The sequence below is a fragment of the Echeneis naucrates genome, chromosome 4 (genome assembly GCF_900963305.1).
Source record: "Echeneis naucrates chromosome 4, fEcheNa1.1, whole genome shotgun sequence".
NCBI lineage: Eukaryota > Metazoa > Chordata > Actinopteri > Carangiformes > Echeneidae > Echeneis > Echeneis naucrates.
In genome coordinates this window covers 2005786-2077275 of record NC_042514.1, presented here as the reverse complement: position 1 = coordinate 2077275, position 71490 = coordinate 2005786, and the positions used below count along the sequence as shown (strand labels likewise).

At 43.0% G+C, this 71490-nt stretch overlaps 3 protein-coding genes across 5 annotated transcripts in view; 2 read left to right on the top strand and 1 right to left on the bottom strand.

The window, feature by feature from the left end:
• The window catches only part of rnf13 (ring finger protein 13), a 37028-nt gene extending 27117 nt beyond the window's left edge, over positions 1-9911 (top strand). Inside the window, exons 6-10 of the mRNA XM_029499774.1 lie at positions 379-469; positions 1037-1142; positions 1229-1322; positions 8272-8352; positions 8594-9911. Coding sequence (XP_029355634.1) covers positions 379-469; positions 1037-1142; positions 1229-1322; positions 8272-8352; positions 8594-8949 — 728 coding nt within the window. The 3' untranslated portion in view covers positions 8950-9911. The remainder of the gene's footprint in view (positions 1-378; positions 470-1036; positions 1143-1228; positions 1323-8271; positions 8353-8593) is intronic.
• A 492-nt stretch (positions 9912-10403) lies between these two features.
• LOC115042435 (profilin-2) lies at positions 10404-18103 on the bottom strand. 2 transcript variants are annotated; one of them, XM_029500665.1, is made up of 3 exons: positions 17686-18093; positions 14406-14598; positions 10404-12160 (listed from the first exon to the last, which is right to left on the bottom strand). In XM_029500665.1, the coding sequence occupies exons 1-3, from the start codon at positions 17812-17814 to the stop codon at positions 12063-12065; spliced, it is 420 nt and encodes a 139-aa protein (XP_029356525.1). In that variant the 5' UTR covers positions 17815-18093; the 3' UTR covers positions 10404-12062. The 2 variants fall into 2 exon arrangements, with proteins under 2 accessions (XP_029356525.1, XP_029356526.1); XM_029500666.1 differs by lacking the exon at positions 10404-12160 and adding an exon at positions 12178-12572 and having other exon boundaries at positions 17686-18103.
• An 18319-nt stretch (positions 18104-36422) lies between these two features.
• tsc22d2 (TSC22 domain family 2) lies at positions 36423-71223 on the top strand. 2 transcript variants are annotated; one of them, XM_029500388.1, is made up of 4 exons: positions 36423-38427; positions 56550-56621; positions 68180-68231; positions 68877-71223. In XM_029500388.1, exons 1-4 carry the CDS (start codon positions 36836-36838, stop codon positions 69159-69161), a joined length of 2001 nt encoding a protein of 666 aa, XP_029356248.1. In that variant the 5' UTR covers positions 36423-36835; the 3' UTR covers positions 69162-71223. The 2 variants fall into 2 exon arrangements, with proteins under 2 accessions (XP_029356248.1, XP_029356249.1); XM_029500389.1 differs by lacking the exon at positions 56550-56621.
• The last annotated feature ends 267 nt before the right edge of the window (positions 71224-71490 follow it).

The window sequence follows — 71490 nt, the reverse complement described above, 5'->3', positions numbered from 1 at the left end:
GAAGAAAATAGACCAGAAAGGAAGGGATGGATGGGAACTTTAAGCTTCAACACAACAGCTCACAAACCAGCGGGCGACGTCATGTCAGGCTCACACTCGGTTTTAACCAATTATTAAACGATTATTGCAAAAAGCTAATGAGATTCTCTCCCAGTTGATTAATGTTTGGAGCTGTTGCAGCTGAATCTCATTATCTTCAAGTACAAAGCGACCTGAATGTCAAAATGTGGTTTGAATGAATGTTTAAAAGGTCGTTAACAGGCCCCTCAGATAAATCCTCTTCTTTATTTTGCCTGATTTTCCCTGTTGGACAAAAATGCATTCGATGGGTATCAATAGTCCAACACCAATAATCCCCTCTTGCGTTTCCCTGTTTAGTGGATGTGATGAAGCAGATCGATATTCCCTCTGTGTTTGTGGGCGAGGTGACTGCCAACACCCTGAAGGAAGACTACACGTACGATAAGGGGTAAGTCTAGACCCAGATCTGTTGTCCAGCCATGAGATTTATCTCATATTGTTCTATCACGTCCGAACTGCAATATGTCAAGACAGAAGATTTGTCTCCTCGTGTGTTGTCGCTGCTGCTGATGTGATAATCTGGTAATAAAATGTCTCAGCTTGTCAGAAAAGTCCTGAGAGTCGCAGCAATAAAGTCCACTTCAAAGTCAGCTTGTGTGTGTGTGTGTGTGTGTGTGTGTGTGTGTGTGTGTGTGTGTGTGTCAGATACCTTCCCAGTATACGAACATTATTCCCAAGTCTTTCCAGCCTGAGAAATGAGCACCAAACATGGTTTTGGCAGAGTTGTGTCAGTCTGGACTAAATTAGCTGGTACAGATGTGAGTGGAGCAGAGATTCAGCGTAGAGGGAGCCCTGTATCCTTTTAATTAACTCTGTGAAATGTCATTGTGCTGATAGAGGAGCCTTTTATGTTAACAACACGGAGAGGAGTTTTAAATGTGGCAGCTCCCAATAATGAGGGAATGCCACACCTCATCATGATTCTGCTCTTTACTTTACCTTTTTTATTTATCAGGGGACACGTGGTTCTCATGCCAGACTTCAGCCTGCCGCTGGAATACTACCTGATCCCTTTCCTCATCATTGTGGGAATCTGCCTCATCCTCATTGTTGTCTTCATGGTAGGTTGTCATCTGTCCGGACAATGAAGGTGTTCGTTTGGGCTTTGTGTGATTTTGATAGTTTTCTGTCTTTTTGCTTTGACCAGATCACCAAGTTCGTCCAGGATCGACACCGGGCCCGGAGGAGCCGCCTGCGCAAAGATCAGCTGAAGAAACTTCCGATTCACAAGTTCAAGAAAGGTAGGAAAGCCGATACGCTGACGAAAGTCCACCCCATCATGAGGTCAGGTCTCAGAGGGATTTTTCCTTTCAACCTTTAAAACCACAATACAACTTTCAGTTCCCTGATTATAACTGTTGAACTAAACTCCAATGCTGAGGTTTCTACATGTGATCTGGCTTTCTGTCATATGATTTTAATATGAATCTTGGGTTGGACCGTGAAGGATGGTGAAACGTAAACATGAGGAAAAGTATCAGAGTCACAGCTCCTGATTTTATTAGTCATTAGTTGGGCGTTGGAGCGTCACACTGCTGTCCACCTGAGTCTGGATTTGACCTTTGACCTCAGAGATGCTGTTTTGGCCTCGTGCCGCTTCTCCTGCCTCTCACATGACTCTGGCCAGAGGAGCGATGTCATCGGGGAATTACAACACATCATTCCTTCCTCGAGTTCTGCACCTCGGAGCTAATCAGATTAATATGGACTTAATTTTTCCACAAAGCCTCCTGTGGCAGATTAGAGCTCGTCTCTGTTCGGACTGCACACATGACTGTGGAACGAGGTTGAACGTTGTTTTTTTTTATCTCGTGTTGGTTGTGTTTAGGGACAGTAGATAATAAAGTTTAAAATTGTGAACGGAGTAAATTAGTGCAACAGATGTGTGAGAATTAGGAGCTTCGGTCCTCATACAGGGCTCACACTGGATATAGTGGATCTTTGTTCTGTGGTCGAGTGAGTCTTCTCTGTGTGTTTAGAGGTTTGTTTTTTTCTGTCAGCTGTGTTTCCTCCAGCAGATGTATTTTGCAGACTGGGAAGCCTCTGACTACAATCAACTGTGCAGGGGGGAAACACCAGGGAGCTTTATAGACTCTGGGTGGTGCATAATAAGTAGCCCCCTCGCAAAGCTGCTAATTGAGGGGGTTATGAGCCGAGCTGCTCCTCCCGCCTGGCAGCACCAGATGCCAGCTAAAAGCAGCGCCGAGCTGCTCAGATGGCTGTGTTGTCACGCCGGGCTCTGCGGCGCTCTGCTCTGGTTGTGTCTTCGAGCAGCTTTTCAGCAGGTTGCTGCTGCTGCAGCCGACCTTGGCCCCCACGGAGAGTTCATATGTCCAGGAAACAGCCTCCAGGGTGACGTCTGCGCTCCTGTGAGCTGAGTCAGAGCATTAGGTGACACAGGAAGGGGCGCTCCAAATCTCTACCTAATCATCTTTTAAGCTCTGCACTCTGGAGCAACGCGAGCTTGGCATGGAGGCTGGTGGCCTGGTTTGACAGTGGGGGGGGGGGGGTTAGCTTCTGTAAATATGTATCAGATATTAATAGCTGACCACATTAAATACCAGATTGATAGCTTGTTTTTATGTTTTCTACAGTTGTGACAAAAACTATAAAACCTGCTAAATGTGATCAGCTGCCTCGGATGATCAACTGAGTCATGGTGAGTTTTGAAGTCTGCAGTTTGTGATCTTTTTAAGAAACAAGAAGAAACCGTGTTTGGAGGAGAAAGTGGGTCTGACCTGCTCTGTACTCGATCCATCCTCTGCTTTATGGGGAATGGAATGGGGGGCGTGGCCCTCCTTCGCTCCTGCTAACGTAGGCTAGCATGAAACTTTGACTAAACTGTGGGAGGCAGAATTGCATTTTGGGTAATGATGGTGGCTAGGAAGAAGAGAATGAATGATCTCTGTCCAATCTGCTCCAGTGTGATAAAACCGGAGCATTTCGGTCGCCGGTGGTCATTGTTCTCGACGTGCTGACTGTGGTTGTTTTCTACCCATAAGCCCCGTGTTCGGAGGCGACACATCAGGAATTTTTAGCTGCGGGACACTCAGTGTCACTCAACTCGCGGCTGTTCCAGTTCTCATCCCACCAAGATCTTGGGCAGCATGCCTGAACTGGGGTTCATCAGTCCGTGTGCAGCGCGCAGACACACACACACACACACACAGCGGGACGGATGCCTAATGGCGCCCTTGGCCTCTGGTGCAGCGGATAATGCTGAGCTTTGAACAGATGCAGTCACAGTGAACGGGAACACTGTGATGTTGTGTTGGTGTTGCCTTTAAAGCTGCAGCCTTCTATGTTCAAAGCCTACAGCGAAGATCACACGGGGTCTGCGACGACGCTTCTGATGTTCAGATTTATGTTTTTGTTTCTATTTTGTTTTCTGTTTTTTTTTTTTTTTTTTGAGAAATGCTCTTGAGATTTTGCTGCAAACATTAAATACACACACTTCCTTTTGAAGCCTTTCATGCTAATTCTGAAGCGGCACTTCCAACGATGGCTGAATTTCAAAAATCTGTTTTGAAAAATGAGCATGAGTTAGATTGTATTGAAGTCTATGGGAAAATGTCCCTCCTCTCCCAGTCCTGATGTGTTTCTGGTCTCTGTCTTCAATTGAACATGATGTTTCATTTTTAAATGCTGGAGTTGATTTAATGAAGCAGGGGATAGTTTGGGGGTGTGGCTTCGGTGTGATTGACAGATTGTACCACCCAATCAGGACCCACCCCTCATTCCTCCAAATGTGGTTTCACTTGTTTTCAAAACAATCAAGACGGTAGTCGACCAAATAAAAAACTGGAAGCTTCCAAACAGCATCTCACAAACGTCACAGCGGTTTGATGTCTGTGCTGAAGAATCTGGAGGTCGGTGGATCGACGTGGCCGCACCTCCGTCTGCTCTGTATTAGAGCGCCTCGGGCCAGCAGAGCGACGTCTTTTCTGAGCGGGTGAAGTCATTTGGGAAGGTGTCAGCCAGCTGATCAGCTTCGGCTGCTGCTGCTGATGAACAGATCTGCCCATCATCCTCAGCCTTTTCTGTAACTGTTCAGACACTTTGCCTGATAAAAGTGGACTAAAAGTGGACTGTTAATTAGCTCCTTATCTTTTTTACACTTCAGCTCAAGTTCCTGTGTCGTCTGTTTTCTTCCTGCCTTCCTCTCCTTTTTATACACCAACCGAACTGTGACGTGTTTGATTCATCCATCTGCTTTTTTCTGAACGGAAAAACAGCTGCCAAGATTCCTGCTTACTTTGTGTGCTTGGCATCACACGGGAAGCGGACCTGAGGAGGAGACTGTCTGTGGTCGTACCATCTGGGCCGAAGGTTGTCGGGTTGACTCCCAACCAGACAGGCCATTTTGTGCTCTCCCTCCACTCTCCGGTCAAATAAAGGCATAAAATGGCCCAAAAAAAATCCTTCCCACAGGAAGTGGCATCTTAGTAGTTGGACTTCGAGTGGCCCGGGAAGACGAGCCTCTGGACACGTCAGTGTTCCAGGTCAAAGGAGCTCGCCAGTTCCCCAGTAACATTACTACACTATTTCTTACCTCGGGTCAGTTTGGAATCCAAACAACTCAAGATCGAAGAGGTAACTAAGACAAGCTGGGGACGGTTATGGCTAATAAGAGGCTGTACATGGAACCTGTCTGCAGGTAAAGGTTAGTCAGTCTTCACTGAGGCGTAAAGGCTAAAGGGGCAAAATGATAATGACCCTGAGGTACCCGGCAAAGATGCAGAAGTTTTCCCAACAATGCTCTTAACTGCCCGGAGACTTTCCTGTGAGATGAATAAAGTTTTGTCTTATCTTTTAATCAACATCGAGAGGGGGAACTGGTGGCGCCCTGATTAGTAGATCCTGCAGTTTCTACCTGTAATCTTTTATGGTGCATTTTATGCCTTGTATGGAAACACAGGAAATGTGGGGGGGCAGCTGGGACAGCTGGGACTTCTGCACCACAACCACTCGGGTCTGTTCAACCGCAGGTCTGGGCCAGAGGTGGTGATTTCAGACTGAAGAGAAGACGACACCATGTAAAGGGAGCACAATGGCAGTCTGAGCCGCAGCAGCAGATCTGTGTCACTGTACAGGATTATGTAATAGCAGCTGCTGTGGCTGTCAGCGTGCGGCGCCGCTCTGCCATTAACTTACACTCCGGTTTTTACTGCAGAGCCTCGCCTCAGCTCCACTCAGGCTGCGAGGCCAACGTTTGACAGCGACTTTTTGCCCTCTGGGTGAAAGAGAGGTGGAGTGGTGGGGGTGGAGGGGGAAAATGTAAATGCACCAGTGAAGCACAAAAACCTGGACTGTTTCTGGACTCTCTGTGACCTCCCTCTGACCTCTGACCTCTGACCTCCAGTATGATCCCTCCTACCCCCCGTCTTCTTGGCTCTCTCATGTCCAACACATCATCTGGACGCTCACACACACTCTGAACAGCGGCTGCAGTGTGTGGGGCATGTCGATGTCAGTACAGAGGACTCTCTCTCTGTCTCAGCGCCAGTTGCCGTCGTCTGATTGGCTCGTGCAGCAACAAACTGTGTCGGAGTAATTTTTTTTTCTTTTGACTCCGTTTTTCTGTCACTCTCTCTCTCTCATTCGCTCGCTCTGCTGAAGTTCAGTAGGACAGCGAGGCTCCTCCGAGAGCCGGCAGATTGGTGAGGAAGCTGCTGCTGGCCCCGAGACGTAGATGGAAGGGATTCCCAGCAGCAGACACACAACTAAAACATTTTTAAAATATATTTTACTCCTCGTCTTCAAAGCCCAGCACGTAATACTGAGACTGCAGCGGAGACAGAAAACTGTCCTCATAAATAATCACCAAAAAGTCATCTGCAGACTACAAAACAAGTGTGGGGCTGAAAACGCACAACAGTGTTGCTCCTTTGCTGTATCGCATTGTGATGTTTATTCATTTTTGACTTCCTGTTTTAACTCGGCCTGTTTGGGACTCGTGAGTCTGAATCTCAGCTGACAGAAATGACGTTACACAACGAGCGAGCAACGCCCACAACAGGAACTTTGATCGGCAGCAGTCGGCCGAAATGCTCTCTGGGAGGAAGACCGGACCGAGCTTCTAAAAATAATTCTTTTAAACGACATTTAAAGAAAATAAATCCAGTGGAAACTTCAGATTTATTCGCCTGGTTGCATCTCTGTTCGTTGACAATAAGTCGAACAGCAAACAGCCAAAACATTACCACCAATTACTTGGTAACCATGGATACCCGTCAGCAGGCGGACGTTTAGTCCTGAAGTTGATGTGACGCTCCTGGTCTGCTACAAGTACAAGTGAACCAGAGACGAGTCAAGGACGGTTCAGGTCTCCATGGAAACAGTGTCTAATGTCAGTGGCCTCTTTCAGCAAGATAACGCTCCCCGTCTCACTGCAACAACATTCAGGAGCTCTGAGGAACAACAACTGGGCTCCAGATCCCCCAGATCTTAATCCAGTCCAGCATCTGTGGGACGAACTGGACCAGCAAGTCCAGATCCACGGAGGCTCCACCTCACAACTTCCAGAACATAAAGGATCTGCTGCTAACGTCTCAGCTTCTGAGCTTCGGGGTCAGGAATGTTTTGGTTGGAAAAGGATCCCACAGAATATCAGACAGGTGGTCTAATGTTCTGGCTGATCTTTGTTAAACATCCAGTGTGTTAAAGTCGGATCTTTATGTTTGTTGTCCTGTTTGTGTCTTTTGTTGCTGCATCACATCATAATTTTCGACCGAAGCTGTAATGAACCACGTTTGGTCTGATTTCTGGTTAAACATTTTGGAGGGTAGAAGTCCTGCAGCTCGTCTCAGCAGGTCAGTGAACCTTCTCTCTCTCTCTGCCTCAGAATAACTCGGTTAGTTCCACAGTTCAGCGTTTCCTGAGTGGATGCTGGACTCGTGCCCGAACAAACGTTCCCTCTCCGTCACCCGACTCCCCCACCCTGAGGGGGGAGGAAAAGATGGAGTCTCTCCGAAGAGGAAGACGAGCGAAGTGTAGAACGGGGAAAAAAAAAACGGGTGTGATCGTTCTGGTGACGTCTTAATGAGCTCAGCATTAACTTCGACTGAAGTTGCTGACGCTCTGAGAGAAAAGGAGGGAGGGAGGAAGGGGGAGAGGAAGGGAGGGAGGGAGGGAGGGAGGGAGGGAGAGAGGGAGGGAGGGAGGGGTTGTGGTCGATGTGACTCCCCATCCTTATACGGTCACATGCAGCCCTGGCATGGACACAGAGAAGCCGGTCAGGGGAAAACATGCTCATTTAGAGTTTACATAAACACACTGACCCTCCCCCTCTCCCCCCCCCTCCTCCCCCCCTCCCTCAGCCCGGTGGGGGAAGGAAAAGGAGAGGAACTCTGTGGAATTCGAGAGGGAGCGTGTTGATAAATTCCTGAGCTTTTGGTTCACACAGAGACTCTCCTGGATATCCTGTAACATCAGGAAGTGCGGCTCAGTGCTGACTCTGCCTGGGGGGGCTGTGGGGGGGCTGTGGGGGGGCTTGGGGGGGGGGGGGGGGCTGTGGGGGGGGGCAGGACAAACAGTTGTAGGGAATCAGACTCGTGATGTGCTGAAAGCAACGGATTGATCTTCAGAGCCCATTGTTGGTTCGTGTCAGCTGAAACATAAATCTGTTTTTGGGCCATCAGTAAGAAACTGTGATCCTGAAGGCTGAAGAGCCACAAACCTGCAGTTTACTGCCTGACCATCAGGGGGTTGTGTTGTGTTGAAGTCTATGGGAAAAGGTCTCTCCTCCTCAGTTAAAGTTTTCCTGATGAGTTTATGGTGTCAGTCTGAAATACAACATGATGTTCATTTAGAGGGAAACAGACCAGAGAGGAGGTAAGGGGGTGGGGCTACCGTGTGATTGACAGATTGTACCGCCTAATCAGGAGAGCGTACAGAGCAGGTCAGCTCCTCCTTTTCATCTTAATATGGTTTCTTCTGGTTTCATAAAAACCAAGATGGCTGACAGACGCATTACAAACTGGAGGCCTCAGAGCAGCAGCTCAAACCGACCCCCCCCCCCCCCCCCCCCCGTGACCACATCACCCCCACCTTCCAGGAACTGCCTGTCCGGCTCCATCAACACCTCTGCCTATCTGATGGAAACCTTCTGGGGCAACAGCATTTTCTCTTACTGCCCCCTCCAACACAAACTGCTTTTCATGTGTCTCATGTCTCGTTTCCTCCTCTCAGGGGACAACTACGACGTCTGCGCCATCTGCCTGGACGAGTACGAGGAAGGAGACAAACTGCGAGTGCTGCCGTGTTCGCACGGTGAGTGGAGCTCAAACCTTTTAGAAACAAAAGTCTCACAACACGAAGGAAAAAAAACATTTGTAATTTTAACACTTTCATTTCTTGGTTATTGGTCATTAGTTTCTTCTTCTCTTCTGTGTTTTTATTATTTTGAATCAAGACCATCAACTCAAAAATGATCCATAAATCCAATTTGCTGTCACTTTGTTGAGTTTTTGTGTGACGGATGGAGCTCTGATTGTGTTTCTGGTGTCCTCAGCCTACCACAGTAAGTGTGTGGACCCCTGGCTGACCAAAACCAAGAAGACGTGTCCGGTGTGTAAGCAGAAGGTCGTCCCCTCGCAGGGCGACTCCGACTCCGACTCCGAGGAGGGCGAGAGCGGCCCTGACGAGAACGAGGAGGTGTCCGAGAGCACCCCGCTGCTGCGGTCCCTGGCCTCCACCAGCGCCCACTCCTTCGGGACCATGTCGGGGGCGTCGCGCTCGGAGCAGGACCAGGACTCCTCCGAGTACGAGGACGACGAGCTGGACAGCAGCGACAGCGAGGAGGAGGTCACCGTGGAGACAGTGGTGGTGCAGATGCAGCAGTCGTGCTCCGACCTGCCCCGAGCCTGACTGATGGTTGGCTGACCTGACAGGTCGCTAAGCCCCGCCCACCCCCCCACCCCCACCCATCACCCCACCCCCCCTCACAGCTGCAGACTTTTACTGGGGGGCAAAACTAAACAGATTCATCACCTGAGTTTTTCTGTTAATGATCTGAATACATTGTAATGTAGCCCCCCGCCCCCCCCACGTTCAAAACTAAGTTTCCTTTTTAACACGATTGTGGATGAAGGGCTGATTTCCCACGTGAGACAGGAGGTCAGTGAACATATCATAAGGACTGAGGACGCTGATGTACAGTAGATGGTTCTACTGTAAAAGGATGACAAACGTCTTTTTCTGTTTTAGTCCCAAATCACGCTTTGCACAAAGTTCAGCAGACGTTCTCTGTATATAAATATATATAAAATATAGATCACAATAAGTTCCGTATTTACCTTTGATTCTCTCCTGACTGTTCGTGTTTCAGAGTTCTGGGAAGGTCGATGATCAAACTACGTATTTGTGCCGCAAATGTTAGTCGCACTCGGACGCTACGCGGCCTCCTTTTTGTAAAACGAAGCTGAAGCGTAAAAACGGTTCATTAGTTGTTGGACGTGTGACGTGTTTCTGTGCCACGGTTCGTCTGTTACAGCCAATCACGTGAAGGGAAACTGCAGCCAAACCAGACTGACAGTGTTTGTGCGTGTGTGTTGGTTACACACATCCAGAATCTTCTTCAGGCTGCTCAGAGCCGTCACTTCCTCTAACACAGGCGGATTGGTTGTTCACATTTAGTTCATTTTAATAGTTAATAGTAAAATGCTAAATATTCTAATGTTTTGTTTTTTTTCATAACTTGGCTCGATTTTCATGAAGAATCCTGTTGCCTTTTTTCGTTTGATGTATTTTGTCTCGTCTGTGTTTTCCTGCTCATGTACGTCTTTTCTCAATGTGGATTCACTTCAATAAAATGAAAATGACACTTGACAAAGCCAAACCGTTTCATAATTACCCCCATGTTGTTGTTGTTGACACAAACAGAGCAGCTACTGTTTGTCCAGAAAACGATCTGATTATTTTACATTTAGCATTAATTTATCTGACTTTTCAGAATAACCTTTAAGGCTGATCATACAGATTCCTGCAGCACTTTGGCTTAATCCATCAAGGAGCTTTAAGTTGACTCTTAAAGGAAGTTTGTATTGAAGTCTATGGGAAATTGTCCTTACTTCTTCCTCCATTTACAAGCTCAATAAACATCCTAATTATTTTGAAGGTCTCAGTTAACATAAAGGATCTGATGACAGCATCAGAATTATTTCACCTTGTGTGTGAAAGCTCAACTGTTTAAATATTTTAAACTAACTTTAGAAGTCAGACCTGGTCTCACTCAGAACCAAGTCCAGTTTCCATTCAGGGGCCACAAGCTGCTTTAGCAACATCACTCCTCACATCAAAGCAAAGCTCAAGACAAACGCTTGTCTGGTTGGAATAAATTTATTTGATCTGTCTGTAAACAAGGTGATAAATCAATTTATGGCATTTCTTGGTTTTATGCATATGAAATCAGATGCATTAAAGAGACTGTATCCCAGATGTAAGAAAAAAAAAAGTGAGGAAAAAGGGAAATGAACAAATCAGCAAACAGGACTTGAAACAGGTTTTCTCTCTTTTTTTTTTTAATGAGTACACATATCCCACAAGGCCTAAACAGTGGAGCTGAAGCTAATAAAAAAAAGAAAGTGCCAATGAAATGACTGTAGTGGACAGAAGGTAAAATCCATCTTACAACAGCAACAGATCTCTCTACGTTATGGCACAGGATACACAGGTTCTGCAGTTAAAGTTTCCACAAAACAACCATGAGCGTCTTTTGTTCCAACCAATCCCATCGAGTGTCATTTCTACTTTTTGTAGTGTTCTTTTTAGTTGGACGTTAGTTAGCAGTACTGACCGAGGACAGACCGTGATACACAGAGCTCAGTCGACTATGAAGTAAAAGGCAATTTATTCCACAGTTTTGTAGTTGTCAACACAGCATGGGTTTGTACAAATGCAGTCGTTTATTTTCTAAATAAAGAAAAAGAATTTCTTTTCTGACACTCCCGCCTTTCCCACCCCTGTAGTTTCATTTTTTTAATGTTTTTTTATACCATAGTGTTTTTCTTTCTGGTTATGTTTCTGTCATCAGGAAAGAAAATCAAAGTTAGCAGTCATCCATCACATGATTTAGAGCAATTGTATAAACACCCGAGCTTCGACTACACTTGGTCCTATAAAGGAAAGATTCAAAGTGGACATGCTCCAGATGGTTAATGCTGGGATATCTACTGTCCAAAAATGGCAGCCTTTCAAAAAAACCTAAAAAAAAATAAAATATATATATTACAGGAGCTGGCAAAAAAAAAAAAAAAAAAAAAAAAAAAAAACTGTTTTAAGTGCCTGAGCCGTTGTTACCGTGGAATGTCCAGGGGTGTCGGTGTAGTCGGGGAGGGTGGGGGTATCTACCAGCGTCACAACACTCACAAATCCTGCTTCATGATGTTTAACTGGGCTGACTCCCCATGTGTATAAAGGATCATTAGGCTAGAGGTGCATCTGGGGGGGGTGGGGGTTCTCCTGAACAGGAAGGGAAAATGGGGCAGGAAGTTTGGAGTGTGGATAAGGTGGAGCCCTTCCAGACGCAATGGAGGAACTAAAAGAGGAAGACATGATGAGCTTGGGTACCGCTCAAGTGCTCAAAAGGCTTCGGCTGCTGGGCGGGGTGGGAGGTGTTTAGTAATGGGCACCATGACAGAGAGAAAGAAAGACATAACTTCAAATTGGCGCTATAGCTTTCATCATCCAAGTGTTTGGCCAGAATCTTTTGCTGGTCTTGGTTAAGTACAGATTTGTCATGACAACCTGTTAGCAACATGCTCATCTTTGCTATGGGATGAGGGGGTGAGGAAGGGAGGGGAGTTAGGAGAAGATGACACCCCCCCAAAGGAAAAAAAAAAGAAAAAAAAAGGGGGGTAAGAAATGGGGAGGAGAGGAGGAAGAAAAAAATAGAATAAAAGAAACTACCAACTAGGACTGAAGTAGTGTGAAATGCAACAGGGTGGTGAGGGTGAGCTGCTAGGAGGCTGGTACAGGCTGCTTTAGTATGCGGACTTCCTCAGGTAATCAGCCATCTGAAATGCTTTCTTGTTCAGCTGCCCTCCATGGACACCTTCCTTCCCCATGACAATAACCAATGCTGGAGTACACAAAGGAAAGAACAAAAACAAAATAAATGAACAGACATGGTGATGCAGGGCTGGAAAACAAAACGTTTTGTCACCTTGCTAAGTGTGGGGCTACATTGAGGACAGAGTCTGGACCCTGTGCTGTTCGAAATGCTCTGGGATTGTGTTTAAGGGAACTGTTCTGGGGAGGAAAATGAACTTGACAGTAATTTGTTGTTTTTTTGTCAGTTTTTTCTTTATGTTTTGTGTTTTTTGTTTGCATTTTCGTCATTTTTTTTCCCTCTCACTCTCCCTCAACTACGCGACAAGCTACGTCAGAACTAAACTAAAACCCTGAATCCCTCAAGTATTTTGCCATCGAGTATGCCTTCTTATTCAATCCGCCTCCATGGACCCCTTCTTTGCCCATTACCAAGACCAAGACTGAAAGAAAAGAGACAGAAAGGACATTTAGAAGGTGTGGAGATCACACATGTGAAAAGAGACGCGCACAAAGCCAAAGCAGCAGGCAGAGGAGACAGCGACGAAGGAGGACGATGATGGCACAAAAGACAGCAGCGTCGGGCCCGAACATTCATTTTCTTATCAAAGCTGCTGGTGGTGAGACGAGACGGGTCACATTACAATTAGAAGACAGAACATGAGTGCAGCAGAGTATAAATGTAAAGAGGGGCATGCAAGGCTGCTGTCAGTGTGTCCCCATCATTAAAACTGAACCAGGTTTCTGTGTCAGCAGGGATCGGAGCGTCACAACCCGATAAAGTACTACAGAAAGGTGGACAAAGGTCATGTTTTTATACAAACAGCCCACATGGCAGCCAGGTCAGACACTAGTGCCAAACAAAACCTGGACAAGTCTGTAAGAGTGTGAGTCTACTTCACTCCACCTGAGGACACTAGTCTTTATCTCTACATCTGTAACCCATGTGCACCGTGCCAGCAGCAGAGTGTAAGAAAGTGAAGCTTCTACCGACTAAACCATCACTAATGCAGCACACATGCAGATGCAGCAGCATGCTTGTGGTACCTCTCCTCAATACATGTAACAGCCCTAAAATGCTCAGTACAGATCTGACCAGGAACAGAGTGGAAGCATGTGAACAGGAGACAGATTCATTCTCTGTGGAGAAGGGGTGTTAACTTGGGAGGAGAAAGATGCATGCAGTTCAGGAGGTTTAGAAAAATCCTCAAGTGAGTCCAGTATGTGCAGGACAGGAACCAGTTACAGTCTCACCTGGAGGTTTTAGTAGTGTCTGGGAAAAGTGGGAAGACGACGGGGCATTGGGGCCCATACAGGCAACTGAAACGGCACATCTCTCAGGCAAGCCCCACCGAGGAACTTCACTTTAAAGTGTTGACAATTCTAATTTCTGCTGCAAAAAATAGCCACTACCTTCAAGATGCCCGCTACCATCAAATGCCAGGAGTATTTCAAGCATGTAAAATTTAACTGCAATTATGTAGAAACATTTGAACAATCAAAATCTGCATCTAACAACAGAATATACAATGAGTCCATTCATATTTCAAACATTTGCTTTAAGCACTATTGAACAGCACAGTCTTAAAATGGCAGTTTGTGAGTTGTGACCACTGGTGAGGTGTTTCAGCTATGCAGGGCCCAGATCATGTTCCCACTTTGTTCTGTCTGAAAAGCATCTAGTCTGCAAGTTACAAAGAACTAATGAACACTGACTCAGTTTTTGCTGTTCAATTACAAACTAGTTCACATGTGCAACATCAAGACGCACCCAGTAAACTAAGAACTGGTCAACTGAGGAATGATTTTGATTGGGGGAGGAAGAAAGTACCAAGTAAACACTGTCATTTGATACCTAAGAGGAACAAGTCATGGTTTGATTTGTCAACCTAGAGGCCTAAAAGTGTTTACCTAACAGAATGTAGATGACAGACAACCAAGACATCAACATGAACTAATACCTCGATCCAATGAAGTTGCCCTCCTGCTTTTAAACAAAAAACCTGCCTGTGTATTTCAACAGATCGTTTAGCTGAGATGCATTTGTTCCCCTAAATCACCTGACACCTGCACATCATATATTCATATATTGAGGAAAGGTGCATTTAAAAATCTATCCCACATGCATGACAACACAGAAGTTAAAAAAAAGAAAAAAATAAATAAATCAACTAATGGCACTATACCAAAGGAGGCTACTGTGTCACTGTCGCACTGCTTAAAAAAATAAAAAAATAAAAAAATATGCGACTAACAACGCTGAATGTGATGCTCACCTTTGCCGGCTCTGCCTACAGAAACGTTGTATGTTGGCTCTCCTCCTTGACTCTTTGTCCGGATGTCCATTGTCCAGTCACCATCAATTTGGAGGCTGTCTCTGATTACGGAGCACTTTTTATTGCCTAAAGTCAGCCCACTGGTGAAGAAGCCCTCCCGGTCCTTTCCTGTTAGCACGTCGATTTCTTCAGGCTAAAACAAATAAAAGCAGGAAGTCACATGCAACTGTCAGACTTATCACCTCATTCAGGTAGTCACTCCATTTCCCATCAGGTCATTGAGTGCATGTCCCCTCTGTTGGTGAAAATAATTCTCTAATTATTCCATATGTGAGTGATTTAAGGGCCATTTAAGACTCATAAGGTGCTACAGAAACATTTTGACTAAGCCTGTTCTCTCAGCTGCCAAGTTTCCTGTCCCCTCAAGGCATCAAATTTTCTTTCAAAGTTTATTAACATTCATCCTGTTAAACGACTTATTTGTTTATAGCCATGAAGTTGTATTTAAATAAAGCAGTAAAACTAAGTGGTAATTGTGAAAATGTATTTGGATATGCCATCAAACAATTAACCTTTGAGACAAAGAAAAGAATGAACTGATTCTTCACTAGTCTCATTCTACAAAGTCCAACCCCACACAATGCAGGATAAGTCACCTGCAGGCCTGCTGTGTGGCTCTAAAACATGTTTGGGTGGGACACCACATGGTGGGGTCAGAATGACTCAGGAGGAACTATGATGCTTAAATGTGGTTGGCATTATGGGCAGGACTACAGATATTCTTGGAGTTACATTACTTTGTTTGAAAAAGACAAAACCTTCTGGGATTTTTTTAGATGACGCTGGAATGTGCTGCCACTGGCTTCAAACACCCTGGCAGAGTAATTAAAGTGTAAGCTGGTGCTTCAGACAGCCTCTAGTGTCAGTAATACTTGCAAGCCAGCTTTGAACTTCCCACTCCTTAAACTAGTTGCATGTAATTTTGGTAATATAGGGCTCAAAGCGTGATATACTGCTGCACCTGTTCGTCAATCCACACCAGCTCAGCAGGCGAATGTGAAACTTCAATATGAGCTTAATGTACATTTAAACTGGAACACCAGAGCAAGCAATTATCCAATTAAAAATATATAAGTACAAAGGCCTGATTTATGTACTTTGAAAGTCAGGCATTAATATTCTTCTAAAAGAACATTTTAATTGAAAAATTGTTTCAGCCAAACTTGGCCAGAAGCTCTTACTGCAGGGGGCATGATGCATGTAGTTTGCAATGAGGCTAATGTGTGATTAAAGGTCAGATACTTAAATACTTTAAACACTAAGGCTTGGCTCTATTGATTTTTTACCAATTGGACCAAAGTTCTTAAATTCACATTTGTTTAACAGTAGTGATCCATCACATCACCAAAATTCTTAAAGAAATCAAACTATATAATTTTCATTTCTAAGGATTGTAGATTAAACTAAGAATCATGGAGGAATAAAAGCTGCTTTGTCAGTGTGAACACACAGCTGCCTTCATTACACCAACAGTATGGAGTCCTGAAATCTCAGAGGCCCACTGCAGCTGGCAAAAACTTATTCTTCCCTAAAAAGGCATGGCCGCTGCTATCATGCCACTTTAGACAAAAAACACCGGGAAAAAAAATAAACCAATTTGACCACATCTGTTAGAAAAGCTTAATAAAGCCGATTCTCCTCTCATTGAATCAATCTGCAGAATAAAAGGCGTCGCCCCAACTCCAGAACTGCAGAGTCATGGCACACAAACCTTCAGACAAAAGTCTGAAACTCAGACAGGCTCAGATAACGTTAGCATCCCAGCTAGCTCCCAACCGGCGGCCTCCGGACTAATTACACCGACAGTTCCCCTCCATGGGATCGACTTTATTCCCAGCAGCTCCGCAGTCCATGTTAACTTAAGGCACAACAGTCAAAGCCTATTCATTATATATATTAAAAAACAGATGGAGCCTGTTTTAGCCGGACCAGGAGCGCTAACGCTAATAAAGCTTAGCTTCCCGTCCACACGGACAGACGATGAAACCAAAGTCTAAAGGTCCGTTTGTTGACTCTGCTCCTCCGGACGGCACCGACAGGACACTCCCAGGTATCGGCAGCCCTCAGCGGCTCTTTCACAGCATGCAGCTCTGAGCCCGCTCCACCATTTCCGGCGTTATAAAAGAACACGTTTCTTTTTTTTTTTTTTTTGCTCCGTTAGCATTTCGGCTAGCTCATCAACTTCCACACAAAAACGTCTATATTGGCCGTCTAATAATTTATTTGACGGACAAAATGGTGGCTGGAGGAAGACGATGGTTTAAGCCACGTTACGCCTCCACAAACACCGCAGTGTGTCTATTTTTTAAATTCATCTTTATTTTAAATGGCTTTACTTAAACGTGTGAAATAAAACATGCTAACTTATGTAAATATGGATCGTTAGTGCACGTTTATTAATCCAGCACCGGAAAAAAGCTCGATTAGCATCAGAGAACGAAATGAATAAGAAACTGGGAGTGTGTCCGCCATCTTGGAAAATAAGGGGCGGCAGCGGCGGTGCTATTCACAGAAGCCGATCGGGAGGAGGAGGGGGAGAAGGAGGCGGAAAGGGGGGGGTGGTGCATCGACTGGACGGCACGCCGGGAAAAGCGTTCAGAGTCCCGCTAAGGATGCGCTATCGGCGCTAGCTGGTAACGATCCTCCGGCGAGCCTGATTTCAGATAACCGCCGGCCGGAGCGTGTTAATCAGCGTTAGCGTTCAAACTGCGGCCAATAATCCAGCAGCAGACACCGCTTCGTTCAAATACACACAAAGCAGAACATTTTTTAAATAAATATTTACAAAGTGTGTTTTGTTGGTTTAAATGTGTGCTTATTGAAAACCGCAATGAGTTATAAAAAAAAAAACCGGTAATCACTGCTAGCAACCGCTAGCTCGCCCGCTAGTTATGCTAAGTTAGCCGTTTTAGCTCGAGTTCGTTCGTCACTGGAAACAATTTATGAAAAAAACAATAAAAGCAATAAAGCAACTGGGTTATATAAATGGATTAGATATAGTTAATATTCGGCAGTTTGGAAAGCAGCGGTGCATACGTGTCCGCCGCATCTTGAATTAGCAGCCCACCGGACACCATGTGTATCCCCCCATTCAACAAGGCCCGGCTATGCAGACAAACGCACCGACGCTCAGAATTATACAAAAAAGAGCCATACACGTTAACAGACACACATGAATGCATCCCAGGTAATAACAAAATAAAACAAACAAACCACGAACCGTTATGTTGGCAAAGGTACCGCCGTTAAACGATGCCCAGACGTATTTGGCGTCCGTGTAGCCAACAATGGCCGCGTCCTGGCAGCTGCCGTCGCCCATCAGGTTGTCCACGTAGCTTTGCCAGGACATGTTGGTGAAATAATTTCTAAAAAGGATGGAGGGAGGAAGGAAGGAAGAAAGAAAGAAAAAACCCACAACCACACGGACACACGCGGAGGACGATGGGGTCACAAACGTCTCTCTGGAGCGACGAAGACAGTGTGAGGAAGCGGCGTTTGTCGGCGGTTATAACGGGCCTCCAGCGAACAGAAGCAGCCCCCCGGCTCCGTCACGTCCCGGCGTGTCTTCGGTCTGGGCGGCGAACAGGAGCCGCGGCGGTCGGCCAGGCGCTTGGGTGTAGTCCGCACTGAATCACTCCGCCGAGGTCGTTGTTCGCCTCCTTGACGCCCCCCCCCCCCCTCCCATTGCATAACATACTATTTTCGCGGAGGAATACATCGTGGCTGGTACGGACTATTTTTTTTCATCTCCAGTTCATTAAAAGGTTTATTTCTAACTTGACATTTTTTTTATTTTTCATGTTGTTGTTTAGGTCAAAGCAGTTCTGAATCATATAGTTGTATATATGTATTTTTTCCGTATAAAGTAGGACAGAATTCACTTTTTTTGTTTTGTTTTGTGTTTTTTTTTTTCACCCCATGACTCACATTAGACAGCACCGCTAAATCAGAGGTAATTTACAAGATGTTCACGTTACACTGCAGTTCATTTTTTTATACTTCTTCAATTAATATGTAGATCTGAGGAGTTCCCAGCTTGGGATCAATAAAGTTTTTCTATCGATCTGTCAGTCTATCAGAATCAGAATCAGATTTTATTGCCAGCTATGTGTAAACATACCTGGAATTTGTCATAACAATTTGAATCCGGTCAATCTATTGTGGACATGTTAAGGGAGACATAAAATAAAATATTTTGATATATATACATACACATATACATTGGCATTAGACATATCTGTAGTGGACTATTGTACAGTAGTCCAGTAATGTGCAAATGTGAATGAGGTTGACAGTTATCTACATAACCATCTATCTCTCTATCTAGATGTGTTGAGAGCAGGACGGTTTCATCAGCTGAGTTCAACCACTTAAAATGACCCAAAAAGGTCAGCTGGTCATCAGAAGGAAAACACAGGGAGGTGATTTTGGATCTCCAGTTGGTCTGGTCTATATGACTGTGGATAATAGAAGGAAATCCTGCTGTAACTGAGTTTAAACCTCAAGTGTGGCCCTGATTAAATTAGTTCCTCATACTGCATGAAGAAGAAATTGTCTGAGGCGGCCATCGCTATTGTGTTGCAGAGGCACTTTTATTTCCATATATGTGTGTATGTTTACATTTTAAACATAGCTCACTCTCCAGAATGTCATACAACCAATAAACAGTTGCGATGGGGTGTCTGGGATGTGTTCTTTTAATTCATCTTTCTTCATGCATATTATGACAAGTGTTACTTAACTGGTGAATAATAGTAAGATTTCTCTTTCAGGAGAAAATTAAGCTTTGAATAACTTTGGTTCTTGTTATAGTTAATCCACAGTATCTAGCATTTAATTCAGAACTTCAGAATTGAACATACTGTACAATAACATAAAATAATAAATCCTTGAAAGCATTTATTCGTTTAAAAGCTAAAAGATGTGCATTCCCACATGGATGCTGTCACTGCAGACACAAACTGGCTCATATGTTTTCATACTTAAAGTGCATGATCATGACAGCCATCAGTTATGAGCCTGTTAAACCTGTTCCAGTCCAGCAGCTTACTTAAGGTTTTCTCAGTACATGACTTGTGCGTATGTCTGTTGTGGGCACAGAGCTCAAACCTACAGGAGGGAAGGTCTGAAAACAGCCGGGCGACATGTGCTGTATGAACCTGTTTGTTGTGACTCCATGGAAACCATTAATAAAGTGACCACATGAACTGTTTTCTGCTGCGTCCCTCCTCTCCTCTCATCAGCGTGTGCTAACTATGAAATTAGCAAAAAACAAAGACAGGCTGTAAAAGCTCCAGTTTCAACAGAAGTCATGACTGCAATAAGCATTTTCTGTCCCTCTTCAAAATATCCTGTCTTAATTTCTTCTTTTTTGGTAGTTTTACTGTATATCAAACTTTCACAGGTGTGGGGGAACACAGTTTGTTCAGTCATAAACGGACCACAGATAAGGAACAAGTGAGAGGCATCGATCAGTGACTTTGGCCTGAATTAACTGACACACATAAGAAACAGACACAAAATCTCGTAGTATGATTATGTTGGAAAAATTTGACTTTTAAGCACTTTAAAAATGAAATTCCATGAATCTGCTGACTTTGGACAGAGCCAAAGATCAAACGAATGTCAAATACAATTCATTGCCACTTAAATTTGTATAAAATCAATATGAGGGAAAAACTAAACACTTTTTCACACATCAAATAAGTAAAGTCTCTGAGCCTGCGTTCTGTTTTTCTTTTATTCCATGCATGCAGTTTCCTTTTGGAAGCCTTGCATCATGTGACAGGTTTATCTTCATCCAGAAGCTTCCAGTGAATTTTTTTCTTTCTCTCGTTCTCTCTAAAAGTTATTAATTGACCAGGCTGAAGGAACTGGAGCGGGACAGCAACACCAGTCCATCAACCAGCCACACCCATACAGCCCTCTCTCATTGGACGCCGTTAGTTTCCATGGCCACCTCTGTTTTGCACTTCTGCTCTGTCAAAATAGTACCACACACAGCCAAACCACTCAGCCTGCACATGAGTCATGGAGGTATAGAAAAAGGACACACTTATTTGCTTTAGAGAAAGAACTTGGTTTTGGTGTGCATTTTCATCGTAACAGCTGGATAACAAAGAGAAACACAGGAAGTGTTCGCTCATCTTTCTCTCTATTCTCTGCAGATACTTGGATTGGTTGCATTTCCATACATGCTAGAAGAATGATTTCAAGGTACAGTGTTCAGTGATCAGTGTGTTTGACAGTTTTAGACTTGACTAACTGGCAACCAATGCTCAGCAGGAGGGAACTAGTTCACACCCTGAAGTGCATCTTTCCTGCAGGCACATTATCCATTATACCTCATCTTTCCTGCCTCAGCTAACAGATATTTCTCATGAAGAAGAAAACTTTTAGAAAGAATGGAAGTCACACGTTTGGACAGCAGAAGTACCAGCACTTTAGCGCTGAGGCTGCTGACAGCTGCCGGCATTGTTTGCCTTCATGGCCTGTGGCTCCATAAAACATAACCTGCATACTTGTGAGCCCCTGTCACATGCTGCGTATGCAGAGTGGTTAGCTGCAGTTGAGGAAACAAATACTTTCCACTTTTCAGGCTGTTTGATCTGAGAAATGATGGGAAGGAGACATGAGGCTGCAAAGTAAAAACATTTGCAGACTTTGGTAGAAAAATTTAAGTTACCAAACGTGAGAAGTCTAAAACCACTAAAATAAAAGACAAGCATTTTAACGTATGACCTGACATCGTATCTCTTTGTAGCTGTCAACATGTAATCCACAGTACAATGTGTATTTTAACATGTCAACCAAGACAAAAGAGTGAATCATTCATCTTTTTTTAAATTAACAACTGATATCAAGTGATGCAGGGTTTGGTTTTTGGACAGCAAAAATAACAAAGCCCATTTTAAATTTTTCATTCAGTAACATTTTCCTGTTGCTGCATGTCCATTTTTTCCATCACATTGATCGGACTAATCCACCCTCACCCTAACCCTAAATTAAAAACAGCCACCAGGAAAGAGGTCAAGGTTTAGAGCTATCACTGCCTGGTAGGTCTGAGGTCCGTCAATGTATTAATCTATTAGTCTGCAGACCTTATTTTAACCCTCCCCCTGCAGGAGGCTCAGCCCTTCACAGGCTGAACACAATCAGCCCATTTTTTTCTCCTCAACTAGAGAAAATTATTAATTCATGACCTCAGTTCACTCTGAGTTGAGGAAGTGGACCTATTTTTAACTAAAACAGACGGAGGCTCTCGAAGGTTGATGTGCTTTATCTATCAATGAATAAATACATTTATTTCTGTGACGTAAGGCCTTGCATGAGGTCCCACCTCAAATCAGAGATTCAGGGTAGATATATTTCATTTCCATCCATTTTGACTGAATTTGAATGTTTATCAATGGCAAAAACGGAATGCAGCTGGTGTGTTCAAGGTAATATAGATTATATATCCAGTTGGAGTCTACTATCAGCTGGTTTTACAGAAAACCAATAACTGAGCTCTCTGCTATAATTCATTCATGGAGCTGCTAGCTGCAATTATTTGTTGGGCAGCAGCAGGTAGGAAGGTGGAGGCCCTCTCCTACAAGAAAAACGCCTCCAGGTTCTCAAATCGTCACCCACAAAGGAAATCAATAGTAGCTTAGCCTTGGGGGGGCGTGGGGGGGGAACAAAGGTTGCATCCATTCTCCTCCGACAGATGAGCAATCAGAAACATTGACAAGAGGAGTGATGAGCATCCCTTCAGGAACGCTCGTGAATGGCATTAACAGGCCAGCTGGAAAATCACCATTATCTTTCAATAACATATCTCCAGTAGACAGGAGCTTTAACATGTGACAGTCAGCTTGCATAGATATGCAGCAACCTTTGCCCCCACCCCCACACCCCCCCACCAAGAGAGGTCAGCATCGGAGATCAAAGCCGGTCCATCTGCCTGTGGAGTCAATCTGCATGTGTTGGACTCAGTGCAACACACAATGAAGCAGTCTTTTCAGAGGCTCGCCACCCCCCCAACCCCACGTCACACCCTCCACCCCTCCCACCCCCGTCTGTGGAACGGATCAACACTTCCATTGATCATCAGTCGACGTTTGGATGTCACGCACATGCAAATTATCCCTGAAAAGTCCAAGCTCAGATCTGCTCTCTCATACGAATAAATGCGTAATATGGAGCAATGCAAATGCTCACAACGCAAAGTTATGACTCACACACACACACAAGCACAAAAAAGGTGAGCTTATGTAAACTCAGAGCATCTTGAGTCATATTAAATTTGAATAGTCTTGGTGCGGCCAGAAGGCCTCATCTGCCATTCACAGAAAAAGAAAATCTACCAATCAGAAACCACCAACCTCGTCTGGCGTTGTTTCCAGCCAAAGACTCACCTTCGCTGGCAGGAATCTGTCTCTGCCCCCTTTGGTTGGAAAACCTGTTTCTTTGCCTTGTTACGCCGTATAAAAATGTGCGAGGAATGTGGATCATCCAACCCCCACAATTTATTTCTCTCAGAGAAGGTCAGCTGCAGTAAAAAAACAAGTTCCTCTGATTTTAGCTGCGTCTATGGCCTTTAATTCTCTTCCGTATGGCATCTCATCAGGAATGAATTTAACCCAAATCAACTTTTTGGATTAAAATATGCATTTTTTAGTCGACCAGGAAGGACGGCAACAAAAAACTGTACATGCAGAGATACTCACACTGGCAGTGTGGTATGATAATGCACAGAGCGGATAGAGAGCCCCACTGTTCTTCACTGATGAATGGTCAGGATTCACAGAGAAGGATGAAGTGAGTCTGACTCTGAACATGGATATTTTCATGGCCAGATCAATTTCACTCTTACAGACCAAGCTGTCAAAGACAAGAGAGAGCAGGTTTACTTCTCCAAGAAGGATTTTAATCCCCCGCCGCTTCATGAGCTGATGTTTTCAGGTTTTACTTTGGATGTCAGCCATCTTGATTTTTTTTCTTTAAGCAGAAAAAACAATATTTGGAGAAGAAGGTGGAGCTGAGCTGATCTTGTGTAGCTACAGTAGCCCCGCCCCTTAACCACTCCCCTCCTTCCTGGTCTGTTTTCCTCTAAATGGATCATCATTTAAAGACTGAGACTGTAAGCTCATCAAGAAAACATTTACTGAGGAGGAGGAGGAGGAACATTTTCCCATAGACTTCAACACAATCTCTTTTATAACTACTGGAGTCACCTCCTGATGGTGTTTAGAGAGAATGCAGGTTATCAGCTCTGGCTGAGCCCGAGTCTTTACATCTTCTGCTTCAAGTTCCCCCAAAATACTAAAGAACAAAAAACTTAATTCCGTTAAAGTAGCTGGGCCCTTTAAAAGAGATCCGCACAAAAAATACCACCAACATCGCACAATATCGCACAAAGACAAGTCCCCCCACCATCCCGCTCTGTGTCTGCTCCCTTTTTTGGAGCTCCACCTTCACCAGGAAGGACGCCTGACATGACAGACACACTGATTCAACACCAAAGAGAAACACATGAGTTCAAGTAATCCATTGTGATAACAACACAACAACAAAATCAAATGTGTGTGACTCATTTAGAAGATAGTGTGGTGGCAAAATATGACAACAAGCATGGTTTCAGTCACCAGTCAGACTGTGAAAGTGTTAAAAACTTTGAGCTGTGTGTTTGTCAAACTGTGGTTATTAAAATGTGTATGTTAAGTGTGATGAAACTGGATGAGTTCAAATTGTGCGTATGTGGTCGTTGTCGTCACGGCTCTGTTCTACTGGAATTTGTTTGTTATTATAATTTCAACTCTGTACAGGGAAGTAAAAATACCCTGTTTCTCACTGACACAGAGATAGAAAGATATTTTCAGCATCATTTCAAACATATCAAACGAAGTTCGATGATAAACTGAAAACACAAATAGTGGAATGAATGAGAGGAATCAACAAACAGACCATTATTGTCTCATGTGGCAGTTTTCCCTGAAATGAGCAAATTGCTGCCAACAGTTTGACTGTAACTCAACTTACACAAACTTCATAAAATTCAAAGTCTGAATTCCTCTGGTTTTTATCTGCACCCTCGATGTCGGACTTTGTGTGGTGTTGTTTGTAATTTTCACACCAGATGAATGTTGGAGTTTCCTGTAGGAGCGGTTTTGCCTTTTGTGTTCACTAAATGTGTTTACGGTGGACTGAAAATAAAAACTGCATCACTTCTTTGGCTCAAAGGATTATTTCCAGGAAAGATTTACTCCACATGACGCTTGAAAGAAGCCAAAGCTGTTCTGAGGCACTAATTCAACAGGTTGAATCGCTGTTGTGCTGCTTTCTGTCAGCACTGAACATTGTGGCTGTAACATTAAGACCACCTGCTGACCCCGAAGGTCTGGACTCCTCCAGACTTCTGGAGCCGAGCCGATCTGGTCCAAGACGTGAGCAGCAGATCCTTCAAGTCCTGGAAGTTGTGAGGTGGCGCCTCCGTGGATCTGCACTTGTTGGTCCAGCTCATCCTACGGATGCTGCTGAGATCTGCTCAGTCCACTGAACCTCTGAAAACCTGATCCATCAGACCAGACCACCTTCCTCCATCGTGGTGCAGCTGTGATGCTCTGCGTTCTGACAGCTTTCTAGCAGAACCAGCATGGACTTCTTCAGCAGCTCTCCTGTTGGAGCAGCCTGAATGGGCCACCCTGTCTCTGGACTTCTGCAGACCAGGACCAGGATCATCCCACAGAGCTGCAGAGACGCTCTGACAAAGTCGTCTCATTCTTTTCTCAACATCAACTTCAGGACTAGATGTTCACCTGCTGACAGGTAACCGTGGTAACCAGGTAATCAGCGTTATTCACGTCACCTGTCAGCGGTCATTATGTGTTTGTCTTGAACTTCACATTGAAACACTGAAGGAATCTAATTTCTGTTCAGTTTTTATGTCACAGCATCTTTCAAACGATTCGAGTGCAGCAAAAATAACCGAAGAAAACACTGTATTGTTTTTCAGCACAATCTTCTCAGATTCCTCAGGTCAAGTCCGGAGAACACAAAGAGACAATCTGTGTCATCTGAAGCATTTTTCACCTTCGAGCTGCGAACACTCCAGATACGTGTCCATTTCACACTTTTTACCTCCCACACCAAACCAACACACTGTTCACCGATAAGAAGCGTCCAACATTTCCTGACACTTCACAGCAATAATGAGAGAAAAAGTCCTTTTTCTTTAAACTTTAAACATGTAGCTGCTCTTAATCTGCTGGAGAACAAAACATTTTCTTTTGCAGGTAAAATCCTGGAAGCAGAACCTGAGAGGCCTTCGCTCTGTTTATTTTACTGCTCATTTGATTACCTCGGCAATAAACTTGAGTCCAAATGCCTCCACTCAGGTGTGCCAACAGTGAAGGAGACCATTTGTGACAAAATGGCGCCCATCGAGGCCCAAAACCAACACTGGGATTATTATTTTTTCACCCCTCCTCCAATCATCAACCTCCTGATGAACGCAGAATGAGTCAACAGGCCAACACCTGCCTGGACCTTTGACCACCACACCTACTGATAGGGACTCGTGTCTCTGGGTCATAAATGAAACAACCAGTCAACCCCCTCCACACACACACACACACACACACACACACACACACATTCACAGCCACGACCTGTGTGTGTGTGTGTGTGCTGATACACGTGAAGCCACACTTTATGCTCCTGTCTCATTAAAGTATAACCGTTTTTAGTACAACTTCACCAACTTAATATAAAACTCCATCCGATGTGATCACAAAGACAACACATTCATGTCTTTTTCTTCAGAATTTATTATTCTTTTTTTCAGGTCATGCTCATGGTTATTTTTTTTACTGACTGACTAACTTTGTGTTGAACAGATAGATGTTGGACGGATCTGTGCTGCCGTTTCACTGCTCAGTGACGACATCTTGTGTCTTTGACTTGTTGCTGCAGGTTTGACTTGTACTGAAGATGCACTGAGAGGAATCAGATGGTGAACTGAGCCGCTGGTTAGTGAAAACTTGGCAGGTCACAGCAATAAATCCTCAGGCAAGAAAAAAAAAGGTCAAAGGCAGATGATTCATGTCATATTGAAGGATATTTAGACGACACCTGTCAGGTTCACTCAGAGAAGAGTGAAGAGGGGAAACTGACACTCCGGCCTCTTTCACCTCTAACATTCATGTAAATAAGAGCAGAATGGACTTGACCTAAATAAACTGTACACAGTATGAAGGGAATCTCGAACAAACAGCCCTTGGATGATTGAGCTTTTATCCGGCAGATTCACATTTAAATTTATACAAATTTAGACAGTCCACAAAATAATTTCTTTCTACAGCTGGTATTTTCTCTCCCTTCAAAATATTCTGCAAATGTCCAGTCTATTCAGGATCATTCAAAGATCTTATTCATAAAACTAACAATCTTCTAACTGTTCACTGAGCTTTTGTTCTCAAACATAACCCCTCTGAAACATTAATTTACCTTTGTTATGATTACATCTCTCACCAAAAATCATTTGTTCGACCACTTGCAGTGCCTTTGCAGCCCAGCAGTGGGCCCTAACCCACAGTTTGGGAACAAATAGGCTACAAATCAAATGCTAGTGATTATAAATCAGAAAATAATGCAATTAGTGAACACCAGATGTACTAAATAAGAATTATTTGGATTCATAAAAGTGAGGATCACAGTAAGCAAAGCTCCGTGTTTAGCGAAGAAACAAACATGACTTTCGCAAGAGGAAAGACAAAAAAATAAATAAATGAATGAAAAATAAATCATTATCCAAATAAATCAACACTTCAGTGTTGTTTTAGCAACTACCTGTAGTAGCTAGCCAACTTTCCTGACAGAAAAAACAAATTCTACCAAAAACAACAAAAGTGAAACAGATATAATGTTCCAACGAAGGAAAGTTGGTGAAGAAAAATGCAGAAAAGATGACATAACATTTAAATCGCTGTTGGTTGGACAACAAGAAACACAACTGAAGCCAGCTGCTGGAGATGGAGTGTCCTACAGTTCCCATCACGTCACAAAAGCACCTTTTGGAATGACTTGGGAGTGAAATGCTCAAACAAAGTAGGGAGGTTTTCTCTTAAATAAGGAGAAAGAGCCTTTTTGTGTTGAAGTGACAGGGATCGTCTGGTTTTGTGCAGCCTGGAATCTCTGAGGCCGATCTGAATGTCAGATTAGCGCCCTGTTAGCTGAATTTATCCACAACATTTGCTCTTCCTGTGAAGAAATATGTCAGCACTGCGTACCAGCGGACTGAGACCTGGACCAGATATGGTGCTTGTGCCCCCAACTGCCCCGGGGCAGTCTGGATCCAGTTAACTGCCCAGTTCCCCTGACGGCTCATCCGGCTTTGGCATTCACTGTTTCCAGCGTTCCTCTGCGTGCTAATAAGGTATTTAGACCGAATTAGTTTTTGTTAGTTTGTTATTTGTTTGTATTCATTTGCAGCCAAGCAGAAACAGATACAAACAGTGCAAGATGTATATGAATCAGTTATATTACTGTTAGAGTTTGGATTTTATTTTGAAAACTGCTGGCGATGGCCTTTCTCAGCCTTTATTGGGATTTATATTGTTTATTCCTTTGAGATGTGACGTCTGTGACTTTTAAGATCCAGCAGAGCCACAAATGAAATGTTCCAACTATTTTCATCGACCAGTGATACACAACTAACATGCTCGCTTTTGTTGTGAAATGTGTCCTTAAAGATAAATTAGGATAACTCTGCTCACTGCCCATATCCACACACAACACTTGCCCCCTGTGCTGACGCCCGGGGTAATTTGGCCACTTTGCCACGTACACACACACCTCTGAACCCACGTCAAGCCTCCCGCTCGCCCTGCTGGCCTCTGAGACGCCCATAACAAACCAAAACGCCCTCCAAGTTTGGTAATTAAGGAAATAAGTCGCCTGGGGTTTGGAATGCAACGAGAAGATTAAAAGACAGAAGCACACCTGCTTGTATAAACAAAAGACGATATTATGGCCTGTCAGGTCAAAGGTCAGAGGATGGAGTTCAAAAGGAGATAACACGGTGAGGATGTAAGGATCTATTTCTGATGTTGATTTAACTCTATTAGGTCAATATATGTCACCAAAAACTCTGAGGTTATGAGTTATTAGTAACTGGGTGTTCTGTTTTCAGTCATCAAACACAGTCATTAAACAGTCAACACCACAATTCCACCTGATCTATTTTTGTCCTGTGTGTAATGGAGAACAGATTTTAATCCAGGCGTTCCCATGTTATAGTTCCTTCTGAAGTAATATCTAAAGAGTATTGAAATTCTACAAAATGCAAAATAGAATAAAATCAGTCTTTTCTCTCCAAACCTTTAAACTGACTGTACTGCAGACCTGCGGGAGATAAATATCCTCACCCTAAATCTTTTTCTGAAATCTAGCTCTCAGAGACTGGATATGCATTACGCTTGAGTCCAAGCATTGAGTCGCTGTGGGTGGTGATGACCCAGATATCAACTGTGGGCACGTTTACGAGCAGCCGATGGAGTTGGAATGAGGTGAACTTGAACCTACATTTCTTTATGTTCCACAGAAACAGTGATGCCGCAGCACCATGATGACCATGACTGCTGGCAAACACAGCTGAAAGAATATGACACTGATTAAAAAGAAATGAAGCGGCACTATAATTTGCTGTAATTATCTTGTCTAAGTGTGTGTGTGAGGAGAAATAAAGTCACCACTGTGATCAATTATATCCACAGAGAAAAAATCTGTGTGAAAAAAAAAGTTCAAATTGAATTTGCAGTCTGAATCAACAATAAAATCGACAATTCCTCCAACTGTTGAGATATTTCAGCCACAACAACATTTCAGAAGAGAAGAAGCTTTGGCTAAAATTTCACGATTGAATACGTGCACCATATTTTTTCTATCCAACAAATATGACATCACTTTAGACTCCTGTGACTTCTGACTCTTATTTTCAGAAATAGAAATAAAACAGGTGGATTAAAGGACCAGTGAGCTGGCTTTTGGCCTTTGTGGTGTCAGAAGCTGAGTCACAGTTTATGGTCTCAGTATCTAGTTTCAAGTCTTCAATACAACATGTTCATCTCTTCAATGATTCTCAAATTTAGGTGAAATTAAAGCCGCATTATGGATGAGAACAGGTCAGATCTCCTCCTCCTCCAAATATGGTTTCTTCCGTTCCAAAGAAAAGACATCAAGATGGAAGACGAATCACTGATGGGCTGAACGGTGTTTCTCGTCAGGTTGTCATATTAATTTCATAATGGAGATGCACTGAACCATGGGATATGTTGGCACACAAACGATCCACCTGTTGGAGCCCTCAGAGGATCAGAAGGACTGTGACGCAGTCAGTCTTCTCACTTGTGGCTTCTGTGGAAAATAAATGGTTGAGCAACATGGAAAATCTGAAAATTTCACTCTGGGCCGGGCCAAAAACACAACAATTTAGAGTTTCAGGTTATTATGTAAAGATGAAAAAACACATTCATGGAAATTATGCTTCATTTCTCCAGAGTCGATCGCTCACACGGATACAGTCGAGGGCTCCGGTGTTGAATGTGACACCTTCAGATGGAAATGACTTCTCACAAGTGAGCGCTTGAACCAATATGATTTGCATGATGGAGTATCTCTTGAAGAAATAAAGAACAGTTTACTGGTGTTTTATAGATCTGCAGTGCTTTCTTTGTTTCCATTTCATCATGCTAATGGGTGACCTGGATCCAACCCCAGCTGCAGCTCATATGAACATAATTACTGAGTTCTTTGGATAGCGCGCTCCAGGGGTAGAGAGAAGATTAGTTACTGTTTCTGCTGTCAGTGGATACACAAAGACACACACAAGATGTGCAAAATGATTCCACCGAGCAGTCACAGACAGACACATCACGAAACCCCACAGAAAATATTTTTCCCTTTCCTTCAGTAATGCTTGTTTATATCTGCTCTGCCGAGGCAACCCCCCTTCATTATGTCATGCAGCATGGATTTTATGTTTGTTCTGCTGTTGTTTCACTTTGGCTCTGAACTTTTCACATTGCTGCAAAAACATACACATTCCGTGATGCTTGGGTGTGTATTGTCCTATTGTCTCAATGCTTTGCAGCAAGTATCCGTGTTCATGTCACGCTCATTATGTGAAATAATCCTTTCGGCAAAGCTTGAATAAAAGAACAGCTCTGCTTTTTTATACACAATGAAGCCATGATTCCATCTCATTCTGGATTACAGTTTAGGAATCTGTCTCTGTGTTTATTTGCCCCATTTTCAGGGCAATAACTGGCATTATTCTTTGTGTTGTGAGGGTTTTGATTAAGACTCCGAGGCACCTGAACTTTAAACTCCACATTTTTGGCAGTTTGGGGTTTTAGGTGATTTGTAAATTTGAACAAATCCTTTAAAACAAATTGTCCAGTGCAGTGAAGTGATTGAATGTAAGAGCAGCATATGATTTCTGTGGAAAAAAGTGATCAAGCATTAACAAGCACAAACCAAATGTGTTTGCATCCAATTGTGCAGCGAAGTACAAAATATACATTTACAGCAGCTGTCCACTCCTTTTTTCCATTTCCTATCAAACGCCTGTAATAATACCGTGCCGCATAATAATAATGTTACTAATAATAATGTTACTACTGTTACTGTTACTACTTAACTTCACCACCTCCTTATTTTTCACCTGGTCTTCTTTGTTACTGAACCTGCCTGAACTTGCCTTTTCTGACACCAAGATCACAACTTCTCATGCAGCTTATTCACCTGTCGATGTGATTGCTTTGGGAAGAATCATTACTTTGATAGTCTTACATTCCCACGTCTGTTGTAATATAGTATATAATATAAATATAACATCATACAGACCCAGCACATATTATGTAATATAACCTGAGGATGTTGTGCAATAATTGAAGTACGAATCCTCCCTAGATGCCACCTCTTTAGGAATTTGAGGCAGTGAGAATTATCAGGATGAACGTGCAGAGAAATGCACCGGATGAGCTCCAAAAATACTGCAGACTTTAACTTTGAGCTGGTTCTGCGAACTGTGTCTATTTTGATTTAACAGGAGACTTATGTGGACAAAGCACACACACATGCACGTGACGGTAATTTTTAATCTTTATTTAACACTTACTTTTAATAGCAGTCAGACACTGAGAAATAAATGGTCCAGGTCAACACAAACCAGCCAATGTGTGTTTCTGCGGAAAAGCAGCCTAATAAACTGGAAAACATGCACAAGGTTCACATCCAGATCTCATTATGTCAGTTTCAGGCTGGCCCAGTTGCCCTGAACCAACCCCTTGTACCCTTTACTCCGGGGAAGCCCTTTTTTTAGCAAGTGCTGAGTGATGTCTGGTCAGTGTGTTTGTTGATCGTGCGCTCTCGGACCCCACATTGCTTTGGTAAAGGCCAGAGGGCTCCCAGGTTGGGCTGCCGAGAGGGACCACTGACCAGGACCCCCAGCCCCAAAATACTGACGGAAACAAGGCCCGTCTTGTTGCTGCGGTGGCCCGCTGAAAGTGGACCCAGCAGGCCGCACCGGGACGCGCCGCAGCACAGCTGGTAGTCTTTGCCCTCAGACCAGAGTAAATAAACACAACCAGCTACACAAACACTTTGGCTGGGGCTGGGAAAACCCACCAAACAGCTCGCTACTAAAGAAGGGTGTCTAAGTATAGAGGGCTTGTTGGGGCTGGTGTTGCGACATTGTTTTTGAAGGGAGTTGTTTCTTGGTCCATTTAAAGAGGAGTACGATTCACTGTTTGCCCAATAAAAACATATCTAATCCTGAAACAATCTAAAGGCCCCTGCTGTGGGAACTGCGTGCTGCTCAAAATGTAATTACATGTACTCTCATTACACTGTGCTCCTTTTTTTGTTGGAAAGGCATCATCAAACTCTTAAACTAGGCTGGAAAAAAAATCTGCTTTTAAGTTGTTTTAATATTTTTCTCACTCGTACAATGTCCACATGAAGTGAGTTACAATCCCACTGTTTGACATTTCGTCTATATTTTCACCCAACAAATTGTGTATTTTATTACTTTGTCTAAACTCCTATATTGAGTTGTTTTCCTTCTCCTCTGCCTTATCTGAGGACTGCATGAAATTGTTTTTGTCAGACAGACCTTGTGAGTCGCCACCCGGACATTATGTAACAGTGTAATTCAATGATTAGTCACTCATATCAGGGGAATAATATGGCAAAGCTATTTTCAACCTCACTCAACCTCATCAGCCCGTGTGATACACTTGATGAACAAAATACTACGGCCTCTGGTGTTGGCACGTCTCATACTTTTTGAGGGGCAATAAAAAAACTATAAATTGTAAGTGACACAATGGGGAAGTTGGTCTAAGAGACGAGGGAGAGAGGTCACAGGCCCGGTCCCTTCAGTCTCAGCTCCTGACCCCTAACCCTAACCCTCAAAGTGTCCTTGAGACATTACCACATCCTCCTAGGCACAGTCCAGGGGTTTGTATTTTTACTGCCATTGTCCACAATGGCAACTCAGCCCAAGGACACAGGGTGATGTCAGTTGTCCACCTTGAGGTAAATGTGCAATTTTATGCCAAACTTGACTTAGCAGTTTTTGTGTTGTGTTTACAACCTGAGTAGTTCTCTCACTGAATCGATTTTGCTGAAGCCAAACTGGATCTTTCATTTCTACCTTAGCTGTATTCCTCAGAGCTTTGCCTCCAGCGTTGTGGCAGGAGTACGTGCCTGTACAGTTTCCTCCCCGATCAGGACTCCCCATTACTCCAGGTGGATCAGCACAAAAATATGAGTCAGCAGTTTATGAAAAACAGGAGAGAGTACCTTCTTGAGTATCGAGTTCATTAAAGTTGATCGGTGTCCAACTAACCCTAACCCAACTTCTTCTTTAATACATAACCCCAAAAGCCCCGGGATGCTGCACACTTAGTGTTTTATAATTGAATCCAAAACTACTAATCCGTCACAGGCCTTTGAATTATGCCAAAAAGACCACGCCTTCTGCTTGATCAGAAAATGCCTCAATCAAACATAAGACAACATCATAACCCCCCCCCCCTTTTTTTTTTTTCGCTTTTTTTTTTTTCGCAAATCATGTGTTGATCCTGTGACAGTTTGTCCTGCAGTCCAGCGCAAGCCTTAGATCGTCCTTGTTGAGGAAATAATCATGAGTCATCGGTTCAATGCAAATGAGGTCACTCATGCAACGTGGGTGAAATCAGGTAAGAGAAAAAGAAGGAAGTTAAAGCCTCCCCCCCCCCCCCGAGATGAGAGGTCATCACATGCCCCGTCCAATTTAATTTCAAATATCTGTTGTCGGTTCTCTTCTCTGAATATGTACAACACAAAGTCCAAATAATTCTAACACACAGACAGAGAAACGTGTGTTTTTCCTCATCACTGAGCATTTTGTTTTTTGCTTTAAACCCTTGAGGGGTCACCATACTCATGGGCCACATGCATGAAGAATTTCCTGCTTCTGGGACAAGACTGGATACGAACACTGGCCATTAGCCAGATGATGATAAATTTTACTGGAAACTGTATCTGTGGTATCTGCTGGTGGTTTGAATGATGACAGGATGAATCAAGACTGAGTGACATACTTAACTACCCAAAGATGTATCTATCGATTGACTTTGAATTTTTGGTTTTAATGTGATTTGGTTATACAGTTTTATTCAGTAGTTATTGCTCTTAATGAGCTAGGCCACCCATCTCTCTAACTACAGTTATGTGAAAATGCAGACATTCATTAACTGCCATGTATTAAATGTACTGTCAGTCTGCATTTCATAAACTTACTGTAAATAATACTTAAAGTAACAACCGGCCCTTTGTTCACTGTTGGATGTGGAAATGTGCAGCTTTGGGGGTTGTGTTGCAGCCAGCTCTGGAAACATTGCACCAGTAGAAGGAAGAACCATTTCCACTAAATATCAGGAAATTCTGGATGCAAATGTCAAACTGTCAATCCAGAAAATGGAACTGAGATAAAACTGGTGTCTACCACAGAACAATGAATCAAGAACAAACCTCAGAATCCCTCATACTCTAAGAAACAGAAGCTGGGCCTTTTGGAAAAGCAGCCTTCTGAACATTATTGAAAGTCTGTGGTTAGATCTTAAACATGCTGTGTGTGCGAGACAGCCTAAAAATATCTCGGAGTTGGAAATATTCTGCAGCAGGAGTGGGTGAAAATTCCTGAATCTGGAATTAAGTTGGAGTTCTGCCAAAAGACGTCACTAAGTGGGGTGCCCAAACTTTTTCCATATGTTTAATATTTACTTTTCTCCATTATTTAAGGAGCATGCAACAAAAGAGTGACTGTGAATCTTTGAACAAATTGATAAAGGACACTCATTTATTTCACTACTATTAATTTGCCTGCCACACCTTTACATTCATAAAAGACACAGGCATGACTCTGACTTGTTAATGACTCATGTGATTTGAGTCACTGAGTTTTATAACATCAACGTTTCAGACTTTAATCCTGGATAGAAATGGAATGTTGCAACAGGTCGATAAAAAAATAAAATAAATAAATAAATGAACAATTAAAAAGGGTTTAAAAATCTGCAGGTTTTTGTTTCTGTTCAGGCGGCTGAAAATGACATTGTGTCTTATCATGGTAGTTTCATGAGCCGCAGTAAATACTTCTAATTATATTTATGTATATTTCTCAATGTCATCTATATTATCCAAATGTTTAATGTTCAAGATTGTCACTGAAATTAACAGCTGGAGATGATGTCAGCAATAACAAGAAATAATCTTAAACAATTTAAAATGTTTCACTAGATGTTTTAACATTATTTCAAAACGATATAATCTCTAGTTGATATATTGATAACATTCACCAGAAAAAGGTTGTGATAGATGATCTAAAAAAAGTTTTTTGTGTGATGTTCAATAAGCTCTATATTTTACACACAAATTTTACAATTTTTTGACATTACATTTGCGGTTTTGGTCCCATTTTGGTACTTAAGACCACTAAAAATACACTTCCTGAATTTGATTTTGGACATGTTCTTGTTTTCTGATATCATTTAATCTAATAAAATAAAATGTAATTAATAAAAAATGTATTTTTTTTGTAACTGCAGATTGAATACAGTTCAGAGTCAGAAATACATTATTAATCCTGTCCCAGGTTGTTCACAACAGAAATAGAAATATCACCAGACGTGTGCCCAAATTTGAGTTATAATGTAGATAGGAATTAAAAAAGAAAACATTGAAGTGAATGGTTTTATGAGGAGACTCAAAAAAGAAGAATCAAAAAATAAATACTAGAGTATATATATGTAAATATTAAGTTTACAAAGCGCAGCAGCCATGCGGAATATTGTGTTTATTATTAATTTAAGGCGGAGTCACAGATTTAAGATCTCATTCCTTGTTCTTGAGAAATATCTGTAAATTACATAATCATAATCGTAGTTGTTTAACATACAGTATATAAAATAAACACTTCTGGTTGAAGTTGATTTTAAAAAATAATATATTTATTTAAGGAGTTTGACCTCCATACCCAGCATGCACTTCGGTCTTGCCATCTTGTCGGGAGGTAGCAGCGGAGCAGTTAGCTTCAGTTAGCTTCAGCCGCTGCGGTGAACCGGTTATCTGTCAGCTAGCTGCTAAGTAGCAGCTGCCGAAAGTGAGCTGTCCTCACGGCCGAACGAAGGGAGGGGAGTAGAGTGGGGAGCCGGAGGGGGGGCAAGAAAACTTCACCGACTTTGGGACGTTTTTCAACGTTTATTGTTTCCATCTTCGGGCCGCCCGCGGGTTTTGTTTCCGTCAGGATGTCGCCCGTGCCGGCACCGAGGTCGGGAAGGCAAGCTAGCACCAGCTAACTCCGGCTAGAGAAAACCAGCGAAGAAGAGAGAAGGGGGGAGGGGGGAGGAGGGGGAGGGAGGGAGAGAGGAGAGCGGGCAGAGAGACACACACACCGGGCCCGCCTCAGACGGAAGAGCCGGTGGAAGCTCCGGAGCAAGAAGTTTGACAACGGCCTGTTTGCTACTCCGCGGCCGGGACACCAGCAGCGAAGAAGGCCGACCGGCGCTTAGAGGAGGCCGGGGGGAGGAAAGGAGCGGAGCCGCCGGGAGTTTGAGGCCTCGGTTGTGACACTTTTTTCTCGGCCAAGAGAGAGGAAGAGGAACGGTATGGAAATGAACTGTGACGGTACGTGTCCGTGTCAAAACCCTCAGCTGTGAATTACTTCGCCCAGACATTCAAGTCCACCACTTGCGGGTCTTATTATTATTATTATTATTATTATTATTATTGTTTTATTTAAATATCTGGGAGCAGACAGGCTTGACGCAGATAGACTAAACATGTCGAAAATGCCAGCGAAGAAGAAAAGTTGTTTCCAGATCACCAGTGTAACGCAGGCTCAGGTGGCGGCCAGCAGCATCACCGACGACACCGAGAGCCTGGACGACCCGGACGAGTCCCGGACGGAGGACGTGTCGTCGGAGATATTTGACGTTTCCAGGGCCGACCTGGGGGTGTGTGACAGGAGTTCGTCCGAGGAAACCTTGAACAATGTCGGGGAGCCGCAGGAGGGCCAGCCGCCCACCACCACCACCACCACCGGGACCACCACGGGTCCTGTCAACGGCGGACTGCCCTATAATAAAAGTTTGGCCACCGGTCGGGTCACCCCGCACAATGTAGGAGGAGGAAGTGTGACGGTGCCGGCCTCAGCTCAGCCCTTTGTTCCGTCCACGGCCCCAGCGGCCACCGTCCCCACCGCTGTGGCTCACACAGCTCCCGTTAGCACCAGCTGTAGTTCCCGTTTCAGGGTCATTAAACTTGACCATGGTACCGGAGAGCCCTTCAGAAGGGGCAGGTGGACATGCACTGAATTCTATGACAGAGATTCAGATTCCAGTGTTAATCGGACTGTGGATAGCATCCGGCCATCTGTGACCCTGGATCACTGTATAGACAGGGACAGCGGGCTGGGGGCCACCAGTAACTCTGTAGTCACTACTAGTAGTGCTTTTCCGGCCCAGGCGTCTGACAACACGGCGGACGGTGGCTACTCTGCCGGGCATGCCGCCCACTCCCACCCTCCGGAATTACAGCACCAGCAGCAGCAGCAAGGCTACAGCTTGGCTCCTCAGATAGGGAGCGGAGCCAGTGCCTTCCAGCCCACGGGGTATACAACTACAGTGTCACAGCAAGCACAGCAGGCTCAGGTCAATAAGCCTCCTGTTGCTCCTCAGACCTTCCTCTCCAACAGCCTCAATGGTGTGCACCAAGGTGGCATGCAGCAGAAGTCTCCCATAATGCCTCCTGCCACGCAGCCCCAGCAGTTTACCTACTCTGCTCATCAATCTGTGGGCCTCTCGGGTGCGGACTATCGTCAACAGCACTTTGGCTCAAGCAGTCAGAACCTTCCCATGACAACGCTCCCTGTTGTGGCTCCAAGCAGCCAGGTACCCTCGCCTCTCATCACCTCTGCTGGTGTAGGAGTCCAGGGGCTAGGCGGAGAAGCTGCTTCAGCCAAGGGCATGCTGCTAAAAGCACCAGCAAGTGGCAGCCAGACTCAGCCTTCAGGAGGGATAGGCACTGCCCCTGCACTTTCCGTCACCACCACCACTGCCACGTCCCATGGCGGTGTTCAGAACGTGCCTGCCACAGTGCCCAGTACCACCAACACCCCTCCAGGTGTGCCCAGTCCGGCCCCTGGCACAGGAGGACTTGTCCACCCCCAGGGAGCCCACGGAGGAGCCACATCAGGCTTTAGTAACCAGGCAGAAGATGGCGTTCAGAAGTCTGACGCCCCGCCTCTGCCCAGTGTTGGTGTGGTGCCACGGAAAGATGGTGTAAAGCCGTTCATCAGTGAAGGCCTCAGCCTGCCCACTCCTGTCAACAATCTATTCGGCATCCAAATCACCATGGATGTGGATGAGGACAGGTAAGATGGTAAAACACTATGAGATGTGTAAACCTTACTCTCATAAATTATATTTACTGTTTCAAAGTGCACAGCTCAGGGTTAAAAGCAATTCACAATTATGATTATGGAAGCTATCAGTTTGCTTTAGTGTATGAAGAGACAAAAAAGGGATGCATCTAGAGCAGCACTGATGGATTGTTTGAGGTGGTATGTGTGCATCTGGAAGTTTTCCTGCATATTAAACATTCCTGTGGCATTCTGCAGCAGTGTGGTCATATACTGCACTGTGGCGAACGCCTCTCCCTTCCTCAGCACCAAAATTATGCATGCTACAATTTGATGGGTTTGCTTGTAGTTACAGAACAATGAAACCAAATGCACATTTTTGTCAGCTCCGCTTGTAAGTGTCAAGTCGTAGAAGGGGAGGAAGGAGGGACAACAGGAGAAGGGAGCCAATGAAATCTGGCATAGTCAGGAGGAATTTTCTGTCCTTGTCGTTAATAGCCACCCAACAAAATGCTAACTGGTTATTTCTTTCTCTAGACATTCACAGCCTCGATCCCTCAAGCCTCTATTCAACCATTCAGGCTTTGTTGGGTTTAGGGGGCGTTAACAAGCACTTGGATAAGTTACAACACATGCAGTAGCTGTGTTTTGTAGCTGAGAAGGGAATAACTCCCCAAAACGTAGGAGGCTGGTTTTTACTCTCCTGTCTGTCTTGGAAAGATGGTTTGCATACTTGCCCTGGGCAGTGATCCCGGTCTCCCAAGTTTAAATCTTGTAAATGCCACCTCTTCATGTGCCCACATTACTCTTAAAGTACAACTCTAATGTACACACTAAGGCTATTTTTGGGGTCTGTCTGACAGCCCTTGCACAGCTTGAGCTGCAGCATTTGCCACTCTTTGCCATTCCAAGCAAGCAGAGGAGACTCTGAGCCAAGAATGACCTAGTGTGGCGTCAACACACACACACACACACACACACGGTTTGTCCTGTATTTATGTAGGCCTCGTGTTTATCTTTGTGCGCTGTTCTGTTCTTCAGTGCTTATTATGAATGGTACAGCCAGAGGAGGTGTGTTTGTGTGTGTTTTGGAGGTTATGGCCTGATTTCTATCACCAACAGTCCAGATATTGCAGAGACTAATCATTGTTTACCACGAGACTTAATCATAGCAGCATCACCCACGGGTTGATAAAGTGTGGAGTGCAGAAAGTGTGTGTGTTGTCCCTGATTTCATGAGAGGAACAGCCAGTGCCTGTTTCCTTGTGAGTGTGTGTATGTATGTGTGTTTGAGGAGAGAGGATGGGGTGGGTGACATCAGTGGCTGTCTGAGTATCTATGGTGATGCTGGCAGCAGGACAGGACAGAACATGTCGAGGGGGTGGAGGGGACGGACAGACAGCCAGACAGACGGCACACCTGTGGTGATGATGGCAGGCACCTAAGAGTCTGTGTGTGTGTGGCAGGGATGACTCGGGCACATTGAATCAGAAGGACGATGGCTGATTTCTGGTCTGGTTCTCAGACTCCAGTGCCTGTCAGGCGTGTCCACGTTGACACATCAGCTTAGTGAAGTGTTGACTTGTCAGTGACTTGTTGGTGTTTTGAGCCCCTTTTTTGTTCTCATGTTGCAATTAGACTTAAAGTTTAATTTTCTTTTTTTATGCTAAATCACATCCTTACGATGAAACATTAATGTTTTTGAGTTCATTTGCATGATCTAAAACCTTTCAGTGATGGTGTATAGTTACAATTTTTATTAGGATTTGCCTGTAAAATAAGACTCAGAACTGACTGTAGTGTCCAGGTGAACCACAACTTTATACAGGTTTGAATTGCTGCAATGTATTTTGCTCAATTCATGATATATGAATATAACAAAAATAACTTGTTAATATGCCACAGCTGTCACAGAGTTCATAGTTTCTCATCTGTTTTTCTTTATCAAGTTGTCTTCTTTAAAATATGTTGCCAAGTCTGCACATATTCAGGTTGAGCCCAACTTCATTTAATTATATATGTGACTCAATAAAGACTCTGCTTGCATATTATATAAACCAGAATAACCAAAGAGAAGTTGAACACAGAAAGTTCCTCTCATGTGTTTGGGTCATTCTAGAGCTGGTCTGAAGTTTCTATCTTTATCTGATCAGGAGTTCTCATTCTTTGGAGCGGTAATGATGAAAAGTCAGCTCCAAAGCCTCTAATGCTCAAAATACCTCATTGTCCATGTCTCTCTGTCTTAATTATGCCAGCACAATAAACTCAGACCAACTTCAGAAACATACAGGACTGACTTTGACTATGCAAGCAGCTGACAGCTAGGCCTTTTTTCCTTTTTTTTTTTTTGTGTGGTTTGACTATGAAGTCTAGTTTTTGCAAACTTTATGACAGTTATTTAATTATAATGTTAAGTGTGTGATGAAAGGTTCCACACTGACCCTTTTCACTAATGAGATTTATAGCTAACTGCGCCCCACCCTCTCATTCCCTGAAAGTATTTATTCACTCTGTGTGAGATACTGACTTAAATCCCTCTCTGCCTGTTGTTCCCCCTTTTTCCACTAATTGTTCTTTGTGGACTTCATATAGCACACACATGTTGAATTCTGGTCAACCTCAGAAACTTGTGCAGTTTGTCGACTGAGGCCCAAAGGCAAATTAGCATTGGGAGGCATAATTTTAATTATCATCAACTGTAATTAAAATGCCCTGTTAACTCATAAATTTCTTGTAAATCTGAGCGAGACCCTAAGGAGGCATATCTGAAGTAACACACCCCGGGACGTAACAGGACACAGATTTCCAGAGTTTCTCTTGTCAGAGGTGCATTGTTCTATGCACGAGCTCAGCCTTGTGGAGGAATCTGGTCCAAGTTTGATTGTTTGGGTCTGTTTTGAATTAGGGTGCATCACAAAAGTGGAACAAAGCATTGTGGGGGTGGAGTTGTGAGATGAGAACGACTTCCCCTCAGCTTGGGATGGTTAGCGTCTACGCTCAGTAGGCAGTGTCTGTGCCAAAAAAAAAAAAAAAAAAAAGTAATGAAGCTGCCCCAGGGACAAATTGGCTTCCTTCAGTAAGGGCAGTTGGCCTTGAAACACCCCCCCCCCCTTCCACTCACACATACACACACACACAGACACACTGCTCGCTCAATTAGGAATGTTTAATCCATTTATTAATCCATAATTGGGTGTGTGTTTTTTTTTTGTTTTTTTTTCCCAAGCCAACAAACAATGGTTGCTGAGGTGCATAAAAACAAAATAAAGTCTGAATAAATTCAGTTGGACAATTTGCAATTTATTATCCAGTAACTGATAAGTCATACTGCGAACAGGGGCTTGTTGGTATCCGTGCACATCCCACAGATACCTTAGATTTTCACAGGAAGGCTTGATAATATGAGTCACAGGAGGGACATGTTTTGAATTCCACTGCAGATGTTGAGTCATACTTTTGATATCAGCAGAAATCACATCAAGCACCATCCACAGGCACAGTCAAGAGGTCTGGCAAAGAGGCAGAGAGGTCAAATCTCCAATAAACAGTGATACCTGTGAAAAGATTTAGTTACTGTAACATATGGTGGTCATCAACTGGAGATCTAGGGCCTCCCAGCTGCTACATCTGATTCGCATGTCCAAACAAAGGGTCTACCCTGACTTGACGATGCTGCTTACACTTTTAGCCATGTTGGTGCACAGCTGATGCTATGTCACCCATTCGTTTGTTGGCCTGCAGTTTTTAATTAGTCTGTGTGGCAGAATATTTATGATTTGTTTTAACAGGAAGTTCCAGTGTTTATGTTGCTTTACTAGTAGAAATGCCGCCTCTCCTCTGCCTTTACCTGACATGCTCTCCCTCTAATTTGACTCTTACTCGGCTGGTTTTTCTTTGTTCACTTTGTTGAGCAGCATGACTGTGGTGGTTGCCATTTTTCTAGAGGCAGTTTCAGTGGCTGGGTCTTGCTAAAAAACAAACAAACAAAAAAGCTACATGCCAACAAACCTGAGTGGCATTTTTACCGAGCTAAAAATGTTATTAGTTATTTCCATAAGAAGCCTGTAAAATGACATTTGACGACAGATTTATTACAGTGTTGCACATATGTGCTTCTGTCACACTTTTAAGTTGTGATAGGTGACTCCCAGGCATGAAGTTCCTCGTGGCTTGGTGAAGGTTATTGAATGTGCCACCGTCTTTTATAAACTTTAGTTGGTTTCTGCCTGATTAAACGTCTGCCATTCCCATCAGCAAACAATCCGCTGAAGTTGGCCAAACAAAAGAAAAGTCAACCAGCTGCCAAACCTCTTTGCCGTCGTCTGATAGCCAACGTATGTCGTCACAGTGCAACTGCGGAAACTGCGATACTCACAAGATTAATTTCTCCCCACTCACGCTGAATGTCACAGAAGACTGTAATCTGATTGGAGGCTTTATGAAAGGTCAGCTGCAAAGTGTGTGTGAATTTATCTCGATGGAAAGTGTGAGCCGCCCACCTCCAAATGCAGTGAATACAGCCTGTCAGAAGAAGAACTGTTTTCATCAATCACTGCTCCTTGTGATGTGGGAAAAGGTAAATCTTTGACGCTACCAGCCAATTTATGTCGCGACATATGTGTTTACCCCTTAATGTCTCTTAGCTGACGACATGAAAAAATTGCTCAACCTGCCAACTGGTCTGAAGTGTGGGGTTCATACTTAGTGGATACATTGACAAAGTAATTGGAGACTGTAGATGGAAATTTGGCAGATTTTTCTTCATTTGTTTTTTTTCTTTATTTTAAGCAGATAAAGAATGCTGAAGCTTTTGTTGCACTTAAAAAGAAAATCCTCTCATTTTTGTACAGTGTACTATTTAAATCTGCTAATAGTGAATCTGTAGATGATTTTATTTGCATGTTAGGCACAATTCCAGTGCTGATGTAATTTGTTCTGTTGGGCAGCCATTAATGTTAAACTCTGGTGACCCTGTTGTTCATGAAGCCTCTGTCCAAACTGCAGTGACCCGAGTCTGACCCACATCATCCCCCCATCCCTCCTGTCTCCTTCTCTCTGGTTCTGTAATACCGTTTTCTACCATTATTATTATCCGCCACACATACATTATCAGTGATTGTGTGTTTCTGATTTAACGGCATAGTGCTTGACAGGTGAAATGTCTGAGATGCTACTGCTGGACGAGGAGTGAAAATTCACAGGTTCATCTGAGCTGACAAACACCCAAACGCCCTCCTGCTGATTAATTTCAGCCAGGTCTGATTGGCTTTTGTGTGGCCAACAACACAATTGTTGGCCACACAAAAGCTTAATAGTTGCAAAACCAAACCCTACTTGACAACAAATTGTCAAAGTTTGTGTTGGTTTTTGGAAAGAAATATATTGGATCTTTTCATGAGCTCAGGAGAGAAATAACTGTTACACAATCGGACACATGGGGCCACTGAAGCTTAAAATGAGCATGTTCAGTACTTGTATGGTAGCAGCTCCCTCCATTTTACCTCCTGGCAGTTTGACAGCTGAACACAAAAGGGGAGTCAGTGAGGACATGGTGGGATGAGGAGTCAGGGTTGGGATGGGGGGTGTGTGTTAGAGGTTGTAGTTTGGTTGCCACAGTGTCTGGAAACAAGGCGGTAGCTTATTTTCCACAGATAGCTAGCGGCTGCCTGAACTTCCGGGGGACACGTTCCAGGAGACCTGAGTGACAGAGGTTGTCAGACGCCTCGGGCTGCAGCCTGTACTGACCGCCTCGCACCAGCTCGGATGGACGTCTGGCCCGCCTTCCGTCTCCCTGTCTGTCCCGATACTGACTGACTGTCTATCCCTAACTAACCTGACAACACACTCCCTGTTTTCTGCCTCCAAAGCCTCAGTTCGTACTTTTTCTCTCCTCTTTTTAAATTGGGGGAAAGTTGATGTTGAGCAATCAGCGTTTTTCTTTCTTTTTTTTTTTTTTTTTACAAGCACAGTCACTGGCAGTAGTCGGCTTTTAATGATGTGTCCTTGAACTCCTCTTGTCGTACTCATTAATGATTTCATCTCATTTGCTGTTGCTCCGTGGAAGCAAAGCAACCAATCCCATCTCTGTTTGCCAGGGTGCAGTGATTTTTGTTTGATTTCAAAACATGTCAAGTTTGTTATATATTTCCTCTTTTTTCCTTTAAAAAAATAAAATAAAATCCAAGATCTGAAGAGGCCAGTGGTGTGAGGCAAAGTGGTTGAACAAGTTAGCATAGCAGGACCCACCCTGTTATCTCAGCACGATGTGGTCAGGGGATCACTTCCAATTAGAGTGGACCTGCCAAAGCAAGTAAACAACCACGCTCCTGGCGGCGTACCATAACTAACTCAGTTTTTGCTGGAAGCGAGGCCATTGAATCCGCCGCAGTGTGTGTGTGTTGCAGCCTGTTCTAGGAATTAGGACAGTGTGTGCAAACTGTTTGTGTTTGTTGTCTTTTCCAAAATGGACTCGGCACAGAACAGGTTAGACCCCTCTTTCGAGTGGTTTCAGTATGTTAAGTATGTACCCTAACCAAGAAAAAAAACCCTGCTGACAGGTCCTTGTTACCGCTCCATATGGGGCCATACTCAGCCGAGGGGTTGTGTAATATTTCAGCTTATGTGTCGTAACTTTGGCAGTGGATAATTTATCACTAATCAGTTTTTCAACCACTGTTAAGAACATTTAAAGCAAAATCACTTTAGGACCAGATTCATCAAGACATTTTTGAAAGGTCTGTAGCGTTAAATTTACTGTGAAATTAAGGCATGAGATGAGAAAATAATTGATGTGATTTATGTTATTTTTGTTAGAATATCCTTTAAAAAACTTGCATTTTGGCAAAAAACGAAAAAGAAATTTTTCACTGACAGGCCAAATCAGTTTTTACTGAAAAACAATCTTATACATTTAGATAAAGTTGTTTTAAACCGCAAGGCCCCTGTGAAGGAGTAAAGATAAATACAAATAACAGACCTGTGAGTCAGTTTTCGCTCACGTTATACTTCCTGTTTTTTTCCACTGACAGGAATTGTCCTGATAAGAGACTTGCCACATCTCATCCTGTTACATCTTTATTTTGCTTTTGTTTAATGAATGGTTGTCAAATAGTTTGATCAGAAGCTGAGAACAGTGAGCAGATATTTAACTTATTACTTCAAGTGTCGATATGATGAGGCCATATCTATATATAGATATATATGTGGTCATATTTTATCAATTTATGTTATCTTGGGAATATGATTGGCAGCCTGTCTGTTTATTTTGATAAAAGACCTGGCAGAAATCACGTAATTTCCATTGCCTGTGACAGTAAATTATACAAATTAACTAAATTATTTTTAATTGAATATATTATAGATTAATTGAAATTATTAAATGAATTTACCCAAAAGTGAAACACACAGAAAAGTTTTCCACTAGCTTCTAACTTGACATTTGAGTACTGCTGAGTGAAAGCCTGCAGAAAATTGTGCACACAGTTATATTTTGCATTTATTTCAACATTGGAAGTGAAAACCCGCTCACCTGCTAGTTTGTATAAAATCAGTTTGAACTTTTTTTTTTTTTTTTTTTTACTATTGTTGGATCATCTCAGATGCTTCTGATTTTGTTGTGTTTCACCCAGCGACTTCACAGTGAAGACATTAACTGAAACTTAATTGGGAAGTGAAAAAGTGAAAAGTCCAAAGTCTATTAATGGGACAGCTTCCTTGACAGAGCGTATGTTTTCTGGGCAACCTGTGTTTGTTCCTGTTGCCTCTGCTGATTTTTTTTTTTTTAATCTGAAGCATTAATTAATTTTAAAATATGCAGGTAAAAAAGTTATTTCAAGGCAAGTAAGAAAAACAGGAGTAAGTTGAAAGGAAATGCGAATCACTTGGGTTTAATGCAGTGGTTTGGTGATTCAGCAGTTCTGGGACAATGGCTTTCTGTTGAGCTTGGAGGGGCTTTTAAAGCTGACCACAGATCGTCTTTGGGCATGGAGTCTGCGGGATATAAATGTCCCGGGCTCTAAAAAAGCCAACCAAATTGTGAAGCGATGTATTGGACTCATTCAGTGTCCCAGAGTGGGAAGTGAGAAGCTGAACAACGAGGTTTCAGTACTGAGGGCCTCCTGGAGCCCAAGATGTCTGAATAGTGAGTAATGAGGATGTGTGAAAAACATGGCAGGCAACTGCATTTGAGTCATCCGTCCTCTGTGTCCGCTCGCCTGCTTTCAGTGGGGTGTCGCCGACTGATTTGGCTCACTGGGGGTGATGACTGTTCATCTCTTGTGCAGTCCTGAAAGTGTGTGTTGAAACAGTGAAATTGAGATTTTTAGAGGGTTCTTAGGTTTTGCTTGCTTCTGCATCTTTATTTTTTTAAAATAAGCAAACATAACCTGTTATTTTCTTCCAAATCCTACTGGTCTCTTTCTTAAAGGGGTGAAAGTGTTTGTGTGTGCAGAAGTCTAAATCCCTGCCGGGACAAATCCAAGGCTGGTTTGGAGAATATGAAGGTTGAAATATGAAAGTCTCATGCCAATAGTAATTAAAATTGATGACAGCTGACGTTGATATGTTGTTGATTTAAGTTGGGTTTATTAAGCCTTTTAGACACATTAAGGCTTTTCCACTGTCACACCTTCAGCTAATTATATATGTCATTCAATGAAGACTTCTGTTCACTGTAGTTTGAGATGGTAGCTAATTACGAGAAACCTTGACTCTTCCTTAATCCACATGGATTTGTGATTTTGTCAGTCTATCAATGACCCACAATCGTCCTTTTAAATCCGGCGAGTATAGAATGACAAATTTATTTGCCTCGTGAGACATTTTGCGGTTGAAAATTAATTTGTCAGAATGAATTTAAGCCGTAGACCCAGGCATTTGGATAAAATATCCTAGCAATACGCCTCCTAAAGGCCGGGCATCTTCAGATAACTACAGGATGATTCAATGACGGATGATTTAGTTTAGTATAGATATTTGTTCTTACAGTTAAATCCTGATTAAATGAATCAGTTTCAGTTCTATGTGAACATGAGACCAACGGAGGTGCAACAACATCCACACAGACGATGCAAACTCTTTGGCGCTTTGTTCCCCCCATCTTGAGCAGAGAAAGGTGCAGGTTTGTAAGAACCTCAACTTCCTGCTTTGCTTTTTGATGTCCGCTTTCGTATTCTGTCTAATGCTTCCTCCGTTGTCTGTCTTCCTCTTCTCTTTCTCAAGTCTCGAGTGTCTCTCCTCTCGCAGGCATTAAACCACTTTCTAAACCCCCTCACAAACCTCCCCCAGTGTCTCAAAATGAACTGACTTCTGCAAGGAAGCGGACGTGAGTCATCATGGCGGTGCAGACTGATAACAGTTAATTTGCTCATTTGAGGTGGTGGCGTTAAACAGATGGCAGTTTGGTTTTGTTGCTGAATCAGAATGGATTTGTCAGAAGTGCTCAAGCGTTTCTTTTTTTTTCTTTTTTTTTAAATCACTGAGATCAACCAGATCATAAAATGTATCTCCTCACTTCCAATGCACAGCATCCTGTGATTGTGTGTGTGTGTGAGTGAGCGTGTGAGCGTGAGAGAGACAGACTTTTGCCCCTTATGAAATAATTATTTTCCCCACTCTTGGTTGATCTTATTGAATCATGGTTGTGAATCAGACTCTTTCCTCTTTGACTACATCTGTAAAAAATGCTGAGAGGTCTAAAAGCCCAAGATGTCCTCACAATAGATGTCATAATAATAATCATAACGTATCAGAGGCCTCTTTAATTGATTTTTGTGTGTTGAGTCTGTTTGCGTTGAAGAGATGTTGAACCAGCCTGAGTCCTGTTAAACCTCCCGGTCAGCAGCACGGTGAGATGTGATAACTGGTTCAGGCTGAACTTTCACACCGTCATGTCTGTTTTCTTCGTCTGAGTCAGCTCTAAGTTTAACATGTTACAACATTTCACCTTCCTTCTCATCCCACACAGATCTGGGAAACGTGGGTTCAAAGTAACGCGTGTCAACTGAGGGGCCACTTTTCAATGTCCTATCAGTCATTACTTGATTTTTACACATGGATCTGCTGTTTTTTGGTTTTTACTTTTACTCCCACCCCCCACCGCCCGGCTCCCCTCCCTGTGTGCAGTGCTCTGCCTTTCTGTCCGTTTGCCACCACCAGAAAGAGGTCAGCCAAAAAAGCTTCATACCAAACAACGGAAAATATTCTGCTGTCGCTTCCTGTGCTGTCACTGAGTTAACCTCAGCTGACGGGCGGCAGCTGAGACTGGGAAGGGCAGCGCATTGGCATTTTATCAGGACTGCAACAAACGTATTGGATAGTGTGACAATCCCTGGAAAGTTTCTTTGAAAGGCCACCAGAGAACTAAAACACTGATATTCACTGGCACACTGCCACACATAACCAGTACTGGGGACTGTGGGAGTCTCCACAGGACAACTGGAGTTCAGTTTGCTTGAGTTAAACTTCTGCTGTTGAACAGAGCTATAACAGCACTACCTTGTTTTTTGTTGTTACCTGTTTTACCAGCGGTGATCTGCACACACATACATGTTGCAGTTTGTGTTCACGCCTGCTGTGTTGCTGCTGCTCTCTCTCTCTACGTAGAGATACCTGAATGCTGAATTTCACTTTGTTTTACATTAATTTCTTGGTTTTATTGACAGCCAGTGTCTCTAAAATATTATGACATGCAGTTTATTATAGGCAGGGTTTTTTTTCTCCCCCTTTTCAAGATGTTCTCGATATTCTCAGGCCCGAATCAGTGATGTAATTCAACACATATGGTCAAAATCAGATCTAATAAGGTGTAACGTAACCAACAGTCCAATACATTTTTTTTTGCCAAATTCAGCAGCCTTATCTTTTCATGTGATTCCTCTTTTGCTATACAAAGATAATGGCACTAAATGTACTTTCTGTAGCAGAGGAACCTTTAGATTGAGAAAGATTTACTGTAGGACACACCCACTGTACGGTATGTAAAAGGAGCTGGTTGTGATTTGTCACAGGAATCTGCTAGTGTTTCTTATGAATGCCCAGGCAACCAGCTGTACAGCTGCTGGGGGGACTTTGATTTAAAATGAACAGCTGTAATAACAGTTGAATATCCAGACGAGAAGGCTCCTTATGGGATCTTGCATGATAATGTGGTCATGTTAGCATAAAAATTATAAGAAGAGACAAGCTGCTCTGCCCAATTTCCATCTCAGACCCAACTATAAAAAAATGAAGTTATGTGATAGAGTCTGGTGTATATTACAGTTCCAGTTCAACTTGAACAAACTCAATAATATTCAACCAGTTTATTGGGTTTGTGCCCATGAGTCAACAAACTACTGAAGCTTAAACTCACATTAAGGCTTTTCCATTTTTATCATGCCTTTGTTTAATCTTTTTAAAAATGTCTCCAAGTCTCCACATATTCAAAATCAGCTCAACCTCAGCTAATTATATATGTGACTCAATGAAGAGTCTGTTCACTGTAACAGGGGATAGTAGTGCAAAGAACAATGAAGCTTTCCTTATTTTTGAGATAAAAACTGTGTGAAACAGAAAAACCAAAAAAAAGTTCCTGTCATGTCTTTGGGTCGTTATAGAGCTGATCTGAAGTTTCTATCTTCATCTGAGCAGGAGTTCTGCTCATTCTTTGGAGCAGTAATGATGAAAAATCAGCTCTAAATATCTGATTGTCTTTATTCTGTCAACACAATAAACTCAGACCAACTTCTCCTTACTGAGATCGGAAAAATACAGGATATATAACGTAATATAGGAGTGTCCAATGTGGAGACATGACAGAGATGGAGGCTGAGAAGATAAAGTTAAAGCAAAGGGTCAGACTGATACAAACCTTATCTGACTTCATTCGTGAGTTTATCCACTAAAGTCAGTTTCATACAATAACAAATCAAATGTTAGAGAGAGCTGATTTTCTAAGGAATAAAAACCCCACGTGTAGCTCAAACCAATCTTGAGCAATAACGCTCTAAATACGATGTGATTTTTTTTATTTATTTTTTTATGCAAATTTAAATCATTAGGGTATTCATCATTTTTTACATTTTTATTTTGTGTATACATCCTTTGAGCTGCACCAAAGTTTCCTGGCTCTGCTGCTCGCCCCCCCAGCAGAATCAATGGAGAGTGACGGGCCAGTTTCAAGAGCAGCCAACAAGCTTAGACAGAAACAGACCTGAAGACCAATAAGGCCGCGCTCACTGGGCCGGCGTCACGCTTCAGGAGCCAATTCTACACTTTATTTAACCGAACGAGTCAATGAACTCCAGTTGTGCTGCGTGAAACTGAGCAGGTTGGGTGGCGTCGCAGCTCCGGGCCGGCGCTATCGACTTCCTTCTGGCTGAATGAGCCTCCCCAGATCCTGAATTATACTGACTCATCTGCGCTCATGGTAACAATTATGTGTAAGCTGAGCAGAAATTAGCACCTTCCGCGCACCAGAATTGCTCGCACCAGTGTGACATATTTTCACTCATCTTTCATGGACTTTACATATTTGCCAGTTTTAGTTTTTTTGTTTTTTTTTTTCCTGCTGCGTTTAATGTCGTTGATGTTTCGAGTCAATTGAGTTGAGTCACAAATGAGACTCCCCTCTTTGTGCTTTAGGCTCCCATAGGAGGAGTGTTGTCAGTGGTGGTGAGCTGCACAGCTGGAAGTGGGCTGACCCTAGTATGGCTGCAGGCTTGGCCCCATGCAGAGGGTCACATCCCTGTTTGCCAAGGAGCCTTTCCTTCTCGCTCTCTCCCACGGCGTCTCCTAATCACTGCATTATGAGAAGAACCTCCTCTAACTGCCGGGTCACAGCACATCCCACCATCCAGTTTATTCAGCCTCCCTCTGCCTCGTCTCACAGCCTTGTGCTATATGAACAGGGAGAGGTTTTGTTTTGTTTTCTTTTTACGTATAACATGGCGTTCCAAGCTTGGATAAAGTCTGCTCAGTTCTATGTCCAAGCATCAACATCAAAAGGAAAACAACCTGCAACTTCAGATCCCCGGTCTTTGCACCCAGTCTCGTTTTAGGCTGCCGTACAGACTGACTGTATGCTTGACTATATGGACCAAAGACATCTTGTATTTTATTTTCAAGGAAGGGAATGTGATTTTTGTGCTTTTCTATTGAAAGCAGGAGTTTTCCTCAAGTGACCTTAGGGAGTGTGGACTCATTTAGGTCCATACTGCAGCTTCTTCTGAGACATCTTAAGGACTGAACAGGCCTCCACAGACAAAGTCACGCTTGAGCCTCCATCCTTCATGTTATTAATCTGTCATAGTGCAGGAATTTTAATGGGCATACTTGCTTTTATAAGCTCCTGAGCCCCTGTGGGGAGTTGGCACATTCTTAAGCTGTCTTGTCATTGTAGCTTGATCACATGCAATGTACAGAATTAGACTCCATTGCTTATCAAGTTGTGCAACAATAGAAAACTTTCAAATGCAAATGAGTGAAAAATTGAAGGACCTTCTGTTGTAGATGACACAGTCCTCCGGGACAGCTTCAATGAAACGGGACACTACAAGTGTCTCCTGTTTATACTGCTAACTTTGGATTTTTGTCTGATCCAGATCAAATGATTGAATCACCAGGTATTTATTGGGTCCAGGTCAGATCAGCATCAGTGGAAATTTTCGCTCCTTCTCCGCACACGATCTCTGATCAAAGCGTATCACAGAAACTCCAGGTTTTTTTTTTTTTCAGTAGAAAGGCAAATTCAGTGAAAATGGGGTCAATCTGTCACTTTCAGTTGCGTTAAAAAAAAACCTGCTTATACTTGCTAATTTTGCTGTAAGAAGGGGTATTAGACTCGACTGGAGCATCAAACACAATCCCTCTAAAAGACGCTCCTTCATTTGGTGTTTACTGACGCATGCTGGTCCAAAATCTCCCATAGGAATTAATCTGAGCTGAGACCTAGTTACAGCAAAGTCTATATAATTCAGTGCCTGGTCATATGCAAATTATTTGTCAACACGCATGTTCTGTCGAAGATCAGTATTTATTAGGTTTCTATTTTCATTAGAGCAAACGTTACCTTTAACAATCCCCAACCCCCCTAATCTGTGGTTTTGCATGTTGTAGTTGACAGGTGAGGTAAAACTCTGAGACATGAATTTAGCTGCTTTATTGACAGCAGTGCCTGCAGCCAAAATCCTTAAAAACAAATCACGAGACCAGAGAACAGTCTCTCATTTGGTGGTATTCTGACTTTTTCTCAGTAATCTTGTTCAATCTATTACTTTTTTTTTATTATTTTTTTTTAATGGAGCTCATAATGTCTTCAACCACAAATATATCTGTACAGAAAGTTTAGCTCTATCCTGAACGAATAATGTAAATACTCGGTTTCTGAATAATAAGTTATAATTGTATGGATCAGGGCAGGGAGAATATCCAGCCTGAATGGGGGATCTTAAATCCAATCGGCTGGGCTGTGTTTGTGTAAAATGATAGACTAGTTCTGTAAACAAGCTGCAACAGAGAAGTATCATTGTGTTTCTTAGCTCTGCCTGTAATTACTGTGAAAACTCCATGAAGAAACCACACACAATTTCAGCTTTTAGCTCTAAAGCAGTTTTAAAAGATAGTGGATTCTGCACATTCAGTCAGGCATATAGACACAGAGGACCTATTGTACATGCCCTGTAATACTCACCAAACATCACATTTTGATTTTGATGCTGTTTCAGGAGTCGTGCAAACAAGCAGTGGCCTGAGCTGAAGGCGCTGCAGGTATTCTCTCAACAGCGAGGGCAAGAAAAACCAGTCACTTCGAACTCTGAGTGACAAAAACTCACCTTTACATCAAGTGTAGATGTGCACATCAGTCAGCGTGTGAGATAACTACCTTTTAAATTATTACCTAAGGGTTGCAGGAGAGCACCAGTCACGTTTTATTCTACATTTTACTCAAGGCTGTAGGTCAATCAGATAAGACACTTAGTTATTGAACTTGAAGACTCACCCAGCAACATTCAGTCGAGGGTGAAACGTGTCAGGATTTAAAATGTGCTTAGCAAAGTCGAGGTCTTGTTTTATATTCGATGTTGTTAGAATAACACGTCAGAAAATGGCATTAAAAGAATGTGATCTCCCCAGATGTTTTTAATCAGTCCCCGATCATTTGGGACAAAGACGACATCAAATACTAATCATGGAAAATTAGATCAGACTAAATGTGTTTGTTGTTCATTAGATCTACAGAGCATGACAGTTTTGGGGACAATTAAAGTGTTAATGTGTTTATTTATTGAGTCAGAACAAGCGGCGGTCTTCAGTCATCCATGTGATTAATGAACTTTAATGAACTATGTTTTTCATGTCGACTTTTGAGCACAAGCATTTGCCGAGTTAATCTGAGTGTTGAACAGCGCTGTGACCACTGCTGATGTTGTGGACCGCTCAGCTGGAGCTAATCTGATGTTCAGCATGACTTTTCTACACAGCTAACATTAGCAGTTAGAACAAACATTTAAACTTTAAACGTCCTCTGTTCCGCTCTATTGAAATGGATTTCAGAGAACTTTCTCTCATCCTCAGTTGTTTTTTTCTGTCCCTGGATGTCCTGCAGTGACTCCTTAGTTCCTTTTCATTATCATGGGACAAAAGAACGTTTGAGTGTGAGGTGTGAAAATGCAGAACTGGTTGCAATCCATTGAGACAGAGTGATAGCCATCCATGACTTCCTCACATGCTCCATATGCAATCAAATGGAAGGGTCGTTTTTTTCCTCACTTCATGCTGTTGAAGATAATTTCTAATCATGTCGAGAAAAGAAGTACCAACAGTAAAAATAAATAAATAGTGTTTGAAGCCAATCAACCACAAACGGTGCTGTTCAGCTGTGTAGAGTTTAACCTGCAGTAGTAAATATAAATGATGCTGCCTGAAGGGGGTCCAGCTAAGGAACTACCCCATGCCTACTTTGTTTTTTTTTTTTCCCAGCTCTACTCCCAGGTTTTTAAATAACAGCCTTTCACTCAATATTTTATTTACAGATCCTTTATGAGGATCTTGCAGTTCTTGGGGTCCTTCGGCTCGTCCAGGTGGTTTTACAAAAGGTTTACATGGTCATAAATGATGTTCCATAGATGGTTTTATGAGGTATCGAGTCATTAAAAAGGTTCTAGTGGTCTTTGCACGGTCCTTGGAGGTCTTACAGTTTCCTCTAGAGGCGTCTACATGGTCTTTAGATGGTTTTAATGGTCTTCGAGGTGACTGATTATTTTTTGTTGCTCTCTTTACCCCCCTTCAGCAAAAGACCAAATTTGGACGCGTCCTGTTGGACGAATGTGATTCATCCCTTCAGCAGAGTTAAGGTCGCTTGGAGAATTTATGACATGGAGCACTAAAGCAGTTTGGAGACACATGTTGGAACATCACACCTCCACCGCCTTTTGGTTTCTTTTCCTTTAATCTATCTGCCATCTGTATTTTGGCCCGGTGACACACCTGCCGTGTTGATTGGTCGTTTGTGAGGCCTTTAAACTTACACCATCTGAATAGTCTATGAGCAAACTCAAAGTGTTGCGCTGCTGCTGTTTGTGGGGTGTGGTAGTGGTAAATCTGTCACGGGCTCAGATAAGGCAAATCAGCCGTAAATCACTATGTGACAGTCAACCTGTATCGTAGTATTATCCCTGCTCTTCTGGTTTCATAAATTAATTCCTTTCACCTCCTTTGTTTTTTCTTTTCCAGTCCACCAGCAAAAAACTGTCCCACTTTATGGTATTTGCCGACCACCCCTTGCTCTTATTGTTAGAATGAAGGTTTTACAGTTATTGTGCTGACAGGCGGGCTGACTGACATGAACTTGAACCCAGCAGGACCGTGTAATTGTCTGACTGTTAATTTGCTCCTTATCTCTTGCACGTGTTAATGGGCTTCCTTTGCCATTTTTAATATCATGTTTCTTGCTTTTATGGGTTTTTAAAACATTTTTATATTAATCTAATCTAAGACCTTCATTTTAGGCAAATAAAAAGATTTTAGTAGAATTTAGCTTGTGTACAAAACCATTTAAAGTTTCATAAGAACTAAAGCAGGTATTAAAACAAATGCTTTTCTGATGTGTAAAGATATTCTGGTTAAACTGTCAGAAGTTAATTGAAAGTAGTCTGTGTAGACTCAGATATCTGAGACTGAGATTTGGAGTCAGGTCAAATTATGAATGGGTATATTATTAACGTCATGTGTTAGAAAATACCCAAAAGCTGATAAATATTTGATGTGGCTCAAAATGTTACCCAGCCTCAGCTGCTGTTTTGAAGTTTGCTTTCTACTCTCTAAACCAGTTGGTCCGGGTCAACTGGGGGGTGAAGCTCGTTTTCTACGGGTCAAAAAAAATCCCACTAAGACTCACTAACATCAGGCTTTTGTCTGCAATGAACAGATAACAGAGAAATCCGCATTAGTGGTCAAATAGACATTTATCAGCTCCTCTTTTCAACATTGACGTAAAGACAAAATCTGGATGAACCAGCTAGGATGCCTGTTGACGTGCTGTGATGCCACTGTACTTGTGTTGGCATCACTTCTGGCAGTTCTGCGTCTTTTGAACAATCAATCTATATTTATTAGCGGGTTTATCTGGGTGGGGGAAACAGCAACCTTGCCTTGTTCTGCATTGTTTCTTTAGGTTATTACCAGTTACATGAGCGTGTTGCCTTCTATTATAAATGCTGTTTTGGGTTTAGTAAGAAAATGCTCACAAGCGAATTCAGTTTTCTGTGAATAACATCCAGGCTTTTTAGGTAAACACTGATTTTGTTAAGCGTTCAGTTTGTCCCTCCTTCAAAACTGATGCATTAGCACTGAAATGTTTAGGTGGCGGCTGTCGTTTAAAATTACAATTGAACTGAACTTTTCACACAGTTGCTTATGACTTGGAAAATTGCCCCTGTGACATCTTGGTTTTACCACATCATGTCAGTTCTGAATAGTACAAGGCGATCTGGATTGTATCATCATTTCCTCTGGTCTTTCAGTGTGATTCAGGAACTTCCTCTCCCCTTTCATTCACATTCTCTCTCTCTCTTTCAGCATGTCTCTGTCAGTGTACACGTTTCTCTTCCTTTTCTCATGTTTCTTCTGTCTCTGTTTCCTCGCCCTTTAAAATGCAGGAACCCGTCCACAGCTTTCTACCAGGCTTTCCGGCCTAGCAGAATACGAGGGTCGAAGCCACTCAACGATAGGTATGAGCTTGGGTGTGTTCACATGTGAGTGTGTGTCTGTGGTCTGGTTTGGTCTGGACTGGACTGGCTGGCTAACCTAGACCCTGCACCCTCATCGCACCTTACAAGAAAATTAACTTGTTATTTTGCTCTTTGAACAAACAGTATGACGCCATCATGACTTTACTAGCAACAGAACACTTGCATTCAAATTCAGTTTTACTTTGATCAGTAGCTCTTTCTCAGATTGACCAAAGGTCTCATTATTCTTTTAAAAACTCTTTTGTTCACATAAAATGCCAGGCGAAGGCGGCAGAAGAGGGAACTGAATGTGCTGTAAAATTATGACGTGGTGGTTTTACTGGTATAAATTTATGCAATCAAGAATTATACTGTTGCATTCACAAACTGGCATGAATTAATCTTTATTTCACTTCCTCAGCAAATTTAAAAGAAAATGAGAGACTTTGGGGCTGGGTGTTCTTGCGACTGAAAGTGTGTAATGCATGAAGAGCGCATGGCACTGCAGGAAGTGCCCATAAAGCTCTGATCTGGCCCAGTTTCAGGGCTCTGTGATACCTTGGAGTATATCCGTTCTGCTGGTCACAAGGAAACTCTGCTCGGGTTTCTCTCACCCGGCATGCTTGCAGCACAGTGCCAGGGGCTTTTAGCACTGCAAATAGTAGATCACACTGAGATAACATGACAGAGGTTGTGTTAAATGATGTAACATTCTCTGAAATATTTATTTTAAAAGGAATTCTTGCTTTAAACGTCAAAGTTCTGAATCAGCAAAAGTTGGACGGTGACAACACTCATCTTGGTTGTTGGGACTTTTTGTGTAAAATGCTATCACTCAAATAATCTTGACATGCTGATGCATATCCCTTCATCCATCATCTTTGTCACTGTAGGGCTGTTAGTTAATTAATGTAGTTCAAAATTAACCTGTAAATAATTAGGCAAAAGAATTTGGTCTGGCATATAAGAGGCACAAAAATAGAAGTGAAAAGTGAGCCAAAAAACCAAACAACCCTATTATTAAACTGATCGATAAAGGCAGTGGAGTGCTTTTTTTTTTATCCTCATGGGCAATTAAGAGTCAACTAATTAACATAATGTGCATGTGTTTGCACTGTCGGGGGAATCTGGAAACCCTGTGATGGGGAGATTTTGCACATCTACATGTGTTGGGCTTGAAGTGATCAAGAGATCTATTTGTGATGAACATTTCATGATTTAAATTTTACATTTTGCTTTAAAAACTGAATCATCTATTGTGAAAATAGTTGTTGGCTGGAACCCTGGAGGGTTTAACTGAGTCATTTCCACTTAAGTGTTTGTCACAGTAGATATTGTGATAAAGCATCTGAGCACCTGCTGAGAAGCATCATGATTGTCAGAAGATGAATGGCCATTGTTTGGATTGGATTGTTTGTTTTTTTTGACTGCCAATTATGTAATATTCATATTCGTCACAACAACTTTCTGTTCCCATGTGGGTTGTTGTGGAGGCTGTTTGAGGTCTTGATTCTTTGCCATGGATGTCACACACATGCCACATTTGAGTCTTTTAAAGTTGAATCAGCGTTTAAAACGTTGCAATGCCGTCTGAGCCAGCAATTCTTAGTTTGGGTCCAAAGACTCTGGGATCCTGTTGAGAGCCGCAGGGCATCACTTCTGTGTAATCTGCCAGATTTTCAGCACAACAGGACAGTTAGTAGTGAGAGTCCTGACTCAGCTGCTCCGATCCAAATGATTACTACATCTTAGATTTGCCCTTTGATTAAAAATGACCAACAGTGCTGCACCAAGGAAAATTACGATAATCTATTTAGAATTTTATTACATTTTTATTGTGGTTTCTATTGAGGGATGTCATGTAACCCGCACCTTTTTTTCCAATTATTGTTTTCATTGCTGCAAACAAAAGTGTTAATCTTTTTCAGTGTTTGATTTATGTGACTAATAAAAACATATGTGACATGGAAATGTACTGTAACTGTCACGAGTCGAAGTGTGTGAACGTGGTGCAGCGTGCTGAAATGCATCACAGACCTTGATCCAAAAACACAAAGCTGGTCCAGATGAGATGGATGTTTATGTGAAATAGTAGCAGTTGTGCAAGTGTGTAGTTGCTGCTGGCGAAACATCCAGCCCTCCTTTTTGTTCTCCGTCCAGCTCATGTTTGCCTCCGGGCTCCGTAACTCATGGTGAAGTTTTATTCAAGAAAAGATTCTCAATCTCACCGCAGGTGAACCTGAGGGAGCCGCCTCATTCCAACTCCTTTTGACCTGCGCCAACTCTCCGGCAAGGTTGGGCTTGTTGGTTGTGAAGGACACATGATTGCAAACAGTTTGAGGGCTTAAAGAAGCATTCCTAAAAGTGATTGCTTTGTGGAAAAAATGTAAAACTTCAGCTCCACATCTCTTTGGCACAAACATCCAAGAGATTTTTTTGACCAGTTTCTTCTTTGTTGTTAGCATCAAAACACCTACCTGTCTGCCGGAGCTATATAGGGCTCAAATAAGTCATAATGTGATGAAGTCAGGAATAAAGTATACATTTTAAACCTGATCTCCTACAATTTTTTTTTTTATTTGTCACTGTAAATAATTACAGTAAAATTTGTGCAAAAATGATCTTTCATGAACATGTGAGTACAGATTTTAAACAGAGAAACATACATTTTTAACTCTCCGTTCAGCTCATGGAAGCAAACGTTCCTCCAAATATGTCGTGGTTAAAGCTCCGCAGAGGTTTTTCTCCTTACTTACTTTAGATAATGACTGAAGGTAGTTCAGATCTGGATCAGTCTGACTGATTGGAGCTCTTGCTGCTTTGCTTCTGTGTCTCTATCCCTCCATTCTCATCCTCCATCTTTGATAGTGACGTTTAGACTCACATCTCTACATCAGACGCTCCTATTGGCTCTGGTGGGTGATGTCACAGCCAATCGGAGAGTCTCTGGATCAGTCCTGCCCGTTTCAGAATTAATTGTGTTGACAGAATAAAAGCAATCAGATATTTGGAGCTGATTTTTCATCATTACTTCAGATCAGCTCTAGAACAATCCAAAAACATGAGAGGAACTTTTCTTTGGTTATTCTCATTTAAAAGAAAAGGCCTCGATGTGGCTCTCAACGGGCTGAACTTTTGGCCCAGATATTAAAGCAAGCGCGTGTTACGGTGTTACGGGTGTGTTACGCTAATGTGTCACACGTTATGGGAACCTTTCCCACTTGTTTGTTTTTGTATTTGCACTCACAAAAGTGTTTCTTTAATTACTGTCATTCATTCAGTGTCAGTAACTTGTGTTTGAATTCTCTTCTCCTGCAACTCTTCACCTTCACAATCTGATATTTCCCACACGTTTACCAAGCAGATGAACAACCACCTGTACAACAACAGTAATTAAAAAAAACAAAAAAAACAAAAACATCTGAAGCTGTAAATCGTGACCCTGATTCGATCCCATACATCTCATTAATCTAGTTTGGACTAACTAAATTAAAAGTTTAAACACCTCGGGAAAGCAATCTGTTAATCTGCTGAACGGGCTCATTGTGTGGCCGTGATCTGTCCCCAGCAGCAGCGGTCCGTTTATTGCCCACCAACTTTATGATTACAGACAATAAAGAAAAGACAGATTTATATTTGGATGGGGGGCACCAGATCAGCGACCCCACGCTTAGCCACCGAGGGTTATTTGCCTCCAGACCGGGTATGCAGCCAGTGTTTATGACATAGTAACAAGCATTTCATTATGGGGAGAGTTGAATGTGCGAAAACTGCAATTTAACTCTTGACATCCCGACAAGCTGCTCCAGTGAGCTCCCCAATCGGCTTATTTTTTGCCTCCATGCTGTATCTTCTACCATTGAACAAATACTTTTTGACCTGCCTATTTACATAAGCAAAACATGCATACAAAAAACATCAACAACAACAAAAACACATGCAATTGCCAACAGGCTGTGAGGCATATCCTCAGTGAACTCAGCGGTTGTACAGGAGGAACCTCCCTGCAGCCAAATGGATAACTGCAAATCCTTGATAGACGTGCCCTGACATTATGTTCCCAGATTTAACAAACACCTCTTAAACCCGAGATCACCATCATCAAAAAAGCCTTTTAACCCGCCTGCGTCACAGAACTTGTGGCTGAAAGGTGGCGCTGTGTGGTGGCAGCGTTTTCATCCTGTCAAATTTATCTTTGGAAACTTCGCTGACACTCGACCTTTTTGTTTATCTATAAAAAAAGTTTGCTTAGCACACATTCGGCCTTTTCAGCATAGTGTTGCTTCACACACGGTTATAGGCATGGACACCTGGGAGATACCTGATATTACCACAGGCTATATTAGCCCACGGTTATGTGGGGTATGTTAGCCATTAAACAGCCATACTGGACTCGCAGAGGGTCAAATGGCACAAACATGACCGACCATGACAACTTTGAATTTCACATTTTTCTTTTAAGTTCATTTGGCTCTCTGCTTATTCTTACTGTTGAATGATCAGATGATAAATCTCTCTGTCAAGTACTAAAAATGTCCATAAAGCATTTGAGCAAACCATTAATTACATTTTTTTTAAACCCTTTTAGAGCCACATTAAGAATTTTCTGATTTTCCTGATAAAGTTGTTTTTGTTTTTTTGTTTTTTAAAGAAATCTGTATCAGCGCCTGACACTGGTCCGACCCAGACCCTGTTGTTCAGAGAGGACGTCCAGATGAGGCTGGAGACGTTAACCAGCCTCATGGGTGGACGCAGAGCAAAGGGCACATCTGAGATCTGATCCTTTGAGACCACTTTCAGGGTCACATTCAGTGTCACTCCGAAGGACCGCCTCCTCTGATGTCATGTTTTTTCTTCTACTCCTCTGTGTTTCCCCTGATTGATTAATCTTTGGCGACCCACCACATTAACAGCATTGACTCCATTGATTTTTCCTTTATTTTATGATTTATTTATTTTATTTTTTTCCTTTCCTGCCTTTCCATTATTTAAAATGGATAAACTCAGTCTCAGTGCGTTCATTCATTCCTTTGAACAAACACAACAGACCTGTTTGTCTTCTGGCTAAAAACAGAAGCAACTCATTTGATCTGTGCCAACAGTAATGATGTTCCTGCTTATTTGCGTATGGACCGCAGACCTAAGTGGTCACTCCAGATGTGTATGGGGGGGACGTGTCCTGACTCCAGGTGTGAACTGAGTTGTCCACGAGCTGCATGTTAATGCTGGGGTCTGAATGCGGCCTAACCCCTTGATCCTCTGATAAATGCTCCTGAATAGAGAGGCTCATTAACAGAGAGGTGCCAGGATTTTCCCATTAAAGCCCCGGGACTATTACTTTTAACACATTCCAGTGGGGGTCTGGATCCACATTGAGCCAAATGAAGTGGCGCAGACTCAAACCGCTCAGGGAGGCGAAGGAAAAAGTAGTGAAATGTGATCTCCGGGCTCAGGATCTGGTTTTTGTTGAGCACCATTTTGACTGTGATTATTTAAGGCTTCAGGCCCCCCTGCCCGGGGTCCCCCTCCCGTGTTTGCACATGGAGTTTGATGGTCACATTACGCTGCAGGTCTTCATCACTTCTTTAAGAGCAGAGATGGCTCCACATCCATGAACAAACATCCCTGCTGGCAGTTATTTTAGCCTCTAGACAGGCTAAAACAAGACCCCACCCCCCCACCCCAAAGCCGTTTAAATTCAGACTGATGGCGAAAGCTCATCCATTGTCCGTCATCCACCCAGAGGTGTCAGTGTCTCGGCGGAGGACGGGACTGGCAGTCTTTCGACACCTCACGAAGGGATGTATGCAAAACAAGGTGACGTGTGTGCACAAGTCCAGGGGTTACGTAAGAGGCTGGGGTGTGAGTGGGACAGTTCCTCTGAGCTGTTTACTGTTAAGCTTGGTGGCAGCAGACATTCCTACTCATGATTCTGATTTAGTTGTGGGTGAATAAAACTTCCATCCCCAGAGGAGGGCTCCCTAAAGTCTGCCTTCTGTTGTTTTGTCACTGTGGTCTCGACAATACAGCATCCCAATAATCCACCATACGTGGAGTATCCATCACATGCGTTGTGCGTCCTGCAGTTGTCGTTATTGTTTGTACCTTTTTGGCACAGTAAGGTACGGAGGCAGTTAGTTGAGATTCTTCCCTTTTCAGATCTGATCCCGTCTTTGGGGAGTGTCAAGTGTTCCTTTCAAATCATGTTTCTCACAATACTCATGTTGTGGGTTTGGATCATGAAAAGTGTTTTGATAGCATTCCGAATTCATCATTTTACCCAGGCTTCAGCAGAAATGTCCAGATAGTAAGGAAAGTCCTATGGAGGTTCATCTTGAGTCTTGTAGGTGTTCAAATCTGCTATTAGTGGGTGGATTTAGAGTCAAAAACTGTCATTTTAAGTTGTTAGGTTGTATGTTTGGTTAGCTAATGGGCGAGGTAGTTGACAGATGATGATTTCAATCAGTAATTTAAAGTAAAAATTACTCCCATGAGAAGGTTGAATGCTATTCTTGGTCATATATGATAATAAAACATAAAAAGATTTCCTTCTTTTGAATTATTCAAAGATGATTTGATAACTGCTGAAAGTGTTGTCTTCAGCGCAAATACCTGAAGAAGTGAAAAATAAATAAGCTGAGACGGGCTTTAGGAAATGATTGGGTAATTTACAGATCCTTATTCTTATCTAATTTTCAATCTGCAATTTTACAGCTAAAATGTCTCCTATGTGAAGATTTAATGCCTGATCTGATCTAACAGTAAATTTCCTGCTTTTCTTATTAATTAAAGCATTATGTAACTCTGTAGATCCAGAAAGAAGAAGCCGTACCATTGTTTTCATGTTAGGACATATAGTCACACATTCATTTAAAAAAAATTAGCTCTCAGCGCTTTCACATGAGCCATTTTTTCCCCCCAATACTGTACAAAAATGTCCAGCTTTAGATTTAAATAGATTGAAACCTCTCCCATCCCATAAAACTCCATCGTTACATCTGTCCAGTTTTTTTACGGCCGGTCCAACAGGCGCCATCCACCTTTTGGTCGGAGCCTTTTTACCCCCTGCAAGGAATATATAAATGACTTTTAATCTGGTGAATTAATAAAAGATGAACCAATGGTGAAAACAGTCATTATTTGCAGCCCGGTGAATTTAAATAGCTGTAGGAATAAATAAATAAATGAAGAATAAAGAAAGAATTAATGAGAAAAAGTTTCCCCAGCAGGACTCTGTCTCATTTATCTGACAGGTAAACATGAGGAGCTCACAGATCGCCTGTTTTAAAAGCTCCCTTGTAAAAATACTAGTCTCTTTGTTTTCGGAGGGGGATGTTAGTGTTGGCTTGCTTGCTTGCAGGTTCAGGCAGTTGTTGTTTTATGTTTTCGGTCGTTTAAATGGAAAAACTGCTCTCACTTCTCTGTATGTTTGAGGGAGTTTCACCTTTTTAGACGTCAACTAAAAACTCCAAACTGTGAGTGAAACTTGTGGGTGGTTTCTGCCTCAAAATGGACGGAGGCTTCTTTCTTGCTTATTTGGGGCCACAACAATGAGCTCATTGTGACAGACGGGGAAAAGACCGACAGGCTGGAGCTGCTGCTCTCCAACCGCTCGGAGGCTCTGCTGACCTCGTCTGCTGCAGCCGCTGAACTGCACCTTGAAAGACGAGCCGCCGAGCTCCAGAGCTGCACGGCTCAACGGTGAGTCGCCGGTGAGCGCGCTCCTCTGTTGTTCCAGCCTCCCCCGCCCACCGCCAACCGCCCTCCAGCTATTGTTTTGAAATACGCTCACAGAGGGAGGGGGGTTATCACTGAGGTCTAATTTATTCAGCTGCCTTCCCCCGCCGTGAGTGTTTGTTTGCTTTGGGCCGGGGACGTGTGCCGGTGCATCTGTGCCCCGTTGGAGAACCCCGGTGGTTTTCGGACGTCCACGAAACATCATGTGACAAACTCTGAGAGCTGGAAGGGGACCTCGCTTTTGCTGCCGCACGTGTCTCATCACATACGGAGCTGCACTTTTAAGCCAGGTTCACCGGTCAGAACAGGAAACGGAGCTGTGCCTGTGGACCGGACTGAGCACCTCGCCAAAGAGGCGGGCCGTGTGCTGTCCAAGCACGATGGCGGCCCTGTCACAGATGTCTGGGGCTGGAGCTGCTCGCCCTCGGGGGCCGGAGGTGTCCAGAGCTGGAATGTGCTGCCATGTGGTCCTGCAGACTTTGTTGAGGGGAGGGAAGTCGAGGTGGTGGACGAGAAGTGCTACAGTCTGCGGGGAAGGCCTGTGTTGAGGTTAACGCAGCCAGCGGTCCTTATGTAAACCGCCACATGTCGTCCTCAGATAAAATGTACAGCCTGCTTTGTTTTACTTGGACTCAGAGTAGCAACAAATTAAATTTCTGTCTCCCTGACAGATCTCCATCTTGTTTGTGTCCAACCTGCCTGTCTTATTGCTGAAAACAAAGTCCAGCCTCATCTCGAGGACACACGCCTCCCTCTTTGTCCCAGATGTGTTAACAGCTCAGTTCAAAGGGAGGAATGTCTCCTCCTCACGTTGTTTATCAGCCCTCACATCACAAGCCTGAGCTCATTGTGGAATGTAAACTTGCTTGCTCCGTCCGTGCCGACCTGAACGTCGTCTGTGGACTGCAGTTGACACATGTTCAGCTTTCTCAATAATTTCGATGACAGGGTAGAAACGGTATTAGTAGGAATGGGAGAGAACAGGAAGTATGAAGTAACGTAGAACGCTGAATTTCCCTCAACACTTGGGAAGCACACTCTGTAGATTCAGTGTGTTTCACCGTGGACGTTAAGATCAGCCACCGTCCTCACTTCCCCTCTGAGTTTCTGTCAGTATTATTCAGTTAACAAAGAAGGACGCTGCCGCCTCACTTTTCTTTTTGACAGGTCAGCTGCCTGTAATTGTGTTAATAATGACATTAAAATGACCCAGAATAGTTAACATGGCTGTAAACCGTTGAGGAGATGACACAATTAAATATCCGAAACAGATCTTACACAACAGCTGCTGTCGTCACTCTTTGGAGACCCAACAGACCCCTTTTTGTTTTTGATTATTATTTGTATGCCCTGTGTTTTTAATAATAATGATGATAAACTCAGGAGAAAAGAGACCAGGGCACACTGGCTGCCTCCTCATTAAGGCTTAATGTTGGAGTAATTGGTCCTGGGGCTCAGAGAGGGGCGGGGGCAGAGGCTGGCTCCGCCCTCCCTGTTTTTCCTCCCCATGTGACCGAGCTCTGTGTAAAGACTCGGTCTGCTCTCAGTCAAACACACATCCGTGTGTTTGACACAGAAGAGCCACGATGCGCTGCAGGATGAGCTACAGCCTGCCCTGCTCTCCGGGGACTTCACCCACATACTCGGGCCGGCTGCTGTCCTACCGGTCCAGATGTGTCAGGTACGGTCAACCTCTGCATCCTCCGAGCGCTCTTTTTTTTTTTTTTTTTTTTTGTGTCTTACTTGTCCTAAATGAAAACCTATTGGTGTGTTTCTTCACCCTGGTCTCCGTTGGATGCCACCGTGGGGGCAGTTGTCAGCCAATCTGCCCCCCCTAGCACCACCAGGCTTTTGGTGTTTTGCGCATCAGCTGTTCCGTCCTGTTGGTCCTCTCTCTATCTCTCTCTCTCTCTTTCTCTGACTGGATGTAACACACCAGCAATGTTCCCCCACAAGGGGGGCATCTGTCTGGTGTTTGTTTGTAGTGTGAGACCCCCCCCTTCACCCTCCCTCCACCCTCCACAGCGCGCAGTACGTGTGCTCCGGCACGCATGGATGTGTGTCTGTGAATAAACGCTGTGTAGCCTCCAGATGAAGCTGCTGCTTCATTAAACTGTATGTCCTTTGTTTCTGTTTGGTATTTAAAATCAATCTACAAGAAATTTTTTTTTTAACTTTTCCAAGTTGCGCAAGTTCCGTTACGCACGCAGAAATTAGAATTTCCCAAATTAGGAACCTTTCGAAATCCTCACTGTATTTAATGGAAAGCTGATTTTTTCTTATTTACTTTTGCTTCATCCTTTTTATATCATCATCCATCCCTCCCACCTTTCACACCATGCGGGTGTTTTTCTGTTTTTCCGTCCTTGGCGTCGCTTTATTTCCTCCAAAAGATTGTTTTGCTGTGTACGGTTTAAATGTCAAACCTTTCTGGGTCTCTCTGCACACCGTGTTCCCTCCCCGGTGTCGGATCGTGCCACAGCTCCGTCTAGCGGCTCCGCAGCGCCTCGACCCGCCCTCCTTTATTTCCCCCGTCGGAGGAAGATCCGGGTGGATGTGAAGACCTGCAGAGTCCGGGACTTTACCGGGTTCTTCTGAGGTTGAGTGAGTCTGACGGCGTGTTGTTGATAAAGGGGGCCGTTGTGTGTTTCTGTCGGTGGGGGGAGGAGGAGGAGGAGGATGAAGGTGCTGGAGCTGCCCGGAAGTGGTTTTGGTGGCAGTTTAAACAAAGAGGCTTCATGTGTTTACAAACCTGCTCGTTTTGGATAAAGTCTGGTTTATCTGAGCCTGTGAACCGATCCCAGCCCCAGCTGATATGGTGAAATCTTCCTCCGGAGCTTTGCTAATTATTATTATTTTATTATTGTATGTATGTATGTATGTATTTATTTATTTATTTATTTATTTATTTTTTTTTTGTGGTGGGGGATCATTTTCTTTTATGATCAGACTGATTCTCCCCAAAGAACCTTTAACTTGGAGATCAGCTCCACATCAATGTTATTCCAATCTGAGAATCCTTTTTTCCTGTGAGGTTGCCTGTTTTCCTTCCTAATCACAGTCCGGCACCTCCCAGTTTGAGCTCTCGTTTTCAAACGGAAGAGAATATCTGTATTGTCATTATACGTTGTGCTCAGTGAAAATCTGAGGAAATAAGAACAAAATTGTCTACATCTTTCTAAATTATACTCACACAATGGCATCAGAAACAAAAGACAACAAAGAAAATATCAAATAGCACAGTAGCAGGATGTGTTGTCCAATAGTGCACATGTTGAGACGTTAACAGAAGTGTTCAGGTCGATGATTGTGTAGTGCCCTGACGGCCCGAGGGGCGGAAACTGTTTGTTAGGCCGGATGTGCGGCTTTCATCGACCTGCAGCGCTTGCCAGACGGCAACAGGTCAAACAGGTGATGCGCTGGATGGGAGGGGTCTCCAATGGCGGTGGACTTTCTCGGGCATCTGGAGATGGCGAGTTGTTGTATACTTGTGTGTAATCTTATTTCTTCACCTTCATGTTTTTGTCTTCATTTTGAGTGTGACGTCACACTTTTTCCTTCAATAAGCTGAAGCGTTGGCCCATCTGTGACGTTTCCTCTTGAAAACGTCTGTCTGTTTTTGGGAAAGAAGGTGCCTGTTAATCTCATTCTCGAGAAACTGTCAGACTTTTATTTTTTTTCCTTTCACACCTACAGCGAACAGTCTGAGGTCAAGTTTTCTCCCTAACTGCAGCAGTTAGTGGAGCTGACATCAATCAAAAACACTCCGCAGATGACAGATCGCTATCTTGGTGGTAACTTAAGCTGTTTTCTCTCCACAGTGCATCCGGAGCCAGCGTCGTCGCCATCGACAACAAGATTGAGCAGGCAATGGTGAGTACCACCACAACTCTGAAATGTGGTCATGTGACACACATTCAGAATGAGATTTCCTGCAGCTAATCTCTGGTAACTTTCTCACAGAGGATGATGATACTAAAAACCCACTTGGATGAACATTTCATGTAATAATATGTGAGAGATTCCCCTACATTCAGTTCTGTTGAATGCTACAGCATTTCCTGGTTTGAATAAGACGACATTAAGTCTGACCAGAAAAGTACCCACACTTTGATTCTTTTGAAAATGAAGCTGTAAAATCCCCAAAGTCAGGATACCTCAATGCAACAGAAAAATAAATAAAAAAAAATCCTATTCAAAACAAAATGTGGCCATTTTCTAAATCAGCTCATTATAGACGTGATTCAATGAAGACTCTGTTCACTGAAAAAGGAAGGATCTGCTCAGAGTTAAACTGATTAAAAATTAAAAATAATAATAAATAAGAGAAGTTGAACACAGAAAGTTCCTCTCATGTGTTTGGGTTGTTTCTGTCTTTATCTGATCAGGAGTTCTGCTCATTAATGATGAAAAATCCGCTTTTTTTTTTTTCTGTCAACACAATAAACTCAACAAACTGGAAGTTTGCTGCTGAAGTTGATGTGAGACTGAGGTTTCCTTTTTCCTGTGTTATCTCAGGACTTGGTGAAGAGCCATCTGATGTATGCCGTCCGTGAGGAGGTGGAGGTGTTGAAGGAGCAGATCAAGGAGCTGTACGAGAGGAACTCTGTGCTGGAGCGCGAGAACGCCGTGCTCAAGTCCCTCGCCAACTCGGAGCAGCTCAACCAGTTGTCCAGTCAGCTCAGCCAGGGCGGAAGCAGCACGCTCCAACACCCGCTCGTCACAAACAACAACACCACCTCCTTACCTCACCACGAGGGGGGTCAGAGCGTCTCCCATCAGCCCAACATCACCTCGGCGTGATCCCCCAGTCCACACGCCCAAACACACACCTTCCAGGGATGGGAGTGGGAGGTCCTGTCAGAGAAAGACAACAACTACAACCGTCCCCTTAGCTCCATAAAGCAAACGGCTCGGCGCCGCGTCCAGTCTGTTCCATTTTAGGGAAAAAAGAAAAAAAAATCAATCAACGGCGACATCTTTGTTTACCACAAGAGCCATGCTTCAGTGTGTGCACGCCGCCGCCGCCGCCGCCGCCGCCGGGCCTTCGCATTATATAGACACTGACCACGCCTCCAGACATCTTATTCTGGCCCTGCGATTGGCTGCATCACCAAACTGCACGCTGTTCTTGTGCAGGAGAGGAGGAGGGGGGGTGTCAAAGGTGCACAGAGAGCTCAACACATTGTGGCAACAAGCGGCGGAAGAGGGGGGGCCAGTGTGGCGACAAGGGTCCTGTAAAAACATCCAGCGGGGGGGCGTCCACAGCACTCCAGGGCTGGAAGACGGCGAGCACCCCGGCCTTGTTATATGCTGCAACAAAAGCTTGTGTTGTTTCTTCGACAGCCACCGTACTTTGACATGAATCATCATACTTTTTTTTTTTTCTTTTTTTTTTTTCATTAGTTCAGTTTTAGTACTTGCGTTTATTTATTTCAGGGCTGCTATTTTCATAATGTAAATGAACAATGCCATGGAGATACTTATTAAAAACAAAAAGAAACCTTTCTCTTTGGTCTTTTGGTATTTTAGAATCTGTCAGGTATAAAATTTGGCAGTCTGACACAACAAATGTAGATCTCGATAAGTAGGCAATAAGTTCCGTGATAGATCATTTTTCCTCTCATGAAATAGTGCTAACACTAAAGCTGAGCTTGCATTAGGTGACATCCAGGTTGAATGTATATTTTGTAAAGTGTAAAGTATTAAAGAGCGAGGAGGGTTTTTACAGAACGCCTGTTGTTCAGATATGAAATATGTGACGGGATGTTTCGATAAAGAAAATGATTGAATGACTTTTTCTAGACTTTCTTTGTCAAAACAAAAATATTGAAAATAATTTTTTTTTCCGTGGGGGGGAGGGGGGGGATTTGGTTGCTGGGATGAAAAGCTGTGAAAATTGTTCAACCTACTTTATAACCAAAGATGCAAAGCTGTGTAAGTTTGTTTTTGTTTGTTTGTGTTTTGTTTTTTCCTCCTGCCCCCCCCATTAAAAAAAAATGCACAAATTTTTTTCTACTCTCTCCATCCCCATATTTTGTTGCTGTTTTGCATGTTCTGCATGATCTATAATCAAACCACTTTCTTACCTCATGTTTTTATCCAGCACTCTTATTTTTCTGTCGAGTCTGTGAATGATTGTGAAAGGAGAGGAAAAAGGTAAAAGGAAAAAATCATGAATTAAATATATATATACACACACACACACGAAGAGCTGGAGGGGAAAAGGGCCTCGTACAAAACGTTAGCCAGAAAACGAGCCATCTTTTGTTTTCATGTGATAAATTTCATGAGCAGAGAAAAAAAGGTTTTTGTTACATTGCAGCTTTAACATATTTAATGAAAGCTGCATTTAGAAGTATATATAAAAAAAAATCAACAAACAACTAAACAATATCAAAACAAAACAATGGATAATATTAAATGTTTCACACTTTGAAGATGGAACCCAGTGGATTGTGTATGAGCATATTATGGGATGTCCTGTCTGTGTCATGTCTTTGTGCCTCCTGTGCCGTCGCCTGCTGTGGTCAGGTGATCCGGTTTCTTTATCTGTGGCTTAGAACCAAACCAAAACGCTTGGTAACTGTACAATCAGTCATCTTTTACAGGATGGACTCTCTTTTTCTTCTTCTTCTTCTTTCTGTTTGCAAAACGGGCTAATTTCTTCTTCTGTTGTCGTTTTTCTTCCTGATTTTTTTTTTTTTTTTTTGCTGTTTTGAAGGAGATGCCGTGTACATGCCAAGTGTACTGTATGAAAGTGATCACTGAGCCTTGGAGGAAATATCTTAACGATGCCCTTGTAATGTGCTGTTCAGACAATTTTAGTTTTCAGTCAGAAATAAATTACTGTTTTATTAAGAGACCGATTTTGTCTGTTTTTGTTTCCTCATTCTATCTGAGAAGATCCAACTTTCTTATGAGCAACCCAAAAAATATACATTTCTTGCTTTAGTTCATCGTGATAATGTAAAATCCTGTATAGTGCCTGCTTTTATTATCATATATTATTAAATTATACTATCTTTGATCTTTCAAGTAATTTATTTAGTTCAGTCAGACAACAAATTGAAGAAAACACCAACAACAATTAATGGCTTCACTATCATCTCCGTCCAGCCAACTCAAACAG

Bases quoted from the DNA above. Each gene is read 5' to 3' on its own strand.
- LOC115042435 (XM_029500666.1), bottom strand. From the start codon at position 17,814: ATGTCCTGGCAAAGCTACGTGGACAACCTGATGGGCGACGGCAGCTGC. The intron at 14,599-17,685 runs GTTCGTGGTTTG...TATTTGTTTTAG, and splicing joins GTACCTTTGCCAACATAACG to CCTGAAGAAATCGACGTGCT. The intron at 12,573-14,405 runs GTGAGCATCACA...CTTTTCTTTCAG, and splicing joins TGTAGGCAGAGCCGGCAAAG to TCTTGGTCTTGGTAATGGGC.
- tsc22d2 (XM_029500388.1), top strand. From the start codon at position 36,836: ATGTCGAAAATGCCAGCGAAGAAGAAAAGTTGTTTCCAGATCACCAGT. The intron at 56,622-68,179 runs GTATGAGCTTGG...TTCTCTCCACAG, and splicing joins TCGAAGCCACTCAACGATAG to TGCATCCGGAGCCAGCGTCG. The intron at 68,232-68,876 runs GTGAGTACCACC...GTGTTATCTCAG, and splicing joins ACAAGATTGAGCAGGCAATG to GACTTGGTGAAGAGCCATCT.